The 72089-nt window shown below is 43.1% G+C and overlaps 1 protein-coding gene across 4 annotated transcripts; it reads left to right on the top strand.

Moving 5' to 3' along the window:
* The first annotated feature begins 44830 nt into the window (after window positions 1-44830).
* On the top strand, window positions 44831-64977 carry mgmt (O-6-methylguanine-DNA methyltransferase). Of its 4 annotated transcripts, none has more exons than XM_041947674.1 (5): window positions 44831-44922; window positions 47451-47597; window positions 56412-56572; window positions 60985-61124; window positions 64159-64977. In XM_041947674.1, exons 1-5 carry the CDS (start codon window positions 44912-44914, stop codon window positions 64285-64287), a joined length of 588 nt encoding a protein of 195 aa, XP_041803608.1. In that variant the 5' UTR covers window positions 44831-44911; the 3' UTR covers window positions 64288-64977. The 4 variants fall into 4 exon arrangements, with proteins under 4 accessions (XP_041803608.1, XP_041803609.1, XP_041803606.1 ...); XM_041947675.1 differs by having other exon boundaries at window positions 44835-44922; window positions 47454-47597; XM_041947672.1 differs by lacking the exon at window positions 44831-44922 and adding an exon at window positions 44931-45125 and having other exon boundaries at window positions 47454-47597.
* Window positions 64978-72089: the final 7112 nt, after the last annotated feature.

The following is a 72089-nucleotide window of genomic DNA, read 5'->3' as shown; positions in this document are numbered from 1 at the left end:
AAAGGAAGGAAAACGAGGAAGGTGGGTCTTGTGTTTACCCTTCGTAAAAACGATTCTCTCCATGCACTTTTCACTCCCCACAGGCCAGCGCATCCTCACATCCACAAATAGGCGCAGTCAAAGGCCAGCAAGTTTGTAAAATTGAGTCAAATATACAAAACAGCAATATTTAATGACGTTTCTTTTTTCACACCAAGTGACCCCTGCATGGAAACCGATCCGTTTTTTTTCCTCCGGTTTCAGGAAACTCTTGGAAGGCAAAAGCAACATCCTGAGTTGGTGAGGAGACAGGAGAGGTGCTGACATGCCGACAGGCAGGGGATCCTGGGAAAAGCCACAGACAGGAAGAGCCTGACTGACTTTGACCCCCGAGGTCAAGGCTGGGGGCTCGGCAACTGAAAGATGTTTCCAAGCCACACTCAGACTATCATAGAGTTTTACAGGAAATGGCTTAGAAATACTGTATGCTGTGAAATGTGGGAGATCTTTTTATTGCTTGCTCTTTTGTTTTGCTCTCTGTGACATAAAATGCATTTTGGCCCTGAGCTATATTTGACTTATTTGTTTGAGGGTTACTGTATGTAATTGAGTTGAGCTCAAGTCCATTTCTCATCTCCATAATGTGAAAAACAGTATTTTTTTTCAGTCCGTGGATAAGCCTTGACTAATAGAATTATAGGTGATGGGAAATGTGGAGATTTGTGTGACAGAATTTAGACTCGGACAAAAGCACAGTGTTACTCTCCTGCTCCAATTTCTGACATGTGTTTTGAATAGAGTGAAGTTTCTCTACTTTTTTAGGCTTTTTGTGTGGTGGGTCTCCGAAGGCCCTTTACAGTTAAACCGAACTGGGTGAGAGGAGATTGTCCTTTCCCTGGTCTTGCGGAAGGACCCATAAATCAAGGCATCCATCGTTTGTCACACTTCTGTCTCCCAGCTCGTGGCTCAGGCCCACCGCGTTCCAACTCGGAGTTTTTACGGCACAAATGTATCCATCAACCCCACCGAGTGGCCGCCAGCCGCCAAAGCCTCCTCAGCGATCGATGGGTGCGATGTACCCTCCCTCTCGGCCTGTGTGCAGCTCTCTCTGCGTGGGAAGGGGTAAGAGGAACCTCATTTTAGCTGGTTTTAGCCTGAGGCCACTACTGTGATTTTACCCCATGCTCCTGGCCTGACGTCATTAAAGATGCATGATGATGGATACCATGAAGTCAACCTCTCCGAGGGGGTTTTGAGGTAAAAAAAAAAAAAAAAAAGAAGAAAAAAAAACCTTGCTTGTTTTTCAGATCACACTAAGAATAAATCAAGACTGTTTAAATGTAGAGGTTGCAACTGGATGCATGTGACTAATCTTTCAATGCACATCAGAGGAGAGAGTAGTCAGGTATTTAATGGTGAGGAGGCATGTTTTGACCAGTTGGTGGTGCTCCTGTCACAGTGAATTCACAAGCCTGGCTCTCTCTGTGATTCAGATAAATACACTCTTGGCTTTTTCCACACTGGGCTGGAGAAACAGAAGACAATGATGCAAATTTAGATTTCATATCAAGACATGCTTGAGAAATTGTTTCTTTTTCTCCTCTTTTGCAATAGAAACTTGTATTTGCTGCTACTAATTTTAGATTCTTTCACTCCCACTTTTCATAATCTGATCCACGTCTTCTCCTCCCACTACATGTACATGTTTATACGATGATGGAGGATATTCATGAGGTCCTACTACACCATATTCTGAAGAATTAAGAAAAAGGGAATCCATATTCATATGCATGTTCTGTTATTTTTATCCTGGAGTTTCCGTATAGCATTAAAAAAAAGTTATTAATATTTCTCCATATGTACCATAAAAACCAGAGTATGTAACCTTGGATTTGTTTCTTGAAGTGTGTGAGTCTCTTAGTTCAACAAATGCGGTGAAAGTGTGTGTGTGTGTGTGTGTGGATTCATGGTCACTGAGTGTGTGTGGCGTCTTGTGAAGAATCAGCGCGTCTCCAAAGGGAATGACAGGGGAGACATTTGACAGCTGTGCTCCTCAGGTTCAGAGGTCATGTCAAGTCCTGGATGAGCCCAAGGTAAAATGCTTCACAGGGCCCGTACCAGTCAATGGGTATCGTTTGCCTCAATAGCAAACAGGGATGGTGGTAATGGGACCTCAGTCATATGTCAGCGCCTGGAAGAAAAGTCAAATACCATGAGGCCACGTTTATAGCCTCCCAAAACAAAAGGGAAAGTGGAAAGATTGAACTTTTAAACTCCCCAATTTATAGCTTAAAGGTGTCATATGCATGGTAAACTCTCTAGGTAGCATCCATTATCAGTCAACACCTCTCTCTTTCACTCACCCTCTTCTCTCAATCTCTTCTCCCACTCTCTCCTTCACTTTCTCCATCCCCACCCTCCCCTCTCGGTGTTTCCGCTCTAACTGCAGTTTCTAGCATCTGCCTTAACCGGCGCGGTCCATGCCGTCCCTGCTGGGGAGTAGAATCCAGCCCCTCACTGGAAGACCCTGAAATAAGGCCTTTATCAGCCAACCCCACACAGTATCAGGGGGCCCCCCGCTCCTCCAGCAGCCTCTGATGTGAAGGAGAGATGGCCAGAGCTCTGTGGTCCTCTGGTCGAGCACCAGAACAGGATTCAGCCCATTGTACCATTCAAATTAAGCAGGCATCAAAAGGGAAGAGGAAGCTGTTGTTGATGTATTGTCTCGTGTTATTTTAACCGGCTTAACTCAAGCCTCTTCATGGTGGAGTGTTGTGGTGCTGGATGCCGATGATGATAAGTGGTGGATTCTCTGTTAAGACTGCTAAGCTGCTGTGCTGGCTGAACGGGGGGCTCTGGCTCCATTGGCTGCCGTGGCTGATTTTGGCTGTGGTTGAACCATTTCAATAGGTTACCACGGATTTATCCACTCAAAACCGCTGACTTGGCCGTCCATGTACAGCCTCTTCATGTCACCAGTGGGACCCCTGTTTATTTCATAATGCTGACATTTTTTTTGAGGAGATTTGATGAAAAATTAAAGTTCAACGCAACAGCACACAAAGAGAAACTTTTTAGACAGTCGGACAGTTTTAAAACTGCAGACTCGAAAATCAGCATCTTCATGTTCCGCGAACTTTCTTTTAGGCATTGAATTAAAAACAATTTCAGTTTTAAAGCGTCTGTGTTATTTGCAGCGTTGGAAAACAGTTTGCTGAGCCTTGAAATTCAAAACAAACATAGGCCCCTTTTTAATAATGACACCAATAACATGTAAATAGGTGCAATAAACATACATGTGAGAGGAAATATGTTTTCCATAGACTTAAATTGCAGCATTTTATTTACCGGCCTGGTAAATAATCACATTGTAAAAGACAGTTCAGTCAGCTCTGAGTACTTGTGAATAGCTCTCTCCATTCTGCGCTGAAAGCTGTCTATTTAATTTCTCTCGTCTGTCCTCAGAGCAGTAGCTATTAAGTGCCTTCATATGTCAAGCCAGTGACACCTCCTCCATTCTCTTCAGCTTGTTTAAGCGTGCCCCTGTATTGTTGCCCGCCGTGCTTGACGTGTTAATAGCTTAATAACGTAATCTGGCAAATAATGACACCTCATCACAAAGACCGAGGCCAAATGTTTACAAGGGAAGCTGTAATGTATGATGACAGTAATCTGAATAAAAATGAATTTACGGGCATCGTCTCATTTGCAGTAAATTTTCACTTCTTCCATGCACAACTGATGCTCCGTGGACACCTTCCTTTGCTCTCTAGCTGTCTCATTACCCTGCCTTTCAAGTGGTGGGAGAAAGGGAGAGACGAGACGGAGAAGGGGTGAGACCACGCGAGGGAGAGAAAGAGAGGGGAGAGAAGGAGGTAACGGAAGGGAGACAGAGAGGGCAAGGAGGAGATAGGCACTGATAGAGCTTGTTATTTTCAAAGCCCTTTTCCTCTCTATTGTTTGCTGTGGAACAGGAATAAGGAAAAAAGAAGAAGTTCACACCGATTTCAAAAAGTCTCACTTCCTTTTTGACAGATGTGGTGTCAGCTTTGCTGTTTAATTAAAAGGAAATGGAGGTGATGATTGCAACACAGACGTGATCTGATATGATAATGTATTTACAATCATCAAGATGATCGTCATTAAGGATGTGTCAAGGACGAATTCATTGTGGGATTTGGGGTCCTGAGCTGTCAAGTGTATTTTTCTGAGGCAGTCGTGAGACTGTCAGGAGGATGCTGTGACTATGACAGTCACAATTAATAATTTGCTAAAAGAATGTGATTGAGTTTTATACACAGTTTTGTCATGGCGATTTCCAAAGCCCAGAGTATTCATACCAGCAGCGTGAGCAAGAGAGAGAGAACGAAAGAGAGAGAGAAAAAAAAGGCCCAGGCAAGACTGAAGCAAGAGACAAAAATACCCTTGATACATAAGCTGTATGGGATTCTATTATTAAATGACTTTGAGTTATTTTATGCATGCTAGCTTGAATTTTTCATAAGAGGTGCATATGGAAGGTTCATCAAAACAAATTGTTCGATTTTGACAATTACTACAACAATCACACCCTTCTTTCGCTGCACCTGTTTGAAAATGAATAATTTGAAGTCATTTTAATTGCTTATGTGACAGCTAATCATCAAGGCATTAATTTATTTATCGAGCTTCATTTGAACTTCCTCCTTAGTGATAACATATCCAGCCTTACTCTCTAGAGTAACAAGATACTGATTAAACTGTAGCAACCTCCTTCAGTATTATGCAGATGCCAGGGAGTGAGCCCTGGAGTGGCTGCAATAATAAGATGCATGATCCGCACTAAGTCGAGATGAACCGAGCGTTGGTCGTAGGACTGAAATGCGGAAAAAAAATAACTTGTTGAGCTGATCATGATGTATGAAGCTAAAATGAGTGCTGTCGTGAGGCTGCTGTCTGGTGTGTGTTCAGTATAAAGATTTCAAATGTGCTTTTAATGGCGTGGCTGTTTTCATTAGGTGACCCAAAATGCAGCATTTCTGAACACTGGAGTAAATCAAGAGGCAGACTTGACAGTGTTGAGTTATGTGACGAAACACAGAAAGTGAGGAACATCTGCCCCAAACTCTCAGAGAAGCGGAGCATTAGCCTGAATGTTTCTAGCTGCTGGTGGCTCATCTGCAGTTGGTGGTGTGCCGGGATTGGTGCGATGGCTATGGGGAAATCAGCCACTGTTCTCTCTCTCTGGGTCCCAAGCATGGCCATTAACTGACTGCCAGCAGCTCTGGGAAGAGGAACAACAGATGCCAGCAACTGAAAAGCCTCCAGCTCTTCAGCTAAACCAATCCCAACTGAGTCGGGACGGGCCTCTGTAGATTTTTGGACATACAGCGAACAAATGTGGACATGAAAGGGGGAAGAGGAGGGCTGTTCTGGAGGTAAAGATTTGTTAACCCTCTTGAACTTGACAAGAGACGGGACCGAGGCACAGATTAGCCCTCTCAAAGCTGGCTTTTGCAAAAGGTTGCTGTGTGAATATCTGAATGACGGTGTGAAGTGGTGTGTGAGTGTGCGCATATGTTTGTGTGTTTGTATGCGCTTGTGCTTTGGTGTTCAAACAAGTTTGCCTCTGTTTGCACATTCTATATGCCGACACGTACAGTCGTCATGACAGCCGCACATTAAATGGCACGTAATTACAGCGACGAAACCATTTAATTATGTTGTAATTACATTTTACTTCTCTGCCATTACCATATCAGTTCGACAGCAAAAGATTTCTTTTCATCCGATGTCAGTGGATATCACTGTGAGCAGCTGGCACAGCGCTGCAAAGCTACGCCACAGCTAAACTTTCGCTTCTTCCCAAAAAGAGGGAAAAAGCGTCAGCCCTGAAAAAGTCCTCACATGTTTAAATGATTCCAATGCTCGTCTGCTGACTGGAAATAATGAGGCTAAACTATTAAGGTGTTAATGCTACCTCCGGGTGCAGAGGTCATGTGCACGAACGTTACATTATGCTTAAGCAAAGACACATGAGAGAAGTCAAATGATTTTGACCACATCAAGCCGCGCAGCAACAAGGAAGCAGGGCATTGATGGGACCGTGAAGTAGGAAGTGGAGGTGGAGAGCGGGGTGGGGGAGCAAGAAAGCACAAAGCCTGGGTAAACACAGCTAGGTCTGCATCTGGAACCAACTAAAAAGATGCTTAATAATGCAGAGCCGTGCAGGCGGGCCCTGTGCAGCTGTTGTGTGCGCAGGACCATGAAAGACTCTCCATCTGACAGCTGGCTCCATCTAGCTGGCTCCATCACCCTCTCCCTCTCTTTCTCCCTCTCGCTCTTGCTTCGCTCTCTCCTCTGTGGTCCAGAGTGGCAAGGAGACAGCAGATTAGGGATTAGCCAATCCCTGCCATCCTCATCTGTCCCATCTGCCTGCCAGCCAGCCAGGCTTCTGATTCCAGGGAGAGATGGGACATTACCGGGAGAGAGGGGGAGAAGGGGACGTGAGACAACAGAGGACACAAAGCTGGACTGACTGGGGGAAGCCGGGAGGACCGGGACGGGCCGAGCGACAGAGGGAGTCGGGCCGAGGGGAAGGAAGGGTGGACGTCAGAAGCGTGAAGGCAAAGACAGGACGGCAGGACTTGAGTGGGGAAGACAGAAACACACTGTACAGTTTGGGGATTAAAAGATAAGAGACCTCACCCTTTCGATGAACTTCAGGCTACTTTAACAATTTCAGTCAACGCCACGATACATGCCATGATTCTGTAATCTCATGAAACATTCAGAGAACCTGCCACTCTGAATATTCAACAGCTTTTCAACGTACCACTGTATCTTAATGCGCGACTTTCTCGCTACAGGCAGCACATGAACGTACATTATTTTCTGTGCAGAAATTTCACCTGAACAAAGCTGGCACCCCTTTATAGTTGCTAAAAATACACCCTTGTATTTTGTCTCGGTATCAAAGAGACCACTTGTCTTTTTAATAATCTGCCAGCTCACATTTGGCAGAGACCAGAAAGCGCACTCAGAGAAATAATTGCTGTTATCTGTTAGAGTCAATAAAACCTCTACAATTGCACTATTTGAGATAAGAGTGTGCTCCTTGCCACGTGTTCCCCTAAACGAAGTCCCGCTAAATGATTTAGATGTACACTCGCTAAGTATCTGCTTATACATTATGAGTGTAATAAGCTCGAGGCAATTGGAGGCTATTGGAAGCATCAGTCATTGAACTAAATAACAAGGAAACAAACTCTGCACACATGCAAATCTGGTTTGGAGCCAAAATAATTCAGATATCAACAATCTGGTGGCTTTTCATTTCCTGAACATTTTGCAGTCTGTCGCGTATCCATTTTTTTTTCCAACAAGATCAGCACTCTAAATGTATTCACTGTATATTTTCAAGTGTTAAGTGAACAATATCAGGTCGTAGCAGCATTATAGCTTTTGTTTCATGTTATGATAACGATTCAAACTTAAGGGACCAAGTTCTGCTCAGCAACAGGGGAATTAAAAAAAAAAAAGTTAGCTCCTTTTCCTCTAGAAAGGCACCTGGTAGCTTAACAGGCCCTCAGCTCCAGTACCTGGTTCCCTCTGTGCACACCTTTAAATCACACCCAGGATAGTTGCCTTGTCAAAGCTCTCTCAGTGAGCCAGGCATCTGAGAAACATTAAAACACTTCCTCATGCAAGCCAGAGCCTCCCACAGGGCAGCGAACGGGAGCAGAGCCTTTCTCTCAGGCCCAGTATCCGGGGAGGATACTGCTCAGTACCGCTTGGAAAGTCCCAGCTCGGACAGCGGTGGTTAATATTTTAATAGCCTACGGCTGAGGCAGTTATCATCCAAGAGTATTCTTGTTGGTGGATTTAAAAAACCCACTCACTCACTCCCTCTCTCTCTCTCTTTCTCACAGTTAAAAACCCGATTTGAGTTTTTAATTATTCTTTTTTGAATTCCCCAACCAGCTCTCCTCTGTTCTTTTTCATTTGTGCTGTGCAGTTTTTCCAAGACTCGTATCCAGGGAATCCCTGACAGTGTCCTACTTAACTTTTCACTTTCTTTCCTGTGATTTGTTCTTTTTTTTTTCCGGGTTGAGGGACTATTACTGATCAATCCGCAGCTTCTCTCCAAACACCTGCGTTTATATTGATCAGTCATCCGCTTTCCCTCCTTTTGAACTGAAGGGAAGACTTGTCAGCATTACAGGTAAAAGTGATCAAATCCCCTTATGAAGCCACTGCTCTGTACTCTGAAATCCTTTACTTGGGAACAATGTTTGCCCGCAAGTGCTACACTGTGGAGTTAAGTGGGCAGCAAAACAATTCCCACCATTGAACTTTGCAGTGGTGGAAATTTTGCAACAACTTCTGTTGTTTCCACACAATCCACATTTAAAGCTCCTGCAGTGGACCACAGTGCAATTTCAGACAACTTAGAAACAGATGAGGAGAATCAAGGTAAATGAGAGTGGAGTGAAATAGAAGACGTGTGCTTGTTTCCTGTGTTAGTGCTTACATTGGCATGTGTTCATGTGTGTATTTGCATATGTATGCATGTGAACATGTGTGTCCATGCAAATGCGGGTCTACAGGTCTTTTTTTTCTATGTGTGTGTGTGTGTGTGTGTGTGTGTGTGTGCGTGTGTGTGTGGCTGCTCTGAGCCAGCCGTCAGCACAGCCTGCAGGGAAGGGGCCGGGGTTACGGCATCAGCTGCAAGCAGGAATGAGAATGGCTGAGAGTCAGACAGACACTGCCGTGGGTTATTATGTTTGAGTCAGACCAAACACTCCTGGGAGCACCGAAAATATTGCTGTTACAGTTGTAACATTATCACAACAGAATAAATAAGAGCGGACCCGGGACACCAAAGGAAAGATTTAAAAACGAATATATGCATGGGCCAAAGCAGAATTGGAATAATTAATTAAATAAATCTCATCACGGCGCTCCTCTGCACGCTTAATTGAAGTGCGCTAAACGCGGCGAGTGCTTTCAAAATTGAGAGGATGGGTCAATCCGAACCTCTGCACCTCCATAATGAAAGAGAAAAAGGAAGATAATAGCACACATAACCTCAAGCAATTAAAGGGCTCTAGAATGTGGTGAACAAGCTTCGCCCTCTTGGACACTGTTGACCCACAGTGCCCAACATGGCCCCCTGGGAAATAAGCACTTATTAAAAATGGAGGAACAGCCACAATCCCACCGAGGCTGTAATATGCTATAGAGTAATTTAATTCTACTTACATGTATCACTTCAGCTTCCGTGCCGAGTATGAAGCAATTCAGCATTTCATTTGACAAAATATGACCTGTCAAGAGACTGAATAATAACACAGCTAGATCAGATGTGCGGACATGCAATACAGTGCCGTGCATGGCTCCAGAAAAAAGGTCCTGCCATTCATGAAGACAGTATCTCAACTTAATTGTCATTTCCGCTGCTATCTTGAAACATGCTGCATCTTACAATAAAAAGCAATACATATATATATATAAAAAAAGCCTCATCTACTTAAGGGATTATTTTGAAAGTCTCTCTTTACCCTCCAACAGACTGATGAAACACACTTCCATGCTTGATTTGATCATCCTTCATGAAGGAGAGGAAAAAAGTATACAGCGGAATCACAAGTCCTGGCATGGGTTTGGGAATATTGGTTGTACCCTTCTCAAGAGTCAGGAAAATCCCTTGGTATGGTTGCTCTGTCTTTGTGCCGTGTAGCTTCATCGCAAATAAACATACTGTCTGTTATTGTTTTCCCACAAGAACCTCAGAGTTAAAAAAGTATATTTTTTTTCTTTTTGCTCTTCAAAATGAAATACAGGTCAGTGTCCTACATAAGTTTGCTGCAGTTTCGAAAACATTTCTGCAGCACATTTAAAGTGCGAGTTAGTGTTTTTGCTAAATTTTGAAATTCACCCTAAACCCTTTCCAGTGTTTTCTTTACACAAATCTCCCCGCCTGACGTGAATTATGACCACGGTTACAGATATATGTTTAAGTGCGCAAGGTGGGAGAAAAAAAGAGATCTCAATGCGACCATGAATAAAACAATCGCTGTAGGGGAACAATTTGGGACGTCTGATTTTCTCTGTGGGTGTTGAGATGAATAAAAAAGGCCCTTCTTGAGCATGCATGTGTGGTTGTCTTTGGGAGAGCGGCCATGCCTTGTGGACAGATAAAGGAGTGATAGGACACCGGGGGATAGGGCAAGGACACGTGGCGGCCCGCCCCTGGTCATTGGTGACAAGAGCAGGGGGACGTTAAACACACACACTGGGCTGACTCCACACTTTGATTTAGCGCTTTTGCCTAATGTTACAAAGGGGGGTTACAGAGGCCCACTGGAGATGGGATCAGCAGATCTCACCGACTGTCGTCATAAAGAAGCCTGCGGAGGGCTCAAACCTCGACTCACATCTGATGCACGAGCCAAAGCTAGCGTGCGTGTGTGTGAGTGAGATAGAGAGACAGAGAGAGAGAGAGAGAGAGAGAGAGAGAGAGAGCGGGAAAGAGGGGTGGTCCATAGACCATAGAGAACAATACACAAAGGGCATTTAATGATTCCATATTGATGCTCTGTAAATGGCTTAATTTGTCTGAAGACACACAGCAAAGGCAGTGCTGTGCTGAAAACTGTATTGACTCAAAACACATGATTTAATACATATTAATATTAGATGAATAACTCATTAATGGATGCATCAGACAAATCATAATACTGTGTCATAAATAGATTAAGGGCTTTTAAGAATTTATGGGATATCGGATTATTTTCCCAGAACAGTACTGCGTTGCAGATCCAACTTCCCTCCATAAAAGTCTTACACTGTACTGTAGATGCAGGTAAATAATCTCTCCTCCTTTTTTTTTTTTTTTTTTTTTTTCCAGCTAGTTACTCTCACTGTGGGCTGGGAGCTGATCTCTGCTCCAGACACTTTCAAGTCTACTTAATGTAGCCTACACGGGCTTCACAGGCTGTTTCATGCTCTTATGGAAAACAGGCCTTTGAAATCCCTCAGCAGCCCAATCTTAATCTCATTTGTGAATATGAGCCGAGCCACGACAGGACCAGGAACATCCTCGTCTTCCTAAAGCACCGTTTCATTTGTCAGGAGATTTGGGGCGGTTGACACTAGAGGAGTGATTTAATTGATTTTAATCACACACCTGAGATAGGGAGAGCGAGGGGGCTGCCCTTAACGATTATTCAGAAGGCCCAGCCCATGCAGTATCTCTGTTCTCAGCCCTCTGTTTGTTTTGATACATCAGCATTTTGATGGATAGGACTTAGATTATGAACTTACAAAGCAGTCGGGAATTTTAAACGTGACCTTGGACCTAATATGCAAATAAGAGTAATAAAACCATTGTTCGTCAGGGAGAAGTGCATCAGAGTCCTGCGCACTTTGGTAAAAAAAAGCGTTTCCCAAGAAGCAGAATGCAATATGGATTTTCTATTTCCAAACGGTGCTGTCATCTTCCTGACAACGCTGACTTATTATCTGCAGTTGACTGTCTACTCAATGTTTAACGGACACACACTGTGAAAATGTTCCACAGGCAATGCTCAACTTTGTACCGCTTAAAGATGAATTTTTCCCTTTTGCCTCCTCAGGAAGTTGGAGCCTTCTCCCTTCCCTCGGCGTACCACAGTAATTTGTTATGAAAATCTAGACCAAAAGCAGAGGGGAAAAGCAGGACCACGTTGTTGCAAGCCATTAGTTGGGAAAACTGTTTGGTGAACATTATAATGCAAACCAACCCAGGAAAAAAAAAAGAGAGAGTGGAAGACAGCCTGGGGAGAGAGATTTAAATATGTAATAAACTAATATTTCATTTATTTCCCTCACATGGGAACCTGACCATTTAGCTGCAGCACACTCAGATCAGAACCCCGCTCCTTTAATGAGTGAAGCCAGCAATTATACACATCTTGGAAAATATTTGAAAGTAGATCTGAAGTAGCCATGCTAAATATTTCAATATACAAGTCACTGTTAGTATTTTATTTTGTTTATTCTTGTTATTTTGTGCGTGTCAATTATGATGATTTCTTTCTGCAGACTCTTAACGGTGATTTAACGTCACAATTGCGGCGAAATTAAAAAGTGAAATAAAAGTTATGAAGCCGTATTTTTGCTCTGTATTTTATGGTTACTTTTGCCCTCATTCCTTCATTCACAGCATTTCTCTGAGCTTTGGTTTTCCCTGCTACAGATGCACTGTGGAAGCCTGTGTTTTATTATCTGATTTTTTCCCTGTCTTTTCTGCTCCGTGTAGAATACAATGGCATTCATTCTTGATGAGGTTGCTGTCACTTTTAATTTCTGTTAGTTCGGGTAAAATGAATGACAGTCGGCCTTGTAATAAATATAACATGCGCTGCATTAATTTTTCAGAGAACAAGAATGGGAAGCTCCCGTTACTATATCCTTTTCAAATGTTTAGATTTATGGCTTTTTCAATGAGTGCATCTTTTTCAAACTTTGAGGCAGAAATATATTTCCATCTCATTAATGAGCAATTAAGGAAAAGGGGAGTATACAGTCAGAATCTCCATACTAAAGGACATGTCTTTGATGAGTCTTTGAATCATGGCTCTGTGTGTGTGTGTGTGCGTGTGTTTGTGTGTGTAGGCTGCACATGTAGGTGCATGTGCTCATTTTTGTGCATACGTGAAATATTTACTGTTTTTTAATATAAACGCATATTTTGCGTCATGAACGTGCTGTGCATACGAGCGATGTTTGTAAACACGAGTCCATCATGGCATGCAAGGCGTGTTTCTGTGTGTGTGTGTGTGTGTGTGTGTGTGTTCCCACCTCCCCAGATAGATTCTAATTACTGTTGACTCTTATCCCTGAGTTTGCACTGTTCCTGCTGTCTAGATATCATCATTGACAGGTCCGCTCAACTAACCCTCAGACAGTAGGGGAAAGCCTCAGCATCACCTCAGCTCGCAGCCACATCAGCGAAAAATTCAGCACATAATGGTGCTTCTCAGTCAACGTTTTCAACCCAAAGTGAGAATAATGATGGTTCTCTAATAAGCCCTTTATCAGCCATCTTTGTACTCTGTTAGGCAGGAAATCCACTCGAGCAGTTTTATCACCCTGAATTAGTTTGTGTTGAGTCCCTGCTTTATGGCAAAAATAGATTTGAAAAAAAATGAGAGAGAGATGAAAACGTTTGGATATGCTCAAAAGAAGTCCTCTCTCAAAGGCAGTACATCCTCAAAGAAGTTGGGGGAATCTGATATTCTTTTTAATGTCTGGAAAGCTGTTGAAGACATGAGCTACTGTATGTCCTTGTAGTGGCTCCGCCGTGATGATACATTACACAGGTCCAGGTTAGCCACTGGGTATCCCCAAATATCAAATAAAAGTGACATACTGGACTAAGCAAATGCTCATTGTCACTGTTTATGGGGCCAACAGATAAAACATGGAATTAACAGCTTGTTAGCAGCTAAGCCGCGGCATCACGTGGTGGGATTTGTCACAGGTATTTTATATTTTCATTTAAAATCGACAAGGTGGCCTTGACTCCTGCAGTGCTGCACACAGAGGTAATATAACCTGGCTGTACCTACAATATGCGGGCCATATTACAGATATACTGCTGTATGAATTCCATTTTCATACTGTAGCAACTCTGACTTGAGGCTATGCACTATGTATGAGTGGTAGTAATGGTGATACTTTAGTTATAAGTTGGCAATGACCACAATAATTTCAAGAATGTCTGTTTTGAAAGGGGAATCCGTTATAATGGCTGTAAAAAATACATTAAGCGTAATTTAGGGACAGGGGGAACTAATAAGGCGGATTAAATCAGTGGCAATCCCATTTCCATCCAGCCTCTTCTTGGAGCAAATGTCATTCATATTTTAACCCTTATTAGGAATGTCTGCTTCCGAGCCTCTGAATTACATTTTCAGGAGTTCCACTCATCTTGAAAGACAAAATCATTTGAATTCGAAAGATGGCAGACATTGACAGAGGACAGACAGAGTGAAAATATATATAAATGCAGAGATACTTTTTCTTCTGGGCTTTTTTTAATGAGCTAAAATCCCCACTTCTTGCCATTTCCCTGCCTTAATTGATGATTATGTTGTTACACAGTGGAAGCGCTTCCCTCTCTCCTCCCAGTCATTATGATATGGACAGGCAGCTCTTGAAGCTTCAAAGGCAGGATGGAGTGATTTAAGCTCAATTCAGCCATCCCCTGGCCCACAGGTAAAAAACCCTTGTAAACAGTGAATGCTAATTGCTAATTAGCCCTGTGGCTGAATCACACAATTTCTGTTTTAGCTGACCGCTGTTACGGTCCTGCTTAAGGGCATGTTGTATCTCTTTTGACGGCCCAATTAGAAATTCAGCTGCAGAACCATAAGGCAACCTCGTCATGAATATTTAAAAAGACTGCCACAGATGAGCACGAAGGGGGCACTGAACCGCATGTCATGGAGGGAATATTCCGCAAGTAACCACAATCAATAGTCTCTTGATGTTCTCTGTATTAACGTCATGATTGCTGTTTTTCTTGGGCCTGTAATAGAGGAGGGCTACAGGTCATGTGATGAGGGGGCTAAAGTAATAAGGGTCGGGTTCACACCGCTGAATGTCCAAATTAAATCTCCAGTGGACATGATCCTATCTGACTCAAAACATAGCAGGCGCGAAGGAATCAAACTCCAGCCTCGGTGGTTCAGCTCAATCTGAAGGGACTGGCAGGTCTGTGCCACTGCCAGGGAATAATTAGGCTACTGTCCTTCACAATATGTCAGGCTAACTGACTGAGGAAATGCTGCGTGCTCTCACTGCACTTTCACTCCGTCGCTGTATGGCGAGGTCTGAATATAGAGGCAGCCGGTGTGCTGACTCAGTATTGTATCAGGATATTGTGGAACATATACCGTGTCAAATGCAGACACGTCGCAAAGGGCAGTAAAGCCATACCATTATCATTGCTGCACAGGTTGAGCGCACCGCACTCCATATTGGCAGGCGCGATGCCAATCTGCTACCTCTGTGTGTTTTGTCACGTTCCGCTTTTCTCCGCTGAAATTTTCTCGTCTATATTTGTTTTCGCATACATCAGATGTTTTCCTTTCGACACAGAAGACGTGTATTAGAGGATAATGGGCTTCAATTTCCTGTTCCTACAATCATTACGATGCACGTGTCGGCTAGAGGTTGGGTGTTATGTGGTTAATTGGTATTTTAATGCATCTGTGACACCTAAAATTGAATTTTCAATAACACTGTAAAACAGCGTGCTACCTCGCATAATTATTTCTGTGAATATGAAAAGTGCCTGTTCAAACCTTACTCGCCTCACCTATTCTTCTGCACGCAGAGCTGTGAAATAGCTTCCAGAGCAAAACAGAGGAATTCTGGCAATGCATCAACAGGACTGTGTTGCCTGTCACTGAATTACAGAAGGTTCAAACACCTTTCTCAAGTAACCAAGGTAAACATGTTTTTTGAGCCTAGGGGCAATTGAATGAATTACCATTCCTCATCATTTCATTATACTTGTATACTGTATGTTAAACAGCTGTGCATACTGAAAAATAATGCAGGAAATGGGTTCCGTTCTGCCACAGATCCTCTGCTCTGGAGGGTGATATTTCCAGATTACCCTGATAAATTTATCCCGTCCACCTCATCACAGACGAGAGTATTTTCCTGCTTTGATTTTAACATGAGAGCGTTCGGATGAGTGGAAAACAACAAGTGTAAACCTCTCACCCTCCACTCACTTACCCCATATCACTCCAGGCAAATTGTTTTTACTCTGGACCCCACGACAGCAACTAAAGACCCACCTGCTCATCCAATAACAGCAAATCAAATCACATAGGCTTCCCTTTCTTGGTTTCAAAGGGACATTCTCTAAGTTGATTCTTTTCATTTAATTCCTGCAAAGGGATAGAGCCCCCCACCCCCCCCACGCTCGCCCTTTATCTGCTCGTGAGAGTGGGGGAAGAAACAGAGGATTATCGATTTGCACTCAAACAGTGGGCCAACCTAAAAAACCCCAATGAATTGTCACTCATTATTGAAATTATCAGGCACTAATTAAACTGGCAACCCTAAGCCCCCTGGGCTGTGCTCATCTCCAACTGAATTTCAGCTCCTCAGACAGTAATAGGGAGGCAGCATTAGCCGCTACTGGATGCTAATGAGACCTGGAAGCTGTCTCTCCCTCTTAGGGTTTCACAGAAGCAAGTGCTGAATGTGAACCACAACTACAGTGCAGCACTGTTTGTGAGCACTTGATTGGCAGAATGAGAGAGAGAGAGAGAGAGAGAGAGAGAGAGAGAGCTGGCGACTGCATGAAGCTGGATGGTCCTCTGAGTACAGCGTCAACAGTTACATTCAGCAATAATTTTAGTACATGGATTTGAAAGATTTGAGGCTTTTTGCACATAATACCTCCCCCTCAGTCGCTCCTCTGCATATTTCCACCTCGCTCTCTATCCCTCGTAGCTGCACTGAAGTTGTTGACTTGCTTCTCGCGCACTCTCCTCTTCTCCTCTATGCGAATCAACAGACATGGCACCAGTGAGAGTCTGACTGACTTTATCACATGGTACACAGCTTGTTAATAACTTCCTCTGACAATTCCTCCTCATCTTTGCTGATGACCAGAGGGACAGCCGTGATTGTCATGTTTGTAGGGGAAGAAAGACTCTAAACAATGATGTCACGTCAGCCTCTCTATTAAAAGACTTCATATTTTGAGCGGCATAATTAATACTCTTGGGCACGTCGCTTCCAAGTTGGCACTCCAGGCAAAGGGCTGCCACTCACCTGATAATTATTTTTGGAAATGGAGCCCAAATTACAGTGATTGACAAATGCAACAAAGCAGAGACAGCCTCAAGCATTCATGAAGAAAGAAATGAGAAAATAGTTAAGCGGTTAATGCACTTTCGCAGCGGATTTAAAGTTTAAACCGCTTGTCCTCTCATGTCTGAAATGTAACTTTGGCTAGGGTCAAACAATTTAGCCTGCATCCTCTGGAAGGAACATGCTAAAAGGAGTAATTAACACTGATCATTTCTGTGTTAAAAAACGTAAAAAGGTTTTTATTACTATTTTAATAGTAGCTCAGATATATTCAGGACAACATGCTGCAGTTTGCCATTGGTGTCAGAAAGCTCTTCACAAATCACAGTCAGCAATTCATATGAATCCAAGTGTGTCCTCACTTCACAGTTGTCTGAAAAAAAAAAAAGAAGAGGCAAACAGTTGTTAGCCTGTCGGGTTGCATCCATTAGATGGTGGATAGAGAAAAGCGGCATGCCTGCATGCTTTTTACACCTCTCGCCATGCGTAAATCAGCCACTCTGTCATTCTACTCGGAAGAGAGGGGGAGGAATTATGTCAAGTTATTTGTTTTGTACCAAAATGAAATATTTATCGGGAGTGAACACCTACCAGGAACAGACGATAGGCCAGGGTGCTTCATCTTCTCAGACTCATATTTGGCTTCCACCTCCGCAAAGGCCAAACCATGTCCTGAGGGTTTTCAGTGATTCAGGGAAGTCCGCTAGCTTTGAATCCACATTTCAAAGCCCGTGTTGAACTGGAGGACTATGCTGGAACTGGAGGGAGACATGTGTACACACACTCTAACCAATTATATGCTGATCTCCTCGATTTCCCCCCGTGTTTGATGGGCACAAGATACATAACTTCATGCTTTCTTATTTTTCCACGTTTCCGTATCGGCTCTGAAGAGTGATTCAACGTTTCTATAATGAAACGTACAGGAGAGCGCGGCTGATTTATGCCTTCGCGGTCGGGAAGTTTTCCACTTAAACGTTCGGCCGAGAGGGAGATGTTTAGTTACAGCGCAGTCATCAGGGGTTATTTTGTTTTCCTTCACAACACCCCGAACACACATCATTTGCCATAATTTAAGCTTGAAATACTGGTTTTAGGGAGGAAAACAGAAAGATTGATGGAAAGCAGCGAAGAAAAAAACATGAAGGTGGAAACCTTAAATCCTTTAAGTAAAATCAAATTTTAGGTCTAACAGAAACAAACTCTGACAGGAAAACCATGACACAGAGGTGTGGTTTTCAGGCCGAGCACTCAAAACAAATTCCTTCACATCGGATCTTGTTGGAGAAAATACTTTTCACAGTGAGCGGCAGCAGGGTGGTAGAAAGGGAAGTATTATTTGCCTTTACTCCAAGTGGACCACTTAAACAGTTGTATTATTGATAGTGGCAGTAATGTGGACCTCTGCTCTATGTCCTTCGGTACGTCATTAAACGTGTTTCAACAACAGCTTCCACTCTCCCTCTTCGCTGGGAAACCCATTACACACGCAGAATGCTAAATGCATTAACATAAAAAGGTCGGAAAGCAAAAAGAGAGAATCATTGTACCTTTGTCCAAACCCATTACAACACTGACCCCTCTGACTTCAAAGTAACAATGATTGAGTTGGTGTCATCACGGGCCCAGACTTCCCTGCCAGTAGGCCTACCTGGAAAACTCCTTTTCTGAGAGGGCTCTCGTTTGATCATGCATGCGGGCGACGCATGTCAAGCCGGGTTATTCCCACAGTTAATATTCTTTCATAACCTGCCATGCGAGCTGAACTTGATTATTTTGGCACCTGGGCAAACAGCTACAGCTTTCAGGTGGTGCATACAGTATCAGAGACCCTGGTCACAAGGGTGATCTATTCGCTGAAAAGGCAGGGTTCTGGCAAAAGACTCAGCACCTTGGAGTAATGAAGCCAGCCCTACTCTGTGAGCATGGGCAGAACAGGTTACATTAGAAATGCATGAAGGCCAATAGGTGGTTACCTTAGGTCTGCTCCAACCCATTTATATTCCATCAACTGATATCAAAGCAGGAAAATGTTTTTGGAGAGGAGGAAAAGCGGCGAGCGGAGAGGTATATTGAAATGTCTGTGGATCAACAAAACATGCAAAAATGGCTGTCAAATAGCACCGGGCATGTGAAAATGAGCTGTGGTGTCCAAGTTGATGGTTACCACAGAAGGCAAGAGGCGTTTCTTTGGAAGCCTCAACTATGGCTTGGATAAAGCCTGGCTTGGATAATGAATCTTGCCTTTAACAACACTTTAAAAAAGCACCATGATTTTTACTTTGCTGTCTCATTACCAGTGTCCACTTGGCAGGAGCGGGAGACTGCGCTGCCCAGAATTAAGGCCTGAACCTGGGCAACTTTCCTGCTGTCCACCCACCCTCTCCGCTTTTGCTTTCTCTCTCAGAGACTTGGTGCTTACTTAATCATGATTAATCGCTGCCTGGATAATCAGATACAACATCAAAAGGTTGGAGATGACAGTCCAAGGACGCTTGGGAGGAAACAAGGTATACTAGGCATTCATTAGCTTTGGCATGGCAGTCATACATTAGCCCATAACCCTTTATTGTCCTAATTAGGCTGGAGAGGGGCTGCTAGCATTAACACTACCAATATTATGCATATATTTATATATATATATACATACATAGCAATGTGGTTTACCTCAAGTTTTGGCCACACGGTGTAACACTCACATTTATGTCCTGCACTTTATTATCATTTTATTTTCTTTCCCTTTCTGCCCAGGTAGCAGTTTGTCCATACAGTGTATTATGTTAGCTCACATCCAGCCCCTAAGCCGGGCAGTGTTTTTGATTTACAATCACTTGCTCGGGACAAACATAAGACAGGCTTCCCCTTCCTCCATTATTTTACTCATCTCACTTCACACTGTGAGGTGCAACCCATACTGTATATTTCATTTCTTTTTTTTTTTCCCCCTCCCTCCCCTGTTTTAAGTCTCCCTGGATGGAGCCTGGCTTGCGGTGCACCATTTTCCCAGCTACAGTAGCAGTGGTGCTGGGCCCTGTTCAACCCCATTATTTCTGGGAGCCAAATTCCCATGGTCCCAGGAACAGGCGTGCCAGCTCTGCCTTCTTGGCTCTCTTCCCTGGTATTGTTTCCTTTGTTACATCCAGAGCTGCATTTCAGCCCGTTAATGTTTGCGCTGGGAGGTCCAAATTCCCAGTGTTCAGCTTTAGAAAAGGTAACTTGAAGTTCAGAATGCAACCACTTTTTTTTTCTTCCGCAAATTATGTTTTTTTCTCTTTTATTTCTTCCATTTTTGTTCTTTGTTGTGATATAGTATATACAGTGGTAACAACACCATAAACTTGTTCAAGATAAAATTCTTGCATGCAGAGCGATCATAAAATCCCTCCCTCTGCAAATGCTTCAGCCAGATGTCTTATCTTTATTTCGCTATTACTTTGGATCAATTAAAATGTTTTATTTTAGCCGTGCGTGGATTTCACCTCTCCAAAGTAAACATTGTTTTACAGTCTGTACGTTTATTAAACTTTTCACCTAATATGTGAAATCTCTCCACCCCTAATTCTTACAACATGACACTATCTCCAGATTATACGAGGACGATCACCAAATAGCGACACCCTTTTCTTAACGTTTTGGGTCTGACTTACTATTCAAGCATGATGGCATTTCCCCATCTGTAATCCACTTTATCACCCATCATTCCAGCCTTAGCGCCCTAACTCCTTTTCTCTGATGTCAACTCATGTAGCCATCATGGCTGCTCACACATGGGATTAAATGCAGGGTTTGTTGGCTCAGCGCAGCATGGAGGGAGCATTTCCGACTGATGTTGGCTGTTCCACTCCGAGCCACAGCACTTGTCTCCCAGAGCGCAGACACGACGGTGTCAGGTAATTCTCTGAGGAAGAGCCACACGCCCCTGCAGAGAGCAGTGGGGGAGCCTGTATCACATCTCAGGAGTTGTAATAGCAGCTTTGAAGACTCCAGTCCACTAATCCCACATCATGTGATCATGTGTCTAATAGACCGGTTCCTAATTCACAGCATTGTGGGGGATTTTTAGCTGTCACTTGCACCGGCAGAGGTTTACAGTGGGAGAGTGTTATGTTTTGTGAAAATAAATATAAGACACTCCTGCGCATGGCTACACACGGACACACACACACACACACACACCCTGCTCGCACACTCACACACAGACACAGACACATACATAAAGAATCATAAAAGCGGAGGCAGACATTTTGTTAAAATTTGAACAGCAAAGAGCAAAAGTAAGGACAGAACTGATCTAATGTCTCTAAAGTCATCAGACGCATGGTCCACAGTGAAATAAAATGATCAACAATGAATACTCTTTGTGCAGGACTAAAGCTCTCCCTTAATAAACAGTTAACAGAATTTATATTAGGTCGGCCTGTGATCAATAATACTATCTCTGGTGACTCTGCAGACAGTCTGATTATACTTCACAGAGGATATTCCTTGTAAGAAATTTGAATCAAATACCTTGAAGACTAGTTTCCTACAGTAGAAATTGTCTACTCCATAGTCATAAGCTGTCAAATCTTAGAAAAGAGAAAAATGCAACAAGACCCTCTGAGTATAGTGTGTGATCATTGCAGAAGCCCAGGTCTGTTGAGGTTTGTGTGACATTTTTAAGTCCTTTTTGAGTGATTATCTCTAAGGTACTATGCACATTAAATGGCTGAGTTAACCTTAACACATGTAAAACCATTACGCCTATTGACGACAGCAGTGTGTAATCCTGCTTTGCAGTTTGATATTGACACTCATGATCAAATGCTAAGCTCCGCTAGCAGATAGGTTGTCCCTCTCTGGGGGACTGAGAGACAGGCAAATGAAGCAGCACCAGATTGATGAGAAATGAGTGCTCTGTAAATTGTGTGTGTGTGTGTGTGTGTGTGTGTGCGTGTGTGTGTGGGTGGGTGGAGTGGATGTGCATGTGTGCATGTGTGTGTGTACTCTTCTCCTGTAAGGGATACTGCAAAGCCAATCAATTAATACTTAAAGTGGAACCAATTCTTGTTTCACTTGGGAACTTACTGAGGGCTTTGCCCCTTCATTTTAATACCGAGGTCTGCATTCCTAATTATGAACAGTGCAAATGGATGTTAAGCCATGCCAAATTAAATCTTAGTTCATTCGATATAAGCTCTTTAAAGATTGAAAGAAAATATTTGAATTTTTAAAAAGTTTCAATGTGCAGTGTCCCATTTTTAATGAGGACGTTGCGATGTGAGGGAGGAAAAAAGGGAAATGTCTTTGTGTGGATGAATAATCTAACCAATATGAAATATTAAGTCACTGTTTTACCCAGTGTTTCTCCTCAGGCTGCAGTGTTAGGCTGGATAATAGAAGATTTTCCTTTGGTGAGGTTCTGCTTTGAATAAAATACAGAGGTGCACGAAGTGGAAGCTCAACTGTCTAGAGGCAACCGGAGTTCTGAATTACATTGTAAATATATTCATTATTACTCAAAAAAAAAAAAGAGGCATTGTTGACAGACGTCAGTTTCATCATTAGAAGCGTTCCGAGTCACACAGTAAATAAGCAAACTCCTTTTATGTTCAGCAGGAAAATACACAAAACTTCAGGATTTCAATTTTTAACACTGTTTGCTGCCTGGATGATGTTATAATAACGCCGGCTTAATCTATATTGAATGTGCAAGCTTACAACAGTACTGGCTTTGCCGAGGAGCGGTGCATTAACGCTTACCTGTGGCTCTAAATATGCTCTCCAGCTCGGCTTGTAATGGAGGAAGCAGATGTTCGGCGTGGCAGCACCTACTTGCTGCCGTCTTAGCTCCGCTTTCTCACACCACATGAAGAGGCTGTAATGAAAATCTATAGAAAGTTTCACACTCGCGCTATTAAGGGAACATTTCTTCACAGTCGCTGCCTCCTGAAAACAGCATCAAAAGAACACAGTGTACCACGCTGTTTGCATTATAGATAACCACCAATTACATTGTCTTGTTCTTTTCTTTGCACTAATATCTTTCTGGTATTTGTCTGTCATTGACTGCCTTGCAGAGACAGATCTAGTTCTAAAATGGGATGCTCCGAGGCCCCGGTGTCGTAAGAGCTTTACACAGTGTCCATTGTGTAACAGCTGTAAAACACAGACCAAATTATTATTAACTCCGCATGCTGCTCTGCCTCTGCCTCTGATAAAGTGGAATCCCAGAACAACCTTTGGATTTTGGCCAATAACCTTGGAGGGAGATGGTGATTGAAAACAGTGGTATGAATCCAGGTCAGTCATTATGTCTACACTGCTGAGACAAAGATACAGGAGTAAGCTGAGGGTGTGGCGGTGCCGTTTTATGCATTAAAGGAAAACGAGGGAAAGTAAAGAATATAACCCCCTTTGTAAAACACTTAAGGCTGTGTAAAAAGAAACCAAAAATCGAGTTATCCATAAAATTTCAAAGAATGACTTTTTAGCCTGATGGATTTTTAAAAGGAAAACTCCCGCTAAGAATTTCCAACCTCCTCTAATTTCACAATCACTCGCTTTTTTGATTCTCACTTTACCTGTTGGGACAGACGGAAATGTCGAATTTGCTCTAGCATCTTTCAGCATGATATGACACCCAAAACCCAGGAGTGACGGTGTCTCTTTCCCTGCAGGAGAAACAAGGAAGATGATTTGTTGAGGGGCCCCGGGGAGCGACTGCGCCTTGAAAACAGGTGGCGCAACATCGCACTGCAGCGTGCCTTCAGGGAATATTTGTAGATATTCAGGAAATGCACAAAAACAAAACATTTCCCTTCCGACTGAAGCAAACGCCACCTACAGTACAACACACACTGAGGAGGTGATTAACTCTGCTCCTGACATGTTTCCCCTAATGTCATTTCCTCAGACTTTGAGAGCTTTTTTTTTTCAAAGTAAGTTTTTCATGATGATGAATGCTTTGTTATGACTTCTCCTCTCATATATTCAACACGAGCCACCGTGAGCGCGAGCAATGTGTCGCTCGTCTCGTCAAGTCTCACCAACTGAGTCACTCACAGCTGAGCGAGATAGGTCAGCGAGAACAATTTCTTCATTTTGACAAATCACTCCAAAATGTATTAGCAGAGAGGCCAACTGTCAATCCGGCTGCCCAAAGGTCCTTACAGGGCCTTTTGGTGGGTCTGAAAAATGATGTAATCAGCCCGTCCTTCCTTCTTACCAGGGCTCCATCCATCCTCTCTAAAGGCCCGGTCCCCTTGGCCTCGCTCTGGATCAAGTCCCCATAAGGCCCCCTGACCCCGTTAGAGGCGCATGATGGGCGGCCCTGTCACTTCAAATGGCTGCCCAGGTCCGGTCTGAGAGTAACCCCTCACTGTGAGTAAACCTCCGCGTTATTTCTGTTTTATAGGCTACGGGTGGATAACTGCGTGGAATGGATGTGGACAACTTAGTTATTGTCACTCAGGGCGAGGGAGTGAATGTCGTTACCGGGTTGCGAATGGGAGTCGATTGAAAGGTATGAAAAGTTATGTGGTGTAGTTTCACAGTGTGAAGAAAAGTAAGCCACATTTCTTAGCCTGTGTTCGCCACGACGGGGGAGTCTGGCAGCCCCCGAATTGTCTTAGACGAATGTTATACATTGCAACGAATGCGGAATTACATATTTGGCCACAGCTTACCAAAGACAATGTTCAAAGGAGTTATTTAAATTTCAAGGAAGATGAATGACTCATATATGATGTGTATTTTCACTTCTGGAGAGCTGCGCCTTTGATGGCGAGAGGGGAAGACGTGGGTTTGTTATTGAAGTAAAGAATAATAAGGCCACTTCATGTTGGCCGACTCTCCCTGTACAAAGACCTTGATATGAATCCAATGCACTATGTATGCCCCTTAGAACAAGCAGGGATACAGGAAAGCATGTGGCTTTTGATCCTGCTTTCCTTCTGTTGTCTTTCATCTGACCCATCCTCCAAAATTGTCACTAGAACTCATGCAGAAGACGGGGCAGAGATCTGCTAATCTAACCCTCAGGGGCCACGCTGCTTTTCTTGCTTCCGCTTCCACTTTTTTGAATGCTCCTGGACATTTTTAGTCATTAACTTGCCGAGGACAGCGCCTAAAGTCTTAAAAACCTTCCGGTCTGTACATTGTGCACCAAGTGGGTATGAAGTGAAGCACAAAACACAATTCAGTTTTGATTCTAACATTTTTTGTTACCTTTAAAAAAAAAAAACCCTCTTCCATGAGTAAACTGTGTTGAATCTTTGAAGAGGTGCCAGGTTAGCTCCAGTATCAGCTCTGTATCCTTCCCCTCAGAGGTAGAGAGAGAGAGAGAGCATGTTCTCCTAAGTCTCTGCATGGTGAACATGTCAGCGAATTACACACTGTGAACAACTGATTGAGGCTATGAAGAGGAGGGCATACCAAAAGATAATATGTTTGGTTTGGAGCCGATCCGCTGAACATACATTTTTCTCCCACATAAATTTCCCTGGTCCGCCTTCCACAGCAGAGCAACCCCCCCTCCAACACAGTAGCAGCCGCCTTTAATTCTCTGGATTCAGCATTTCGACTTTATAAATTTCATCCCTTTCACCTAAGGGTAGCATTTATAATCAGAAATGTGAGTTTATACGTACAGTAAATGATGCATTTGAAAGTTTTAGTGTTTCCATACCACAAGCCTGCGGTGGCTCTGCTAGTTAGGGAGTATCCACCTCCGGATAGTTATGGTCGGAGACATGGGATCAAATTCCAGGTGGCCGCGTGGACGAGCCTGCGAAACAAACCGTGACGATTGGAAAATTGAACAACAGTAAAATGAAATTGTTACTGTAAAACTGAATGCACGTGCTTAAAAGTTTGCCTCTGAAGTTAAAACCTTTGAGTTGCTGCATCCGTTTCTTCCCGGGTGTTTGCTTTGTCCGGCGTGGCAACAGCTGAGGGCTGAATTCCCAGTGATTCATCTCACACAAATATAAAGGAGCTTTTATTCTCAGATGCAACAACCTAGAAAGGCTATTATGCCAGTCTTCCACATCGATTTTAAGGCGACCTCGCCACTTCCTAGGTAACAACAAGGTATTCATATGATAATAATCATAATATGTCAAGTATCTCCAGCCATCAGAGATGCTAGTCTCAGTTTAATGACTCTGGGAAATTGAGGATTACCCAGGATATGAGAGCAAGCCTACAGTTTTCATATGGTGTGGGAGGTTGCAGGGCTCTGTATTAGTAATCACAGGGGAGAGCCGAGAGGTGGGAGAGAAAATCTGCTTCTTCTCTTCTCTCATTCATCATAGCAGTCCTCTGGTGAGGAAACATGGCAAATGGCCAAATGAATGCACTTCATAAAGCGCAAATGTCTCCTCTGATGTGCCTCTCACTGAGGATCTGGAGAGAGGGGGAAAGATTTCCACAGATATATTATTGTCAAACTCTGCTGCCCCCGCTTCCAAGTGTTATTATGATATTGTAGGAGATCTTACAATAAGATTTGGTGACTTCACTCAAGCAGTTACCATAACAATGTTACAATGATGGCAGCAGTTTTCAATAGCCGCCTAAACTGAACGAAGCATACTGTCAGGCTGGATGATAAGTTTTCCAAAAGAAGTGCTCTTTTTTAATGTTTTATGATGCTGTAATTTCACAGGGCAATCTTAAAATGGCAGGAAAAATCCTCCGTTGGTAGGCAAAAGTGACTGCAAGTAGAAGATGTGTAAGATAAGATACCGAGAGAGGAGCCAATTCACACCACACACAATAAGATGGTCAGCACCACAGGGAGGTGCTATGGATCTGTATCCCCTATTATGTGCAGCACATGTGCTTTAGTACATGAATAACACTTTCAACATCTGCAAGATCAGTTGTTACCCAACACATTTTGTTGTGCTTATTTAACAAAAAAGAAGAAGAAGAAGAGGCAGAAACAAATTAGAAAGAGAGTAAAAAGAAAAAGCTTCAAATCTTTATCGTAAAATTTCAGAAATGGGAATTTGGAGTGAGGTAAACGTAGAAGGAGTGGGTCTTAGCTTTTTGACAAAACACGTGGACTAATAATGAGTTAAACTGTAGTAAAAAAAATAGCAATAGTAATAGTAATAGTAGTAAATATTAATTCAAAACCCTACCAGAGTTTTTGTTGCATGTATTTTTATATAAATGTACAGTTTTTAAGATAGATAGATAGATAGATAGATAGATAGATAGATTTTATGTTACCTCAGAAACAAAATTCACTATTTGCTGTATTTTTTTTAAAGGTGGTGACACACTTCCATGAATTAAAGGAAATGTGAAAGTTTCATAAGAATGGTGAAAGGATAGTTAGAAAATGCAAATGATTTCATATAAGGTGTCCAAAGACAGGATACCAGTTTAAACAGAAAATTAATAATATAGAAAATGGGCACACTTATAAGAATCATACCTCTAAATGACAAAACAGTGATGTAGCGAACCTCAAAAATTAATCTAAATATTCAACTAAGTTACCTTGAAGATTCCTCATCTCTTACGCACATGTTTACCATCTCTGTGTGATGAGAGCAATTACGCCTTTTATGTATAGTCCCTCATTGTATCACTGTATTAATTACAGTATTGATTCAATTTAACACCTAATGCCCAAAAACATAAATCATACTTCTTCCACTTAATTGTGCGTTTGAACTAATTAAGTGCGGAGCTGAAGCTGCTGTCTTTGAAAAATAAATGTGTAGGATTGTTATTTATTATTTATTCCCTGGGCTGTCACGATGGAATTCTAGTGTGATTAAAACTGTTTGTACATGCTTAATTTCTATACTTTTTTTTCAATTATGAAGATATCACTTATTGTAGTATATTGTTTAGACTGTTTTCAGTCAGCCTTTGTTTAATTTTATATGAAGGGAACAAAGCCTCTCAGACTGATGATGAATCTGAATAATTCCTTTTCAAAAAATCAAATTAGATCTTCATTTTAAAGTCGCCCGTTCTTAACAATACTGTACAGTTGCCAATCGTGGCAAACGTACAGTATTGTACTGCAGGTTGCTTCACTCATCATGCCAACTTACAGTTACATTTGGACGTCTAAAGTGAGACTGTAAGGAAACGAGTGGCAAGAGAGGGCAAAGGAGGCGGGAGAGAGAGATCCAAGAAGGCTTGGCTTGTATAATTACACTCTCAAGATGGCATATTTACCGTCTCTGCCAGCGAGGTCATGCCTTCTGTCGTAGTAAACGTAGTGAAGTATGAAAGAGCCAATTACAGCACACTGGGTGACCTTTTAACAACTATTACCACATCCCATCAACACATTATCATGATGGAGATTGTGATTCCACGAGAATTACAACATTATCCTGTCACATCGCGCCCAAGACAGGCTTGCTGTGTGATGGCGGTGACAGCTTTGAAGAATCAGCACAATAACGGAAGACAAGTGAAATGATAAAAAAAAAGGGGGCGAGTGAGACGGAGGGAGATATGGAGGACGGATGAGAGGGGGGTTAGAACAATAGCCCCGTACAGTACATTAGCTGTGGATGTCAAGCACCCGAGTCGTTCCCAATGAAAAGCACAACAAATAAGACGTTGGCCTGTTTGTATTCATTATCAGTCAGCACATGCCCCGGCTCCTGCATTAAACATTAGACTGCCTCTGATGTCTGCTTAACAGTTTAATTCCCTCCCCGCCGCTCAGCCTGTCATAATAAACCCAGCGAAGCACACACAAAGTCAAATAAGAGTGTGAGGGGGCCGCCTTTGTGTGTACGTGTGTGTGTTTGTACGGCTGTCCTCGTGTTTGTTACCGCGGGTGTGTGTGTGTGTGTGTGTGTGTGTGTTGATGCGTGCGTGTGTGTGTAGTTGAGCAACATACAGATCATTCATAATAGCCAGTGCCCTCTATTGCCAGGCTTGCCTTTATTGTAGTTTATCTGATCACAGATTAAGTAGATTGAAGAGTGGCAGCCCCTTCTGCCCATGACTCTGTGTGTGTGTGTGTGTGTGTGTGTGTGTTTATATCTGTGTATACCTCAATGTTACAAGTGCATTTTTGAGTATACATGTATATTGTTGTTTTCTTATGTGTGTTTACTGTGTTCGCATTTCTGCCTCTGCCTCTGTGTGTTTTTCTTTTCTTTCTTTTCTTTTTTTTTTTCCTCCGTGCGCTCCCTATCTCCCCGCCACAGCCAGAGGTTGGCACGAACACCACATGGTCATAACAGTCTCCTTGAGAAGGGGACCAGCCTCTTAGGCTGGCAGCCTGGCAGCCTGGCACAAAGACGCCAATCTCTGTCAAAAAGGAGGAGACCAATGGGCACAGAAATCCCCATTCAAAAGAGATGATTGGATTAATTAGATAAATCCACTGTATCCAATGCAATTGTGTGTTGTCCAGAAATATGTTCATGTTATTGGTAAAGGTATGGCCTCTGACACGAGCGTTCACACAGTAACACTGGCATAAGGGTGACCATCTGCTCCCTAATCTGACAGCGCTGGAAATATGAAGTCCTTCACTTCCAATGAACATTTGTATTATTAGATTTATTCCACTTTGATAATTTAATCCACTTATGAATTTATTCAGTGTAGCTGGTTGTGCTAATCACTGGCTATGAAAACAGTGCAACAAAAGCTGTCTTCTAATATTAATAAATCACAAGCAGTGGTGCTCTGTAAATATGTTTCAGCAACATTATCAAAGAAGGGGAGGGTTTCTCTTATTTCCCTCTCTCAGGGAAAATATTGTAATTACCCCTTGGCGTTGTAAGAGAGCAAAACAGTTTCTCGTTTTACTTTTTCATGACATTTGAACAAAGATATAAAATTTGAAGAAAAAAAAATCATTGGCTGTCTATTATTCATATGCTAATATGTACTCCCTGAAAAGGGTGTGACATGAGTAATTCAACACATTATTGTTGTATTTGGGGTGCTTTTTTTTCCTGGTGGAAAGCCTTTATTTGTCTAGTAAACGAGAGAAGAGTAATACAATGCATGTATGTCTTTTAAAAGGCATGTTTAGCCAGCAGAATATTAACTAAGGTAAGCAGTGTTGTTTTAGCCCCTCAGTAACCACGCCAATTATCTGTAAACTTATTTTTTTCGACTTCCATGCATACTTAATGCATCCCCTGTTTCCCTCTCGCCATCTGCCCCCCCTTCCACCTCCCCCCCTCCCTCCCTCACCCGACCCCCCCCCCCCCCCCCCCCCTCTCCAACACTCTGGAATTTTTATGAGATAGGACAAAAATGGGCACTTCCCTTATTAACATCTCACAGTGGAAATCAAATATGCAAGGAAAGTAGTGTATCTACTAATTAGTGCTGAATTCATAATTACTGTGCTCATTGATGGAGATACATTTGAATACGTTCATTTCCTTAGGGAGAGAGGCAGGCTGTCCGGGATAGACTGGGAGAAAAAAAAAAATCCCCTTCAGCCCCCCCCTCCCTTTTCTTTTGGAAATTAGGGATCCGTGGCACATGGCGATACTACCAGACTAAGATCCGAAGTGCCCGCAATTTTCTTCAGATATAATTAATCAAGTGAAGCATGTAACCTAATGAATGTGTTTGATATCCGCTCCTATTCAAATATGGGCTTTATCGCGATGTGTGCCGGAATTGCTTAGAGCTATGCATAGACAGTGACATTGCTTGGAAATGTTCTTCAACAGTTTCTCTTTGCGTGTAAACAATATCCATGCTTGTCAAGGCATGAAAAAAAAAAAACAGACAGAGAGACACATTTTAATTGCAGTAAATTAATAACAATTAAGCCGCAGGATGCTGGGTATCTTGACAGTGCTTTGTTGTTGCCCTGGAGATAATTTCACTGAGTGCCTTGCAAGTCTGACAAGCAGGTGAAAAGGTAGAAAAGAGAAAAAAAATTGACAATTTCACAGAGAGGAATATAACAAGGAGACGAGACCAGGCTGCCTCCTTTTCGCAGCAGATTAAAGAAATCCAGACTTAATTAACCAAAACATTGACTTTGGAAGCTGCTGACTTATTTTAAGCCTTTGACCATGAAAGTTGACGGATGAGTTCAACATTCAATTGAAGGGCTGTCCAACATGCACACCAAAAGATGAAAAATGTGAAAGGTAGCACCCTCGCAGAGCAGCGCAAGTAGACAGATAGACAAACGGACGTTGCAGGAGGAAGATCCATAAGTCCTTTCTGTGACCTCAGAGTGTCAGACCAGCGGAGTCACGTGACGGACAAAGGCTCTCTAATTAACAGAGAGGACTCTGGAAAGCCGCTCTGTAATGAGGCACCATGCTGGACGGGCCTCCAGTGAGGCACTCGGCCCATATGCAAGGCCAGCATTGCAGGAATTTACATACTGCGGGTCAATTGAACATATGCACACTCAAAACTGACTAATGACTTCCACTAGCGCTCTGATTCTATTTCACAGCCTGCTCTCAGGATGAGCACAGTATAGAACACTAATGAGGATAACATTGGGAGTCGTACCACTGCAAACGTTAATATATGTATCGAGACATGGGTGCAGTATTAAGCCTGGTTACTGGGGGAAATGGGTGCAACCACAACATTTCCAGCTTCAAGCTGCAAGGCTGAACCTCGCGTAAGAAGGAAGAGCAGCGTTATATAGTGTGGCTGATCAGCAGGGAGCAAAAGCCAATGTCCAGTAAAGTGCCCATCCTTGTCTTTTTGCCGCACATTTACTCTCAGACAGCTGATGCCCAGTACCTGTAAGGCCACCCATTCACTATTAAACTCTTCCCCCAGCACCCCACAGTTTGGACAGTTTGGGGGCTCGGCAGGGGTGTGTGTCCATCTGTGTGTGGCTGCATGCTCGTGTGCTTGACTGCCCGTGTGTGCATGCAAGCGTGCGGCCTGTATGCATGTGTATGTATGTGCATGAAAGAGGGGGTTTATGTTGGGGGGGGGGGGGGGGGGTGGCGAGGAGTTGGAGGGTGTTAAAAGAAGGAGTGCTGCTGGTGGTGGGGGGTGGCTCTTATTTGGCTGGGTGTAAAAAAATGCCCCCAGGTCTCCTGATGGAAGAGACAGGTATTAGCTCTGAGACCTCCATAGTCCCAGCTTGCCATTAGTTTCCTCTCCAGCTGCACCAGGATCCGGACTATGAATCTGCCATGGCTGGTCATTCATCAGTTTCACAGTCCGCACCAGCACACACACACATTCCAATAACAACACTGTGAAATAGTGAGTGAGTGAGAAAGAGACACAGAGAGAGGGGATGGAGTGAGAGAGAGTAAAAGTGTGAGAAAAATATCTTGTCATACAGAGACTTTTACTTCAGCAAGTGTGTATGGCCACTACATACTGTACCTTTGCCTCAAATGGGGGGTACATTACCAGTCCATAGAGAGTCTGTGTGTGTGTGTGTGTGTGCATGACCAAAAAAAGCCCAGTGCTCGAGTGTTTGTCTCTGCCTGATTGTGTACATGTGTGGGTGCAGTCTTCCACAAAAAGGTGATGAGACATGATATAAATTAACTCCGGGTCCTGCGCGCTGCCGTCTCGCACAGTTGAGCACTAGTCCTGGTCCCACAGAGCGATGTGGAACTTCCTGTCAAACAGGAAGCATTTAAATGTTGGCTGGAGAGTTATGGAATTGCCTGTGGAAACATATTTGGGAAGGTCAAACGCAGAGGTCAGCACTCCAAGACTTTCCATGTCAAGGTCCTCCCCAGTCAGACCCTTCAGGTTTTTCTAGTTCTGCTGCCTTGTTTTAATTCTAATGTCCTGTGATTGGAGATCTAGCCCTGCGAGCAATATCGGTTACATCACTGCTGGCTGCGCCTCTCTCACCTCCCGTTTTGAAATTCAAATAAGTTCTTGTTGACATACTGCAGCATTTCCTTTTCTATCAAAACAGCAAAAGTGCGGTTAAACAAAACAAATCAATGAAAGTCCTCCGTTTCATCCAGACGACCTGCCGTACCAAAATAACGTTTTTGTTTTGTTTTTTTTCTTTTTCGCTGCCCTGAGTGAGTGAAGGCCACAAGCTCTGTCATGTAGTGTATATGCTAACTCAAAAGGAAGGACAGGTCCTAGCGATTCGGTCGCTTGGGTTGATGTGACCAGGACATGGCCATGGCAGCAGTGAAAGCCCGGTTGAGCCATAGTGACACGTCGTCTCCATCCATCTTCAGTCTGAAACATTTTACGCTAACTGACAGAGCGTGGCGCTTGCTTACCCACCTCCCAGAGGAAATAGTCCAGACTGGTGTCTTCTTGACATGCACTAAAGAGTGAGCAGTCCAGAGGTCCAGAGGGGCATTGTGTATTCAGTCCAAGACGAAAGGTTAGATCCTCTGAAAAGAAAGAGTACTTCAGTATATATTGTTGAAAGTGACAATGACTTTTTTTGGTGTGTTATTCAAGCAAATAAACAATTCAGTCAGCCCTTTCAGTTTTTTTTTTCGTCCTTGTTGTTGTTATTGTGCAGAGGTGCTGCACGCAGGCATACTGTAGGTGTGTATGTTCATGTGAGAGTGTTGTCTTGTTTTGATCATGCCTTCATATGAAAGGCAGATTAAGTTTACTGAAAAAAAATATATCCCAAAATTAAAACACAAATCCTGAAATAAATGTGTGAAAAACAGAATTTAGCATAAGTTTAAAAGAGGAAAAATCCAAACTTTCTACTTGATTTGTCTTTTTTTTGTGCAAATCAAACAAATTGCTACAATAGAAAATAAGTAAAATATTCCAACACAGATGTAACCCGCTCACTGACATGCTGAATTTTGTCTACACTTCTGTTCATATCCTGTATCTCGGTCAGGTACCTAAAGAAGGGGGGAGGTAGAAAAGGAGAATTGAGCAGTGGCTGTAGTAATAAATCACAGGATCGCTGGTGACATTCATACAATACGGATACAGTGTTAACTCAATGAGTCGGACAGCCCTAGCCTGTTCCTCCATCCTGACCTTGCCTCCCTGTCGTAATCAATCATGTTGGCACGGCACACACGCTCCTTATTTATTATTACTCTGGACCCGCATGTACAGTAAACAATGAGTAGAATACATTGGAAAGACTGAGAGAGTGGGGTGCTATTATAAGAGAGAAGGTAAAGGTCCGGTGGAATAACCGGGGGGCATATGTGTCCAGCTGGCTGGTTAAAACACTACTGAACAGGAGCAACCACCGTGGCCAATGGGCGGCTATAGCGTGCAGAAATGACCAATACTAAGTGCTCATTGCACCAAAAAGGTCACGATATTGTCACTAGTTTAATATACGAGGGCTGCTGTTGAGAAACATCATAGTGTCATATTCATGCGCTGCCCTTTGTAGACAGAACGGCTACATACTTGGACTCTATTTTAAAGGAAGGTGTTGTTAAAGCTGTTTTCATGTCTCTACTTACTTCAAGATCACATTAAGAAGCCGTCAGACAGATGTCATTTAATTCCACGCCTTTTGGCTGTTTCCCTTTTAGAAATATTGTAATTACACTTCTGTTATTCTCAGGTAGCAGGTGTATATCCTGAGTGACAAACCGTTTTCTTTGTAAAACTAATAGCTTACAAAGTCAGTGTAAATTAACAATGACCCAATGTGAGGCCTTCATAACACCACCATAACAATCCATGAAAGCCGGCCAAGCCAGACGTCATATAGTCCCATATGCAGCCTATGCAGGGGGCCTGTCTTGGCAACAAAACAGGGCCCCCATGTACAGCAGAGGGCCCCTGAACTCTTCATGAAGGATGGCTGGCTACGAGGAGGGCCGAGGGGGAGTCAGTTTAAAACACATACCATATGCAGTTAGGAAGAGCCTCATTTATCAGCCCCTGAAATTCCTGGGTTTTTACACCTCAGACCCCCCAGCACTTTCTCTCCTCCCCCAGGGGTTAGCCACCTCCTAACTGTACACCACACATGACAGGTCGCTGAGACCTGGCTTTACCTATAGACCGCAACCTGATTTGTCTCTGAAAATAACAAGGAATTGATTATGTAAGAAATCTAGTGACAGGCTGTGCGGCGGTAAGAATGTGATAAACACGCCACGAGATGAGCTGCACTGCTGTTACTGCGATTTCTCCCCTTTTTTGGGATTTTTCTCTCCTTATTTTGCTAGTTTTCTCGTAAAGCCCGTCAACCTCTCCTGTCTCTTTTGCCCTTCTCCTACCCTTCCTGTCCAAGCTCTTCTTCGCAGTTGGACATCATCTGGCCCGTGAATGGCACATTGTTATGCTTGTTCCTCAGTGGCCATCCGAGCAGATGCCATGAGCAGCCGCAACACCGGTCCCTGCACGAGCCTGGTAGCTCGCATTCAACACGAGGCCGTAAATTACATCCCGCGAACACACAAACACTCTGCGCTCAACTGAGTTTCAGCAGTTTAGAGCGCAGTTGAAGGAGCGTAGCGTATCCTGATCTTGTTTGAGTGAAGACCGGTCTCAGGCAGCGGGGGAAGTGGCCCCGCGGCGCACGACCGTGGCCTAGACGAAGAGATCACGCACGGACAGCTGGGCTTTGAACTTCTTACCCCTGTGTTCCTGGGGTCAACAGCTTGGTGGCCGCAAGGGTCAACCAGCAGTAAGAGGCTGTCTTCTAGTGAACTGCCGGACTTGTTTTGACTGGGTCCCTGTGGCACGATTACCCCACGGCGACTGGAGGTGATGCTCTTCGGAGGGATCAGGTGAAGCAAAGTTTAGAAATAACATTTGGATTGTTTGCATGCACGTTGCCGAGTGTGTGGGGACGGGAAATGCTACAAATACCTTCTTGAATTGAAAAATGTCTGTTCTATTTAAGACTTAAACAACTTAAAAAGACTTGCCAACAGTGTGAGCCTTTATCTGAGCAAAACTTCAAACAAAATCACGGAGTTAAGCTTGCTAGAAGTACAGTAAATAACACTATAGATCTAAGATGAGACACAATAAAGTATGATTTGTTATGATCTTGGGAAATACATGGCTCAAAATCCAATCAAACATATCACCAAAGTGTGTTTGAGGAAGAATCATCCTTGTTGCGACTCGCTACAGACAATATTTACACACTCAAATCCCACGTCTAGTCAACGGATGCATAGTGGCTCACTAAGATATATGGGTTACTTTATTCATAGCACTTCAATTACAAAATCATGTATTGGGGGAAGAATAAATTAATAATAAAAACCCCTATCTGAACTTCTAATATTTTGCTTGGCGAAGGGAAACGAATTACCCTTTTCAGAACTGATGATGTATTACTAGCGTTTGATCCTTGGAGGTTTCACCATGCTCACATTCATTACTTTCAAGTGCTGAGGTGTATCTGCAATTAGAAGCACCTTGCAGTGGATTTCTGACACTCCTGCAGACTTGAAACACCAGATCATAGAATCATCACAGCATTATACTGCAGGAGAGGGGACAGTGTCTCCTTCGAATGGAGGCAAAGACGGGGGGTGGGGTGGTGGTGTTGGTGGGGGTGCTTAATTTAACCATGTGCCCGTAAGTGAGGAGAGCCGGTAAGCAAATGAGGACCTTTCATTAAATCAAAGGTGATTTTTGTTCTGCTAATGGGTGCCCCAAAAATCTAGTACAGCAGCAGAACATGTGATCATTCTCTGTGGAGCCTGCTATACTGCTGCAGACCGGTCAGGGCTATTCTTATTACAGTATGCATAATGTAATGAGCGTGCTTGTTTAATTTAATCACACTGAGTGGACTGTGTTAGTATTTCTTTGAAACGACAAAGCCATACAAGCATGTGGTTTGATAAAAAAGAGAATAAATAATACAATCACTCAACCGGCTTGTACAGTTAATGCACTTGCTATTTCACAAATGACAGCCATTTACATGGTATAGTGAGTTCATAGTATAGAGCAGTCATATGGGCCACTGCAGTGTTTTTTTTTTTTTTTCCCCACCATAGAGCTCAATTTTACATTTCAATGCCCAACTCTCAAATGTCTTTAGAATTATTGTCCTCAAGAATTGCTATCATCCTCAAGTCCTCCACTGATTGGTCATGACAGGGCCAAAATGGCCACTGTGGTGAAACACCTCAGAGAAGCAAAGGAAGTTTAGCCAAAAAACACGCTGAGCCATTATGTTAAAGTAAACGACAGCACTTCCTAATGTCATTTGGCAGTGCTAGCACTCAGCAATTAGGGCCTCTCTTAATGCGACGCTGGGAGCATTTCTCCTCAAGGTTAGCGCCTCATTTCCCCACGATGGGTCTGCCGGGCCGCACCAGATGCATTGTGGGAGCTGGGGGGCGCGAGTTAGGACAGGTGTCCGCCACCTTGGATATCTCCCCTCGCAGCTGGCACCAGCTGGCACCCCCAGTGCCCCATCCGGACGGTCTGCTCTCCCTTCTCCGTGGAGGAGAAGGAGGAGGAGGAGTAAAGGGGGGCATGTCAAGGGCAGACCTGGTACAAGCTCACTCACAGGGCACCCATGCCATGACATGACCTGGCCCCTAGGGGACCTGCCAGCAGTGAGGGGTAGGAGTAATGTGGTGCAGCCGTGCCCGTTTGGAGACCTGCTCCAGCATCCCTAATGGACCGGCAATGATGAGGCCCAGCAGTGCCAGAGGGTCAGAGGCAGCTTCTGTGGAGGACGCTGCTCTTCCCACTAGAGAGCAGAGGATGTCATGTCTGAAGGTGGTCTCTCTGGATGCACAGCAGCCATTTTGCCAAGAGGTAAATGGGAGAAGCGTCTTTGAATTACTGACGTATCTACTGTAAATTTGCATGTGCACATACTGTATATCTCCATATTAGAAACAAACCCTGCACCGATCATATATTGTAAAATGTGCAATTTACAATTTTTTTATTTACGAACACACACTGTTGGCATATTTTGATTTGCATGACTAATGCCACAATTTATATCATTCAACATGACATGTTAGCTTTATGCTAGTTTAATACCACATGCATGTTTTTTTTCCTCTATATGACATTCATGCCATTTGCAGAACACAATATGGGAGACTGAATTACAGCATCAAATTAAATCACAAACGAGAATTTTGAGACAAAATAAAAACACTGTACCGTATGTTATACAGTTCTATACATGTGTCTCAGGTTATTTACATTGCATAGAATATTTCATATGGGTAATTTATTTTCTTTTGCCGAGCAAAATATTAGAGGTTCAGATATGTGACATGTATTTCATAATATATATGATTCTTATAGATTTATTTAGATCTAAATAATAAACCATATTTGCTCGTAGTGAAGGGCTGAATGGAGCAGGGTTAAAGCAAATTATCATGAAGGTAAACTGGCTGACTTGTCTCCGGTCAGGAGAAATCACTTCACATTATAAGCACATTATGTTCCAGGCAATACCACACAGTTGTTCTCTACTCATGATGTGAGTTAATTCACTTAATATGTCTTTAATGGGGAGAGGCTTTTCTTTGTGTGAAATGGTTTCCGCGCTGACCATTATCTGAAATCAAGCCTAATGATGGCTCCGGTTTATGATAATGACCATTATCACACGGACCACCATCATGTCTGCCAAATGATCAAATGATCTTGCATTTCTTACTTGCAGTCTGAATTCGTTAGTCATGTAAATTTAAGCCCTTGATGAAGCTCACCCCCCCGTCTCTCCTCACGCCCTCCTGTATAATATTAGACATCTGATGCATTTGCTGCTGTTGTTCCGACCTTATAGTGAACTGAGGATGCTTTTGAAGTTGTCAGCAGCATAAGATCCCATCTTTGCCCTCATCAGCCCTTAATGGCCTTTAATAATCAGAATGATAATAATAATAATATCAATAAAAATGATAATTATCAAAAATAATAAGCAGAAATCTCCTTAGTTAACATGAGCTTCAGTAGGTATCTGTGAGGCAATAATAACAATTTGTAATAACACACAGTGTCTGATGCCACATGAATCCTTTGAAGTGCAGACTGTTGATTACTGTAAATGAGAGCTGTTTCAGGGTGGATTGTGGGTAATTATATGCAGTGCACCCCAGGGAGCAGTGCTAGGACCCAGGGGACAGCGGTTCCACAGGAGAGTGAAGCACAGACAGAGCAACACATGCTGGGCCACCGATTCCCAGCATGAAAGAAGTCAACAGGCCTGTCTTTTATTTCTAATGTCTGTGATTTACATGAAAGAACCACTGTCACCCAACCGCAACAGTGTGTTGCATACCGCAGTTTGATTGACAGGATTTCATATTTCACATGTCCCTGCACCCCCCACTCCCTCCCTGAACAACTTGATGATGATTGCAGCATTATAGCACAGAACATATTGCCAGTTTAGCTACTGTGAAATGTAGCTCATCTGTATTTAGCAGGTGATATGGATGGCATTTTTTTTATCTGTTGCAGTATGTCAAATCTAAAATTCAGTATAGCTAATTAACTGCACGCCTATATTTAATTAATGATATTGAAAATATGAGAAAAAGGGACATCCTGTAGTTCAAACATTTATTCTATGCAAGGAGGAATAACAAACAAAACATTTTTTTCGGTAATGGTCACTTTAACTTCACCTTTTAGCAATGGTTTATAATGTAGTTGTAAGCACAAATAACAACATTTTTCATGTATTTATTAATATTCAGTTGTCAGCAATTATAACTTTCTCTGTGAATACACCATTTGAATGATTGCAAATGTTTTTCACTAATTAATTATCTGTTTGTGCACCAGCCTCCACTGACGGATGCCCACAGGAGGAGTTATCATTGTTGTTATATTCTGCGTATAAACATTTAATAAATCGGCTTTAATGTAGTTATAAGCGGATATAAGTGGAATAGTATGAAATATGCATTCACGGAGGAAGTTGTTGATTGATTTCACCTCTGTCATCGCATGTTACAAACTATTTATAAACGTTCATATACTACTTATCAGTGCTAAGTAGGGGGTGTTGAAGTCACCTATTTTTCTAAGTACATATTTTCTAATTGTCCTTATCTATCACATATACATTGAAAATTGAATTCAAATTAGGATGCAATGTGAGGCAAAGTTTCCAATCATGCTGGGAGCCCCGCAATCTCTTTCTCTTCACTTGAGCTCATTTCTCCACTAATGACTTTGCCCTCTGATGCAAGCCAAGGGATCATCAAAGGTCCTTGAAACAAAAAGGGAAATATAGCAATTACTGGGACTTTCATCGGCAAGAAAGAGATTAAAAACCCTGTGGTTGTATAAGCACCCGAGAAGCAAACCGAGATCTGTTTCACTATTAAATGTATATTCAAGCACTTCACTGCACACGTTATTCATCACCAGCGTGTTCTTCCTTTCACCACCTTCATTCACTTTTTTTTTCCCATGCATGATAATAGAATCAAATGTATTATGTATTACTAATCACATGATAAAAGCCTGTGGTGCTAGTAACGCATGTAGATTCCAAAGTGCTGTGCATGTACAAGAAAAGTCATTGCCTTTTTAACAGTGGCCTGAGGGAATGGAATTGTCCCTTAGCCTCCATAACCATTGACACAAAAGGTCCCCAAACAATTTCAAATTACTGCTTTATTTCTCTCTCTTATATAATCCACCCACATTATTAAATCTACCACCTTCTGGGACTTTACTGATACAATAATATTACAGTGCTAAGATGTTTACATTCGAGAGCGCCAGCTTTCCTTGTTATAAACATGTATGCCCTCAGGACTTGTACAATACGTATGCATACCACTTGGCCTAAATGAGGCACAGGTCATTTTGTTTTTAAGAGGGGTCAATAATACCTCAAGCAAGGGGCCAAGGCCAGCACCGGAACCTGACTGAGCAGAAAATGGCTCCTGATACTCACAGATGAGATCTATTATACATTAAACATGCTTGTAAATATTCACTAGTCAGACCATTCAAATGGAAAATATGGTTTAGGTCAAAGGTCTATGAAAATGTTGTCTCCTGAGGAAGTCCCCCTAGAATAGAGGCAATGATGATAACAGGGAGAAACACCCATAGGGGACTGGGGAGAACATTAAGAGTTGTTTTACATGTTTGACTGTGGGACAGCGATGATACCAGGGAGATAAATGATGGGCACTTATCAGACTGGACTGACCTAGAGTTATGTACCATGGCTAATGGAATGTAACGCTCCCATCAATTATACACAGCCAAGCTGAATTACAATGAATTAACGTCCAATAAAGTTTTCCAAATAATTCTGTTCAAGCATTTTATTAGCATAAAAGGTGCAAATAACCAGACCACACAAACATCGGGAATAATCCCAGAGCAGGTAGGCTTTTTGGCTACAGCAATACTTATTGAAATCCATGAATAGCAGAGCAGCAAAGGAACAGAATAATTCCTGCACGTCAGTTTTATTAGCGGTTTGTCTCACTGACAGGATCACATGGCTCGAAAATTATTTCATCATGTTCAAGTCCAACTGAGGGACTGCGGTGTTATCTTCTATTTTTGTCTCTCTCGGCCGTATATTTCATAGGCCAGGAACAATGTAGTCTGACAGACATATTCTTTATGAGGGGCTCGTGGCCTCTCTAATTTGACACAGTTGTCAGAGATAAAGCTCCTTAGAGAGTGTGGCCATGCTCTGGGTAAGAATGGGGATTAAATTAACACCCCCACCTTCACATCCTCTGACCCCAATACTGGAGAATAAAACATACATGGTGACTCACTTCAACACCCCACATCTCCCTTCCAACTTCATCTCTGAATGCATTTGATTTTATTGCTAAATAAAACAATAATGCCGCGCTCAGCTTCTTGTTGCTGATTTGAAGACGGTCCTGTAAACTGACCAGGACTGTGGGCTGAACGCAATTAAATAAAAATACAAAAACATTTTGGACAATTTCAGTAAAACCGAATTGTTTTGTGAGGAAACAGTGCTGTTTTTCAGCAAGCATCTTTACTGTAAATGTGGCCGGTGAGAGTGAAATGACACCCTGAACAGCTCACGCAGTGTAACAATACACTCCCTCTCCTTGGTAGTTTCCTATCAAATGACCCGAGCACGTAAAATCAAATCAACACTGGAATGGATCATATCAAATTCTAATGAAAACATAATGTGCTCTTAAAATGTGTGTTGGCCCGGCAGCCAGTCATCCAGAGAGTCTCCCCCAGATGACGTGATGAATAGGGAACACTGATGGAATATGCATCAAAGTCGAGCTCATGATTTATGTAATAGCAGTCACTTGGACACTGATTAGCTGCTCTGTCAAGCGTGTAATACGAGAGGCACAACCCCTGGTTTATCAGTCATTTATCTGAAGTGCGTCCTGATATTATCACTGGATCCTAATGTCATCATTATGCCGCACAGCATGTGCGGGCCAGTGTGTCATGGTGCCGGCGACACTGCCTGTCAGGAGTTCAAGCCTCTTCATTTGCAAAGTGCTCAGACATTCATAGCACTATGTCAACAGTAAAATAGAGAAGCCACATCATATCAGATATGGAGGGACAGAGGCACACAGGCCCACTAAATAAGTGGGCACTAGAGGGTAGAGAGAAATTTTGTCACGTCTTTGTGGTTGCGGCATTGCTGATATGATGATCAGGCTAATTCTTTTGAGAGGAGTGGAATAACAAAGTGTCAAAGTAAAAAGAACAAAATAACGGGTTGCCTCTTTCATGCCTGCTTCATGGTTTGATTTAGAGGAACAGACATAACATGTACTGTACACTGGGTATACACAATGAGAACACTCAGACCTCCTCGATGTGCAATGTGAGGCCCACAGAGCCATTTTTCCTGATTAAAATGCACACTCACACACACCACTGTGTGAGAGGATGGTGGTTGTTCAGTCTGTCAGGACTTTCCTGCTCTCCTAGAGAATATCTGATATCATAAATGACTTCAACTCCTCCCACGCCAACATGAGAGTGAGATTGCGAACACAGGAAAAGAGAGCAAGACACAGACAGGCAGTATATGACTGATCTATGACAATCATACATTACCGGATGGACAAAACTGCTAATAAACAATTTCTGACATTATGACAAAAAGGTTAGGGTTGTTATTCTCACAAACATCTGGCGCTGTACACTAAAAGGAAGCCGTGCAACATATAAGTCTATCAACACCTCACACAAACAAAAATAGTGGGGGAAACTGAACAGGAAAAAGAGCTCTTTGAGTCTCAAACAAAAGATATCAGCCCGGCTGCCAACACAGACAGGGCACCACACCTTGGCAATGATGCCGCTCACAATCAAAGGAACAGTCGTCATCAGTGCAGCCGTGTTTTTAAAGGATATCTTAAAAAGATTGAAAATATGTGTCATTATGGAAAACAATTGAGTCTGGAGCCTTTAGTATACCAGGTTGTTATGTCACTCACACGCACTTCAGGCTGTTTATTTCAACACGCCATGGCTAAAGTATTTCCTGTTTTTAAAATAAATTATTTGCAATCATCAGAATGAATATATATGACTGCACAAACTAAATATAAAATGTGCAAAACAGCTTTGATGTGCCAGCGGTAATTAAAATTAATATACAATAAATATAGGATGACAAAAAGCAAAAGTTGCCTTTAAAAAAAAGTTGCACATTTGAGACGTTTTTTTTTTCCCTCTAAATGCAATAAAGCAAATGCAAAAACATCCGCTGTGGCTGCCACATATGATATTGTCTGGCCACTGAATGCAGCATTAAAATGAGTTCAAACAGTATGGCTCAGAAGATCCAGCAGAGGGGGCTGCTTACTGCAATCATATGCTGATTAATTGAGCTTGATTCTCCCCATGCTGCGAACATAAGTTGTCCCACACTGTAGGCTACATGTTGGTATGTGGGTAAAGGTTACAAGGCTTTATCGAAGTCACCTTTTACCACAGGTAGCCCTTCACATCATTTTTGATGAATATTAAGAAAACAGTGATTTTCTGATTATCCCTCATCAAGCCTATATCAAACTAGGTTATGTTCATTTTTATTAATTGTGCATGTTGCTCTCTAATTAGCTAATGAGAGACAAAAAGCAGGTTTAGAGCAGAAAAATGCAAATGACTCTTAGAAAATAGCACAAAAAAGTAAATGGCAAGGCTGAGAATCATCCTTCATTGAAATGTCAGAGATAAATGGCTCAAATGTCACATCAATTAAAACGGGGGACAGTTAGTAGTTCATTAAAGAGAGAGCCATATTGCACCGTCGGGTACCGTTGCCAACCCTTACTATCTGGGGCAGACTGGCAGCGGGTCCAGATGGCACGGAAATCCTCACAGATTTCAAAATGGTCTCTGCAGGGGTGGCGTTTTCTCCCCCGCTCCCACCCTCACCGCTGAGATGGGGTGTGGGCCACAGGCCCACGCCGGCCTACACATTCCAAACGGAGGCATGCAGAGAGCTGAAGGCACCACGGAAATAAAAATAAAGCTGCAGAGGACAACAGACACTTTAAAACAATACATGACTGATGCCTCACACTTGGTCATAATGACTGATATGATTCAGTTAAATCTATGACTGCTCCAGGCAACATAAGGCAACTCCCTCTCCTTTAAACTACATAAAACCCCAATAAGAAGGATTGTGCTCTGTCTCGTGTTGTTCATAATAACATGGCGACTTTATTAGTTGGTAATACATAAGATCTCATTGGTTGTTGGAGTCACATAGGTGTTTTTATCCAGAAACATTATGCCTGGGACCCTGAAGACCTCGCCGAGAAGCTGTCACTGGAGACACAGATTTGGATAAATGTCTCAGCTATAAGTGGAAAGATAACAGTGTTTGAAATTAATGCTCAAAATCTGCATTATCATATTTTTTTTTTCCTGCTGTAAAAATATCAAGCAAATCAAATATCTAAATCACTACCATTACTAGTCTTCGGAGTGCTGGGGACCCCCTGAAGGACCCCAAATCCCAACTTGAGACCTATTAGACAAGCCTTCTATGTCTGTCCCTGACAGGGGGAGGAGCGGGGACTTCATACCGGCCAATTACAGAGCGAGAGCGGACTTTTGCCTCCTGTGATTGGCCGACTCGAGCACGCAGGCTGGAGAAACAGGAAGAGACTTTCTATAACGTTTGTTTTGCTGGGGCAGGAGAAGCGGACATCGCACAGACGCCGTGTGGTTGCGAATGGCTTCATTGTAAGACACTAATTTGGGGTTTTAGACTAACTCCAGCAAAGCCTGACATAATTGGCGGTCCAGAAATGATCCCTGTCCTCGCTACCGAGGGCTATCTTTTGAGGAAGTTAGCGTAGGCCGCCATTAACGAACCCCGCTTATCTTTTCGACATTTTTAGTGCACACTCATCATTAAAGATGTGTCTTAACCCGATTAAAGGCAGGTAAGACGCCTCAAGAATCGCAGCAATCTTCGTCTACGCTTCGGCATGAATTTCCATCATGCAAAACATCACAATAAGGACACATGTTGCATTTCCACACCTGCGCAGTCACAGCACTTTCTACTCAATTAATCACGCAGGTTTGACCAGGAACTAGTCTAATGAGAAACGAGTCAAATGATTGACGAGCGTGAGGCTGCTGCCAGTGATTTTTAACAACACAAGCTGCTTATTGTTTGTTGCTTCTCACCGTGAAGAGCTGGGTAAACACCCAAACGTTCAAATAGTCACTTAGACATTTCTGCTGCACCAAAAACGGCACAAAACAAACACGATAGCATTATTTTTAATCAGTGCAGACTATTAGCCAAGGCCATTATTGCCAAAGTCCATTATTCTATCTATGAGTCTATTACCAGCTTGCTAAATGGCAGGCAGTGTGTTCAGCGCTTATCCAAAGTGCACTGTACCATTGTTTGGCTCAGAAATTTCTCGCCTTTATTGTCAGTTCAGGCAAACCCCCGATGAATACAGTGAGAGCTGCAAGAGTAGAAACAAGAAAGTTGAAGCAGACGCATTTGTGATCGCATACCATGACAGATGTGGTGGTGTGTGTGTGAAGAGGGGGGCAACTGAAAGTCTAAATGAAATACTGGAAATGCATGACTACTTTTTATCACATAACCTTTGTTTAATCTAAAAATAAGTGCATCCATTCCTAACGTCGCAGGCTACATTGAGCAGTGGAACATCTTTAATGTTTTAGGGCTGTAACTTATTTTAATTATCAATAGATGTATAACATGTCAGAAAATAGTTAATGCACAGTGTGCTAAAGCTCGAGGTGACATCTTCACCTTCACCTTTTTCAGTCCAAAGCCTCCCCAAATTCTGTTTGCTATCACGCAAGACAAAGGAAAGCAGCAAATCCTCACATTTGAGAAGATGGATCTTGGGGATGTTTAGAATTTCTCCCTGGAAAAATAAAAGGATTAATTGATCATCAGAGTAGATGCTGGTTGGGATTCATCTCTGTACTTTCTTTGTTTTTTTTGCTTGATTTAAGGTCTCTAGTGTTAGGAGTTTAGTACATTATGAATTGTTTACAAAGGTAGGACCTACTGATTAATAACAGAATATATATTTTTAGATTTAAGATGTTGATATTGCAAAAGGAAGTTTGTCCATATACTCGAGCTGCAATGAGTAGTGTATCAATTGATTAGTCAATTTAGGGAAAATTACTACTAATTTGATAATCTGTTATTTGATTGAGTCACTTTTCTAAGCAAAAACTCCAGTCTCTCTCTGGTTACAGCTTCTCACATTTGAAGATTTGCTACTTTTCTTTGTTTTATATCTTTGTAAGCTAAATATCTTTTGGTTCTGAACTGTTGGTCAGACAAAACAGCGCATGTGAAAACGTCGCCTTGGACTCTGGAAAACTGATGGATGTTTTTCACTATTTTCTGACATTTTGTTGACTAAACAATAGATGATTAATTGTGAAAATAATCAGCAGAATCATTGACACTGAAAACAATCATTCGTTGCAGCTCTATATCACAATTATTATATGACCCCATGAGTTGAAAATTCTGAAAGTGAATACACTATTAAAAATGAAAAAAGAGAGATATTGTATTTGTACCCTTTAGACACTTTTCAGATCAAGGTTCCAGGAAGGAAAGGTTTCCTTCGTTGAAACTCTTACAATCAATGTGACCTTTATTTATTATAACCCCCATCTCTCAAAAACTCACATATAACATAGTCAATCATCTCTCCTTCCCTCAAAGTAAAAATAAAAAAGGAACTGCTGTCTGGTTATTGCCAGTATCCATCTCAGTCGTCAGAAAAGCTGCACGTTTTTGCTGTTGTTAAGGGCTGGAAACCAGAATCCCATCGGAGTTGCACCCTAAGGAACAAATTTAATGCTAGAAAAACATCCCGACCATCAACCAAAAATGACGGATTGAAAATAATGTCGAGCTATCTTGGGAATCCCCCACCAGACAAGGGAACAGACTGCATTGTTTTTCTCATTTATGTGATATATAGAACAGAAAGAGGGGAAAAAATGGGCGATTTATTGGTTAGATAGGCGTATTCTTTTCCATGCACAAAAGAAATATTGGATAGTAATGTGGGGATCAAGTCACATCATGACATTGTTTGGAGGCTAGGTGTTCAAATATGTAAGTCATCATCCGTTGGTGGCCCGCTAGGTTTTCAATAGATCATTCAATGCAAATATGTGTGGGAAATTGTGAAAGTTGCCACATGAATATGTCAATGAACAGAGTGTAATTTGTGCTTCCTTAGCAGGGCAGCGATGAAGAAGCAGAGGGAGAGCCAGTGCACTCAGAAGACCATCTCATTGCTGAGCCCCCTGGGGACGATCCAAGTCAGTGGATGTGAGAATGGTGTGCACACCATCCAGATCCTAATGGATGTCGCACCTGCTGAAAGGTACTGTACAACAGCCGGGATGGTGACGTGATAAACAAAGGTGTGAAATTTACAGGCGGACAGAATCCACTCCTGTGATGGAGTGCCACCATTCCTCATTGGAAGCAGGGCATTTTTGTAGATCCCACAAGAAATATCCTGGAGAAAGTTGGGCAAATATGAGCAGGCACTAGAAATATGAGGGGCACTAGAATACAGTTGGGCTTGAAATTAGATTTCTGATGGCATGTGGTTGTGATTCTTCCTGCAGTATATTTGAAATTTCAGAAAAATAACTTGTTTATTACCCACAGGGGAGTTGATTAGAGCTGATGTCTGTAGGGTCAGCAAAGGCCATGGGGAGCATGGACTGTTCACTCCTGTTTATTTATGTTTCCTTCAAGTTGTATGCAGTAGTTCTGAGTGTCGAGCGACACTCAGAAATGTAATATGTGATTGCATTTCATGCCCTGCCCATCCCTCAAAATTGTTAGAATGTTGACAGTCTTACTGAAGCGATTGAAACTGATTAAACTCAGCGTTAATAAGTACTTATTCCTTATTTTTACAGGTCCACATCCTACATATCAGATTAGTTTTGATTAGATTGAAATTAAATATCCATGTATCGCAGATTCGCATTTGATAAACTTGAATGGTTTGGGAAATTAAACCATTTTCAAATGCACCCGGATAGGAAGCTATCCTTTTGAAAATGTATGTTCAAATTCTAATTTATGGAAACCCATTAATGACCTTGTATATTATACCTCAACATGTGTTTCCTTCCTGACTGTCTGCTATTTCCTAAAATTTATCAAGCAGTAAAAACATTCCACTTGTTGTTAATGAGTTGAAGTGAGAAAATTAATAATATGGAATTTTGATTATGGAAGATGTCCTGTAACCATGCGCAAGCACCTTTCTCCGTCTCCTTGTGAACAGGGTTTAATTTGTGTGTTCAGGTTCAGTAGGAATATGCAAATGAATTTAATGATTCGCATCACTAGATCATTTCTCAGTTTAATATCATTTGCTATGTCGGTCATAAGTGAGGCTTCGATCACATCGCTGTCTGTATGTTCTCAAAGGTGTGAGCAAGAAATCATTAAAGAAAATGTTTAGATTGTATCACGACCAGTTGAATGTGATGTTATTGTCACAGGACAGGGGAACTAGAGCCACCTCAGATATATGGAGTAACGCAATGTAAACAGGCATTAAGGGAGGCGAGATAAAGTGACAAAATATAGGTTTATCTTTGCAACCGGCTTTACATGTAGATCTCACAAAAGCCTGCCTGTAGCAGTAATAGTTCAAATCAGGCATTTCCATTGATTTATTTATGACATACTAAACAAGGCTCTTTCCAGCTTTGGATGTGGTATGGCACAGGCTTAGGAAGTCAGTGTGATAAATGATCTCTAAGAGCATATTTTGGATAAGGGAAATAGATAACATCCATGCATAACATAAGGGAGACCTACAGTAGATATTTGTGAGCAAGTCAAAGCTTTGAAGGCTTATATGACTGTGTTTGCTTTCTGTGTTTGTTTTCTTTTTTTCCCACTATTGGTTGGTGTTGAACAGCTGCAGCAGCAACAAAAGCATTCGTGGCATTGATAGATAGTTATTGATAAATGCCATTATAGCTACATAAACGCCCTTGAAGTATTGCTTACACACCATGACCGTCAGCTCTTTCTAATAGAAATGTCTCAAGCCCCTTTTGCTTCCTAACTGATCTTAGGAACATTTCCTAAAATCAGCCTCCTCTGCCAGTCTAACGACAGCCCTGAAGGCACCATCAGATGAACAAATTCATTACATCTCAACAACCCCTGTTGGGGCCTTACGCACCAGCCTCCCTGTTAACCAGCTTTTTCCCCCTTTTAGTTTTTAGCATGGCCTCGGCGTTCGCAGAAAAATGATACGCATTTTGTTTACAGGAGATTACTATTATCTGAAATATGATGCTTCTTGCCTCTTTCACACAGAGCACAGACACATAATACAGAGGAAATCATAGAGTACTTTTTTATTAGGGTGAAAAATGAAAAAAGGGCTGGACTCCTGCCCCGAGACATTTTGTGAGCATATTATTTTACAATGCTTTGATCAATTTGTCTGTCAAGCTGGCTGAGATGTGGGGGAGCAGGAAAAAAGCAATTTAGCTTGTGAGGTCCTCAATAGAAATGTACTACAGGAGCCTGTGTGTGACATGTTGCATTAGAACCTGAGTAGCCTTTATTGCCTGATAATGTCGCGAGGCAATGCCGATATCAATCACCCTTTAACAGCCAGTATGATGTGTTTTTATGAAAAGAAAAGAAAAAATAATGCATGAAGCATTTCTTGGAAAATAATTGATTTAATTCTGAGCTGAGGGATTTCTACTTTTAACAACGTGAAAATATTGTGTTGGAGGAAACAGGCACAAAATGTGCTAGAAGCTAAAAATTGTTAGGAACAAGCTCTTTGCATATGCTCCTATAGAAAATTGTAATTAATTTTACACGGATAAACATTCTGTCTCATTTGCATATAGATATAAACAATATATTTGTGCATCTGAATTCCCAGCACACTTGGGTCACATGGTCTGCCTAAAATCCTAAGTGGCTAAAACCCAAAATTATCATTATATTTCCCAAGCCATAAATCCGCCTTTTTTCTCCGACACAAAGCCTTATAAATCTGTGTCTGATTTTTCACATTGCACATTGTTTTTAGTTAATGATTTTCATCTGTTTGTTGTTGCTGTGATAGTGGGGAAATGTACCATATGCTCCGGCAAAAGACAAATGATTAGCAAATGAAATTCTGGACAGCTGTCTGACTGAAAGCGTTTGGTTGATAGCATTCTGCTACCATAATTAGCTTAAGCTTTGGGTTAATTAACTTTCTACCTGGATATGCATAATAATAGCATTCTGCAGAAAGCCAAGGAGCTTCCAGTATATCAGCAGCAAAGGCTGGCTTTTTATTTTGTATTTCGGCAGCATATTTCAATTTCAAGAGGCGATTTAGCTCGGGAGCATCGTCAAATATTGTAGATTTTACTCCCCAAGCCAGATAATTCTGAAACAATAGGGGTGTATTATGTGGCAGAAATGCCATTTCTGAATGTAATTAAAGCGGATGAAAGCAATCACCAATTTTTAAATGCTTTTGTCTAGCATGAGGCCTACTTGTAAAAAAAAAAATACCCATCAAGAGGAGAAAAGAGGCAAGAGAACCCCCAAGTCCTTATATAAGAGGCCTTTGAGACTGAAGTGAAGTACAACAGTAATTAGTCTTTTGTATGAATTTGCCGGCCATGGTCATGATTAGTTAAGCATATGAGAGGACTGCAGGACTGCATTGGTCTTAAGGAGGAGGGTGTTAAAGTCTATTTATCACCAGTTATCCTCACAGCTTTCCATTATCACTGACAACACTGGATGGGGCCTGAGAACAGCCTAATTGTTCTGAGGTGGAGTGTTTTTGTGTCAAACCCGTCACCCCAGTCACATTGGCATTCATAAGCAGCCAGACATTTTCCATCTATCCAGCCCTAATACCCAAGCTGTCACAACAGCTTTTACACACTACCAACGCTGGTGTGAAATATCTGAGGTGATGCATTTATCGTTTTTCTCACACTCACGTAGTGTTGTGAATCAATGTCCTGGTTCACGCTGAATAGCGGTATGGTAAATGTGTTCCCTGTTTGGGGCCTGTTTACGTGATGTGCTCACACACCGGGAATCATATCAACAACTTGTACTTTGCCCCCCCCCCACACACACACTATAATTTCTCTCTCTTCGTCTCTGTCTCACTTCCTTTCTCTTCCTCTTATATTTAGTCTTCCACCTAATCTTAATCAATTTAAATTATCCCGTTGCTCGATATGTGGACACAACGGTGCGCTGAATAAACTGCTTGCATTTGTGACTAAAATGCTTTGTCATACAAACAGTGATGTGCTGAGATATTGAATGAAACCATCAATAACGCAGGGGGGAGACTTTTTGACGTAGTCCCTTTAGAAATGGTATGAATAATTCATTGTGTAATGATATTCAGATGATTTTTTGTTCTATTTTTCACTGCGGCCTTAGAATATTGTTTTGCATGTTGTGAAGTGTAGTACTCAGCTGCGTATTCATTAAGGTGCTGCTCCCACTGGCCCTTGGACCCATCTGTGCTCTATGTTTATGCCTCCATCTCTCGGGACCGTCCCAATCAGGCTGCATGTGCCATTTCCTGTGTAAACCAACACCTGTGTAACACACTACCTGTAAACCGCCCCACGCAGACGAGACACTGACATTCGCTCAGATGAAAATCTGCAAATGTTGTGGTTTCTAAAGCAGAACCTCCAGGGTGAGGACAGGAGCTGAGCGAGAGTTACCCTTCACTGTAGCGCTGCAGCTAAAAGCAGCTCCTGCACTTTTTTTTCCCCTTGTTTTGTTTTGTTTTGTTTTTCCCTGCTGTCGACCGGGAAGTTTTTCCAGCGCGAGGGTTGTGCTAGTTTGTTTTAGAACTTGATTGGATTCTATATCTGCAACATGCAGAAGTGTACAGTGTGTGACATACTAAAGCAATATGCAGAGAGATGATTCCGCTCTGACATCTTGGAGAGGAGTACGAGTCAATTATGCCCAAGTGTTGTTCTTGCTTATCTTCCTGCGGCACCAAACAAGGATTTAGTCAAGGATTTAGGGGTGAGGGGGCGGTGGTGGGGATCATGGTAAGCGGTTCACAACAAAACACTCAAAACTCCTGGGAGCGGGCACTGATTTAAAAATAAATTACAGAAGACGAAGCGCTAACACTCAAGGGCCCTCGGCAGTGCTGGCGTACACAGGTGAAGATTAGCCTCCTCGCTAATCAGAGGAACAAGGCAGTAATTTGCTCTGAACACAGACAGTAATTAGGACTTGGTGACACTGGATTCCCATAATGCCTTTGAGCTTGACGTGGTCAAATTTTGACAGAGGCTATCCATGCAGGGTCACTGTCCCCCCAGTCTCCCGGCCCTCTTCAGTGGAGGCTCTAAAAGGTCCCTGCAGTTACAGGGGATCCCTAATGTACTTTATGCCTCCCTCACTGGCTCCTTACCATTCGGGTAATTGGAATCTCTTACTGTGACACTTGAGAATAGAGGCTAAAAACACTATTTGAAACTGCTCAGTAGTCTGTTGTAGATAAACATTGCTGCGTCGGGGTGTGGATACACTACATAATGGAGTAAGAGTTAAGGCTCTGGTAATACATGCCTTCACTGACTCCTGTGGCTAGCCAGTTGGGAGAAGACCTAATTGTTGTGTGCTTTGTTGCCTACTCTGCAGTATTTTACCACCACCTTTATGTATTGAATTGAGTGTTGCGGCCTCTTCGGTGGACATTCGCTAATAAGAGTTGCTGGATATCTGGAGAGCAGTTTATCCGGCCGAGTTGTTTTTATTTTGAAACAGCGGAGGACAAAACGTGCGCCCCCGAACAGAGTAGGAAGCATTCCTTACAGCTTACCACTCCAAAAGCTCTCCACTTTAGTGCCGCAGTAGCGAGATAGGCATCTGAATGATCTTCAAATGGTTGAACGAGCTGCATTGAGCAAGTGGCTTACAATTGTATCACAGCCTTTGGCTCAGAGACCATCAGGATCTTGACATTCATAGAGACATGCTGTATTTTTTTCCCTTTTTAGACAGTCATTTTAGGCTTTTTTCATGCTCTCTTGAGTCTTTGACGTCTCTGAGTTAAGTATCTGCAGCTATAAGGCTGAGGAAAATATTGGACTGCTCTTGGCCTTTTCTATTTCATCCTCTGACCCGCCATGTTACCCATGATCGGTGAAGGAGAACTCTGGCAGGCCGTGTCAAAAGTGACAGCCGATCGAGTCGGGATGAGCGCCATCACGCTTCAGAGGATGGAGGCATGAGTTCTGAGTTTTTCCCCTTTTTGTGCAATATACCATTACACCCTTCGCCAGATTCCTTTCAATTAGATCCTGCGGTTAACCTGTTTCATTCTTACGTCTGCAGCTGATAGAAAAAGTCTTACTTGAAGTCTTGTGCAACTAGAGATACAGAATATGCCAAAGGAAGAAAATTAATGTCAGCTATTTTTTTTTTTTTTGCCTTTGTCTCCTTTGATTGTTTCTTCCAGGATGAATGAAATAGCCTCCAACATTATATAGATGCTCAATTCATTCTTTATATTAGAGTTGGAAAATAGGTAGAACTCCAAATGACTCCCACTTTACGCAGCAATGATTTATGGTAATTGGAAATTGATTGTGACAGGAGCACAATATTAGAAATTTTCTCAAATCGCAATCGTCTATCAAGGGAAATATTCTTTTTAGTGCAGCAGATCCTGGCTAGTTTGGAATTAGTTTCTTATTTCCTTACCTGTGATGAAATAGTAAACGCCTGAAGGACATGGCAAAAAATAGGATTTTAACTAGTCAAAAGATAATGGATATGAATTTTGCTTTAACCAAATTTAAATTGTTAAACACTGCTATTGAACCACTGTTTGTAATCACTACTAATTATAATTATTGGCTTTTATACAGAGGATGGCAGTTACTTTAAGACAATATAAAGATTGCTCCTCCTTAGAGAGTTTCTTTGTAATTAGCCCGACATTTATTACACATCTCTTATCTCTCATTTGAAGGGCAGAGTTTGTAATGTGCCGTTCTGGACTCTATAAAGATCACATGATGCTGCTTGATTTGTGATTCATTGAAGCGACTGGAAATGTTGCCAGCACAGCTACATCTCCACTGCCCACATGCTCTTTAAAAACAATCCCCCATTGCACCTCGAGGTGACAGACTTCAGCTCCACTGATGTTGTTCCACTTTTATTTATTTATTTTGGTGTTGTTTACCGGCCATAACATGTACTGCATTGCATTAACTTTTACTACTGTCAATGTTGTATCACTCAAAGCACCTTTAAAGCCGGCGCATCCGTTATGGGGGCTGAGGGGAGAGGAAAATTAGCCACGGTGACAAGTCTGAAGTGTGAGCTGGAGGTCAAAGGTGCCAAAGCCTTAAGCAAAGGTGCTCTAGCCTTTGTCCGGTAGATTGTAAGGGCCTGCGGGTCCAACAGGAACATTTCCACACACAATATCCCCGAGCTGTCAGTGTGCAGCGGCTGGAACATCCTCTCAGAGAGAAAGAGGGGCTGTGGAGGGGTAGAGGAGGTGGTGGTGGTGGTGGTGGTGGTGTTGGTGGTGGGAGGAGGAGGAGGAGGCGCGTAGCGGGTGGAGGGGAAGGGGGTGTTCTAGAGAGGGAACAGTGGCCTGAAGATCCTTGCCGAGAGAAAGAGAGGTGGGGGGATGGTGGGCGGGTGGGTGTCTGGGGGGTGTAGGTGGTGGGGAGCCAAAAGAGCTGGAGTGGGAGGATAGAGAAATAGAGAGGGGGGAAATGAGGAGGGAGAGCTGGGGGAGGAAGGGGAAGGGAGGGAGGGGAGGGATAGAAAGGAGAGACAATGACAAGTAGGGGCTGGCTGGGCACTCACCCATGCCGACAGAGATTGCCATGAGCCATGGCCATTGTTTGAGCAGGTCTCAGCTCAGGACCCGCCGGTGGGTTTCCGAGTTTTCACCACTCAACTATAAACTGCTGTGCGGTTTATTTAGAAATGAGAGTATTTACACATTTTACTGTATTTACACCCACTGTTAAACGGCACCCGGGAGATTTTCATCACAGAGCCACAAACTAGCAGGCAGAGCGGTTCCCTGAAAACTGACCCGCTCCGTCATTACACTCCAGTAAACCTCGGCTTCACGTGTCCAATATAAAACGTTGCTCAAACTGTGACCTGCAGAAGTGTAAAAACACTTGAGGGCCGCGTTGTTACGGCCGACAGGAGAGAGACGGTCTGTGTGTTTAACAAAGTAAATGTCTATTATTAATACCATACAGGATAAGCCAATTTTGAAAAAGGGGCACTTAAATGGTGATATTATTTATTTATAAGTCCTGTACACCAGTTAATGGAATTGGCGGGCAGCTTCAGATCCACAACACAGCTTGAGGTCCACTTTGCAGTAATGCACATGCTAAGAGAGGACCTTCCCAGTAGGGTCTTTAAGTGTCAAATATGGGTCAGTCTGCTTGCATTGACCTGGGGGGTGGTCAGCAGCGGAGAGAAATTCAGCTGTTAAGTGATGCCAACTCAACCATCGGCAAATTCCTCCAAGCATCTACTCATGCTAAGATGCACGTCCAAGTGCAGCGCTTTGCTGGCCAGCACTGCTCTGGCCAAAAAATCCATTTATTCTTGTCATGAACTATAAACTAGACCCAAGCTGAGTTGAAACTGTTGTTAACGCTGTGCTCTTAACTTTTTCCCGTAACAGCTGCAAGACTTTTGAAAACTCTTTTTTTTATTTTCCTTCGGCTTTTTTTTTTTTTTCTAAGAAGCTGGTTCTGCTTCCTTAAAGCAGTTTGAAATAAACTGTTAGCGCCGTTCCTTATGAGCTGACAATGTTTTCTTTCATACTCTATCATGCTGCGCTTCATATATATATATACATATCTACTGCTGCAAATGTCTGCATCACTGTCTTTAACGTTTTCTTGAGCTCCTCTCTGTCTTTCGCAGCTTTGACATTTGTCGCATAACTTAAGATTTTAAACACGTCTTGATTGAACAACTTTAGTTTCACTCTGCAAATTATGTCATCTTGCATCTGTGTCACCCGTGGCGTGTTATTACACTCTTGTGACATATTTTAGCACTGTTCAACCAAGAATCGGGTATTATGATTGCTCCTCTGATCCCCACCTCAACTCCCCATCCTGCCTTATGTGCCTCACAGGAGCGGCGAGGCCCCCCTGAGCTGTGTGGTCAACGATAGCCCGGCAGAAACGAGCCCCGAGTTGCAGCGCTGCGTTGAATGGCTCCAGGCGTACTTCAGTGAGCCGCAGACCGCTGGGAGTCTCCCGCTCCCTGCCTTTCACCACCCCGCCCTGCAAGGAGGTCTGTCATGGATAAATATTTGCAGAGCCATGACTGGGATCAGGCTTTCACTCTTAATTGTCAGTTACATCACTTACACTCACTGGCTCACTGTGTTATAATGAAGTATTTTATGGCTGAGAGAGAGGCAGAGAGAGGGAGAGCGGAGGAGAAGCGAGCGAGTGGGTGAGCGACGGAGAGAGAACAGAACACAGAGCTGTAACTTGGTTCAGTAATCTGTGGCAGCTCTTACCACGCGTGTTAGTCTTGGCAAGCTTTTCCATGATTCTTGGCACATTCTTTGAAACTGATCGAATTCCACTCTTGACATTTTCAGACAGGAAGCTTTTTTTTTTTTTTCAATGACAACATGTGAATGGTGGTAAAGTTTGAATGAGCTTATTGTTGGCTTGACCAGTCACCTAGGGCGGGTAAAATGAAAGCACCCCAAAAAACGGACAATTAGCGGCCTTTCAACTGGTAGCTGCGGCCGCAGAGGGCGGCGAGTTTAAAAATGAGGAATTAATTATCCCCGCCGTTTTTTGTTTTTTTTTTTCCAGGAACCAAACAATACTCGCAGCCTGACAACTCATTTTTGAAATCATAAACTTATCGCGCTTGTGCTGTTTTCAAAACAATTACAGGCTATTTCTTTGTCACACTGAGACGCTCATTGCATTTTAACTTAAAGATTTCGCAGAAGCGCTCATTTAGACCCAGAAGCACACCTACGCAGGGAAAAAAAAATAACTCTAATATATGCATTTAACAATTGTGCCTCTCTTCCCCTGCAATCAGGCCTTAGTCGCTCTCTAATTTCATGCAGATCTGCAGTGCTTGAGTGATGGCATTTTCAATGAGCAGGTACTCCGTCGAGACCCTGTATACAGCTATGAGTCCCACGCTCCCGCAAAGGCAATGCAGAAATACATCAGGACCAATTACGATATCAACTTTCAGTGTGATTCCCTTCGCCACCAAGTGCTTGTGTACCAGCCCCAGGCTCTTTCAAATCGCATCTCATCTGAAGTCTTTGGGGTTTTAATTAAATTTCAGGATAGATGGAATTCTTCATTAGTACCTGATCTGAATAGGTGATTGTGCTGTGTTCCACCTCTCTCCCTCGCCTGTTGTTTTGGGGCTCAGTAAATACAGGGTTTAGGCTTGGATTGCTCTCAGTAGTCAGAACCACAGGCCATGCCAGTATAAAAATGTTAAATGTGAGCATCAAGAGTATTTGTCTTTTGAGGGAGGAAAATAGAAGGTTTCCTTTTCTTTCTTGTTCTTTTTTTTTTTTTGCTTGTTGATTCACAAATATTAAGGATTACTTTTCGCCTTACTGCTGCACAAATTCCTCCTCGATCTAGTCATGCAGCCGTCTGCCTGGGAAAAAAAAAACAAAAAAAAAAATACAAGTTTAATCAGGTCATTACAATCTGTGACAACCAACTTTTGTTTGCTCAGTTATCTTGTGGGAGAACCTGAACGCGACAGCGCTCTCGCTGCACTTGCTTGTCATGTAATATTGAGTTGTGACCTTCACTTGAAGTGTTGCCATGTTTATTTACACATTTCTGACAAAACAAGCCACTTTTCATATTAGCTGTCACGTTATACCTGAGCAACAGAGGTGACATGAAAGGAGACGCGAGGTGCGGTTTTCTATACTGTCTGACTGATTGTCATGCGCAACATCACACGCAAGTTTGGTCGTCAGAGGTAGAGGAATGGCGAGTGCGTGCGTGCGTGCGTGCGTCCTGCTCGCGGAGCGCGCGTGTGTGTGCGTGCACTCGCGTTCACCCAGCTCAGAAAAACACAGACACCATCATGAGTTCTTAAAACGATGCATATTCTTCTCTCATTAATTATACATCCATATGTAACAGACGAGAGGATCTTAGTCTCGGTAAGCGGCACAGGGAATATGCGGGGAGGGGGGCCAGGCAAAGGGGGGAAGGGCGCTCTTCAAAGCCCAAATGACTGTGTTCCTGCAGGAGCCTGAACCTCCCCCTGTGCACAGCGCAGGGCGAGATGAGACACTCACCAGGACTCGCCCCTGTGATGTGGAGAGGAATTAGGGAAATGAACGTTTTCAGAATATCGAATAATCAGAGAATCATCAGCACCCCGTCAGCCTTCAAAAGTATGGATCCCTCAAGACTCAAGAGACACTTTGACTGGGAGTCAAAGTCTTCCCTCCCATTAGACACAAAGGATAATGAGGTAGCTGGGTTTCCACTATTGTCTTTTTATTGTCACAGGCATGTATGAGGTGACTGTCAGCTGGAAGTCATCTCCCCAAATCTAGCATTAGCTGGGCTGAAGGAAGTCAGTTTTTTTTTCTTTCAAATTGCTCTCATATACAAAATTATGAGCAAATCAATCATACATGTCAATATCTTCACAATCACTAGATCAGTTCGATTTGGGGTCGATCTGTCTCTGCCTCTGCAGAGGCCCTATCACCTGGCCTCATGGTAGGTAATGACCTGTGACATAATTATGGGATGTCTGTAAACATGTAAGTGGTTCCTCTCAACTTTTATTTAAACAATTGACATCGCTGCACCCCGATCTAAAGAGGGTCCTGACCCCAGACACACCGTATTAGGCTCTTTATGAAGTATGGGGCTGGGGGACTGCTCTCCAAATCATTGCTGGTCACCTCGAGTGACCCGCGTGAAGTCTCTGTCACTAACACTGATGAGGGCAAAGTTCTTTAACCTCTGCGGCGGCAGATAAAAGCGCAGACACTTGTTTTTGTCCGGAACTGTAGGAGATGTGAAACCTTCCAGGAGAAACAGCTGCTCGGTCTTTATGAAAGGTGTAAACAGCCCCGTGGCTTGTTGCTGGGTCTGCTCGCAGGCGAGGGCGCTCAGCGGCGTCTGCTGGCGTGACGCTGACTTTGGTTGTTTGTCAATAACGTTTGCATCAACGGGGATTTGTCCTAGCCATAGTCTGGGCAAGTTGTCATCTACCCACCGGTGACAAAGCGATATCAATATGTACCGCGCACATCATGTGGCCAAATCCGAGCTTTGTGAGGCAGAATAATGCATAAAAGAAATTTCAGTATCTCCTCATAACATTAAGTCTGTCTGCGTAAGAACCCGTCATCTCGTTGACAGCGTGATTATTACCTGAAAAATTATTAAACAGTACCTACGGGCCTTGTTCAAGACAAAGAACTCACATGGGTGCGCATCAATCAAATATATCCCCTTTAGGTTTTACACTTATTCCCCCCAGTTTAGGCAAATTGCCTTGTTCGCATGGCTTTGTGTAGTGGAGAGTGACTATAAGGTAGCGAGGGAGCCTGGGGAGCAAAGGATGTTCACTCTGTAGAAGAGAGACAGGGGTGTGACATGTTTTCACACAATGCCAATTTAGAGGGATTTCTCATAGATCACTTGTCATGTGCTCTCTTAGACCATATAAATGAGAGAGAATGGGAGATCACTAATTGAATTTTCATGACTGAGTACATGTATATACTAGAAGAATGTCACCCCCTCTTGATAACGAGACCATTGTTCCCCATCTTGTTCTCTGTGCAAGAGGAAAAAAAAAAAAGTGTTGTTCGCTCGCTACACGAGCTCTGTGCATCCATGTCTTAAGGTTTCGAGATGCTTCAAATACTTTTCCCCCTTTTTCTTTCGCAATCAGAGCCAGACAAACATGCCTCTCAGTCACTGCCTGGTAATCCAGAAAAAAAAGATAATGCTACTGCTAAAGTGCTAATGAAATCAAAGCCGTTAATGTGGTCGGTTAAGCTGCGGATGATTTGAAGAATTCCGCCATTTAAGTGAAGATGATATAATGAATCTACTCTGAATAGAAAGCAATTAAAAGGACAAATTGGTCTGATTAACCTCAAAGTCATCCCACTGCCACAAATGGTATGCAACATTCAAATTATTATTATTAAAAATCTGGAGCAGATTTGCAGTCTTTTTGGCCTCTCTTAATCCTTTTAAATGAAGGAGCGAACTTTTTTAATTTTAGCTGTGACCTTTCAAAGCATAACCTAGATTTTTCTGCCATAGAAATAATTTTCTCACATCTGCTTCTGTAGCATGTTGATACTAGCTCTAAGGTCAAAGTGAGGGACTTCTGCGTATGTGGTTGTTTAATGAGCCTTGTAAAGGAAAAAGGAGCCACTTAGAGCCCTTGTTGAAGAGGAACTGGGCCTCAAACATGTGATCAGACATGGTGAAAAACTGCTCAAATCAGACGTGTCAAACTTTTGATTTCAATTTGAAACACTAGTTTATTTCAAAAGAGTAAAAATCAACGTTGTGCTCAAGTGTTGTCTTGTTGTCATCAGCCTCTCAGTCAGCTGTCTGAGTTTGATTGATTAAACGAGGAGCTCTCTCTCATCCTCTCTTCTCTCCTTCCGCCTCTTCCTCGCTGTCCTCTGCTTTGTGGCGAAGACGCCTTCACCAGCCACGTGCTGCAGGTGCTTCTGAGGGACGTGAAGTTTGGAGAGACCGTCTCGTACAAACGCCTCGCCGAGATGGCGGGAAACCCCAGAGCGGTGCGGGCGGTGGGAGGGGCCATGAGGAGGAACCCGGTGAGTGTGGCTGACATTGATTGACAGGCTCGCTTGCTTTGTTTAGTCAGATCGGGGAAGTGGTTGTTTTTATTAGAGTTTAATGACATCTTAACCTGCATGTTGTGTGCAAACAGTAAAGCTGCCTGTCGTCAGAGCTTAATTAGTAGTTTAATAAGGTTAGTAAAGGAGTGTGAGGACTGGAGACATTATGACACCACTTACAATATTAAATATAGAGCTGCAACGATTAGTCGGTTAATCAATTCCAGAGAGAATTAATGCTTAGAAACTAATTCTGAGACACTTTTGAAAGCAAAAACTCAAATTATTCTCTGTTCAAAGCTTCTTAAATGTGAGGATTTGCTGCTTTTCTCTGTTTCACATCACTGCAAACAGAATATGTTTTGGTTTTGGACCGCTGGCCGTAAAAACAAAAGACACTTGAAATCGTCACCTTGGAAACTGTGATGGATGCTGTTGTTTATTTTTTATTTATTTTTTTTTTCACAGACTAATCGATTAATCGAGAAAATGATCGACGGATTAATCAAAAATGAAATTAATCATCAGTCGCGGCTGTGATGAAATATTCTTAAATGTGATTTTGTAAATGTTAAACAACCAGACGAGTTAGAATAGACTGAAAGGTTTTATGTCACTGTTTTGTGCTGAAAAGTTAAAAAGGAAAGAAAGAAAAAAGGGTTAAATGAATGAATGGTGAATTTATTAATAAGTGAATACACACACACACACACAGCGTGTGAATAAATAGACATGATGTGTGATCCACACTGTGGTTCATTTAAACATCTAATCATGTGATCAAATAATCAGTCGACACTGATCGTGTGTAGAATGACTCTCAGCCCGTCTGTTTTCTTTCCTTCTCTTCAAGAGGCTCTTCCTTCAGAAAAGCACTTGTGTCCAATACAATCATTTTCCAGAAATCTCCCTGACGTAGGATCCGCGATCTGAACCGTAGGTGTGTTCGAAAAAGTGCGATGGGCGAGCGAAACGCCTCCCCCTGTGAGCGGCTGAGGAGTAAAAGTCTACCTACAGCACAATTTTAAGCCCACACCTTTTGTTCCCGTCCTCTCAAGTCTTTACTGTAGATGTTCGCTGCAAATCTCCGATTCTTGTCGGAAACCTGGCCCGCATCGTTTTCGCCCGTGAATCCGCTGTGTACAAAATGGAGGGCTAGAGGGCAAGTGGTGTGTCTCCTTTTGATCAAACCCTTTGATCAAAGCCCGTTTAGCTCTGCCCATGTAGTGCTGTGGGCACCACCGGTGTGCTCTGTGAGGCAGAGCACACTCCTTGTACAGAAATGCAGCCAGTGAGATGCTCTGTCTCGTATGCGCTGCGAAACGGCTCACCTCAGCGCCGCGCTTTTCCTCCGACGCTGCTGTTGTTACGAAAGCGGCAAGAAAAGTAATTTAGAATGACACCAAGTAATTTCAACCACGGAATAAATGCAAATAAAGCATGAGAAATAGCATTTGTTTTCTGGTTCTTTATATACTTTATATGTTACATTAGCCAGTGGCATTGCTTCTGGATGGCTGTATAATACCTCTCAGTCTCATGTTTTACAGACATTTCTTCCCTTTCGTCAGGGAGGCTGGGAGCCTGAGCCCTCAGCTCCTGATACAGATCCAGAGTCAGATTGTCAGTGTCAATTACTTGTCAGTAGTGCTGCTCCACTCAGGCTTCAGCTGTGAAAAGCTCAGTGTGCTCAATCGATCCTCGCCTCTCTGTGGCACTTCTTCTTCACCAGGATTTGAGTATTGATAAGCCTGGTGCAGTGCTCTTTTCCCCCCAAGTGAAGAGGCAGATCCGAAGGCCTTGAGGGTACCCTGCTCTCCCTCCAAACCCGGGGAACAGTATTGATCGGAATACTCGAGCAGTATTTCTCTGTCTGCAAGGTTAATCTGGGGCTCGGAAAGTTTTATTGCTGTTGATATGGGAGCGGGCTTAATGATGGATTTGAACCGAAACACACAGCGTGTCCAACTTTTCTATAAAAGGCTGGAGGTGCAGCCATCACGTCGGGATAACTTGGTGAGAGCGGAGGAATGCGGTCACAGTGCAGCAGCGGTTCTGATGTTTTTCTATCTGCCATAACGAGAACAAAACGAGGGCGACATTAAGACAATTTTAGAAGAAATAATTGCTGTGATTCACTCCAACCATTGCCACTCTTCTTGTTCTGAATTCACAATGATCGAAGTGTTTCAGGCTTGCTTGTTTAATCTTTCTCCAGCCATTTAGTTTACAAAGAACTCGGGACCCCCCTGGCAGTCGTCTGCAACAAGAGTAAACGCTCCACCGACTTCCTCTTTTTAATGATCACAGGGTTATCAGATCTTAATGTTGACACCCTCTCGATTGAATATTCATCCTGCTGGTGTTTTTGCCCATTAATTTTTGATTGCTTCTTTGCTTTACACTATTAAAGAGTAAAAAACATTTATACCCAAAGACTGAGCCATCACCCTGAATGTGGATTTGTGCAGGATCAAACCCGACACTTCTGGTGTGGCACTTTGTTTTCATGCAGTGCGTGAACATAAAAAAGAGAGAAAGAGAGAGAGAGAGAAAAAAGAAAGTGCAGATTCATATTTTCTGCACGTTGGTTACTTTTAAGTCACACCGTTTATGCGGTAAATCAGAGGTTCTTTAATACATAATACATATCTGCTATCAACACCTCCAACTGTTGTGTTGCTGTGACAGTAAATGTCAACCAGAGAGTAAGAAAGGCGTCGATTTTTAAAGCTCCGATCTGTACTTTTTTCCCAAATATTAGTTTTTAACCAACACATCACGGTTTTGTGGTAACGGTGCTGATCCTTCATGGATTTTAGATCTTTAAGCTTCATAACTCACACCGAAAACACGCTTTTTGCAGCCTCCTCACAAGCAAAATAACAAGCAAACATTTTCAAAGCGTCTCCGTTTGCATGCAAAAGTGTTCTTGCGTAACATTTGTAAAACTTGCCCGCGCGCTCATTTCCTCGGAGTTGAATCCTCTGTCGCTGTCTGCCCGTGCCAGGTTCCTCTCCTCATCCCCTGCCACCGAGTCATTTCGAGCAGTGGACAGAGTGGGCCGTACATGGGCGGCAAGGGCAACCATCTCAAACAATGGCTGCTCACCCATGAGAGGCAGAGAGGGGAAGACTAAAGCATGACAGAGGCCAACTGTCCTTCATTCAGCACACACACACACACACACACACACACACACACACACACACACACACACACACACACACAAGGCCTGTATTTCTTTTTTATTTTTTAAGAACACAAAACAGGGCCATAAAGTTTAGCGTGCTTGGCACACGCTGTGGAACAACTGGAGGTACTTGTAGATATTCAGCTTATACTACTTTGTTTTAAATCTAAGAATAGAGATGCTGCATAGTTAATGTGATACAGAGTTGTTGCAGAATTAGAATGTACAAAAATAACTTAAACAGAGAACAGTAGGAATTACAAACATATGCTCCCGTGGGTCTCCGTTGCGTTTGCCAGATAGTGCTGGAATGGTTTTTCTAAAGAATTATTATTCCCTTAAAAATATGTCTCTTGCATTGTTGTTGTTGTTGTTGTTTTTTTTTTTCCTAAGCAGAATTAGTCTTTGTACCTCTCGTTGGTTTTTTAATTTCCTGCCAAGTGAATGCTTTGTTCAACATCCAGTGATAAAGGCTCTGAATTTTACTGCCACAAAGCTTTGTAGTGAAGCATTTGTTTTGTCTTCATTTAGATCTCATTGTTTGCTCTCGCCTTATAATCCACCTAGAGTGGAGACGTCTTATGCACTATACACTGTACTTTTGCTACGCCACACATGTTTAAATAAATGCATCTCAAAATGACAAATCCTGCCTTTTTCGTCATTTTAATTGTGTTTAATTTAAAAATTGATTCCGTGTAGCGTTCGCTCAGTTCAGCTCATAATTAATTATGCTGCACGTCTTCCCTCCTCGCTGCAGCCCTCTATGTCAGAGCTCCTTTTTTTTATTTCTGAGGAGTGTTTTCCATTAGAGGGCAGTACAGAACGGGAAACAGAAATCAACATTTCAACCTTGAATTCATCCTGCACATTTAATCTGTGACTTAAATGTTTATATGTTATTTTATTTTCATCACAGCCCCGTTTAATCCCCTTGGGATGAATTATTCTTTCTTTAAAAAGGCCGTATGGAGAGGGCAGCCGCAGCGGCGGTGTGTGTTCAGAAAAATCAGCTTAGCTTTAATTGAATGTCCTGTGCTTTTTGTTTCCCTCATTTCCTCACGGTGATCTGTGGCGACATTGACAGTTTAGTCTTCTTTCCGCTAAATTCTGGATTCTCCTAACTGTCGAGTGCAGCCCCCGACTGACCCTTACTCGCCCATAGTTATTCCTCTTCTGTTCAGCCCAGGTAGCCTAATAATCCACCCTCCAAAAATAACCTCGGCTCTAACCTTTGCAGAGCCAATTCAAGTGGCCCGCTCACTGAATACATCTGAACTTTGCTGCATTTTTGAATTCCTTATCCGATCGGCTCCGTGCGGCTGTCTTGCCGTGCTGCTGGACTCGCTTGCTCTGCCGCTGGAGCACCATCGCGGTGTAGATGTTGAGGCAGCAGACAGGCAGATGAAGAATGAGACTCAGTCTGTGGTTTCACAGAGGGCTAATGATGCCTGTGGTGACTACAGGCTACAGTCAGCCCCCTAACGAAGGGAGCTGTGACACAGCCACAAGGGGTCCCATTTAAGCCAAGCGCACTCTGAAGTGCACTGTAAGCACCCTCCTTTTTTGCTTGTGGCTAAGTAAAATCTAAGGAATGCTACGAATTTAGCAACCAGAGATACCGATGTCTGTAGAGTTCTGTAGCTGATGTTAAAAAACAAGTCCGGCATCAAAGCGTCAGACATGCTGCCAGTAATTGACCATGTAATTGCTCAGGCATCCGAGGAATCTCTTTAAAATAATTCACACCTTTTTGCTTTCTCCATTTTAGCCTTTTCGGGGCATTTTAGTATTTATCAGCGTCAGCGGCTGCGTTATTATTATGTCTGTATTATTTTTGTGGTTGCATTTTCACCATGTGCACCACTTCCGTATCATGCTGGCTCCTTGATAAAAAGGAATTAGATTAAAAGAGGCTGAGACGATCTCATCATCCGCACTGTTAATCTCTGTGAAACCTTTAATTTTGGCCTAATATCTGCCTCCATTTCAGAGAGAGAGGCTGTGAGAGTGCACGTGACGGTTGCTCGTGCGCGCGTGTGTGTGCATGTGTGAGAGAGAGAGAGCATGTGGCCACGCATGTTGGTGTGTGCACATGTGTATGTCCATATGTGTGTGGGTGAAGTGGATGATATTGAGTCTGACTTCATAAATCACCCAGACACTGATAAACTCCCCATGCACCCACACACCGCTAATGGGCAACCCTTAAGGAGTGTGAGTGTCTCGTGCGGCGTTTGATTCAACATTTATTAACCCCCTCACACACACACTCTCTCTCTCACATACGACACACACTCATTTGAGCCCCAGGAAGAGCGAGGATATAGTTGGTGGCATTCGCAGCGTTAGTGCTGGGTTCTGACCTGGCCGCGCTGTATTAATCACGGCCGGTAGTAGAAAGCTAGTAGTTAGCTTATACAGCCACAACAACAACAACAGCCTCTGCGTTTCCTAACATTAGTTTCCTTCTCATAACTTATATCCTGTCTCCAACTCCCCACTTCCCATCTCATATCCTGGCACCCCTCCTCATTACAGAACAATTTTCTGCCCCCGCATCAAACACAAGCACACGCCGCGCCTCCATCGCGTGCTCTTCATACATGTCGGCTCGTGATTTTAATGTTGTCACAACCTGCGCCCCTCGGCCCAAGACGCAGGGCTTAGCGGTGGCGACCCTGCAGAACTTAATCCTGCAGCCACGTCAGTGATTCATAAATAGCTGCTTTTATTCTTCTTTAAGAAGTTTGTGCGCCTTAAAAAAAAAAAAAAGAGAGCGAAACTTTTTGGAAACGTATTAACTCAGCTGTAAGCGGCGCACTGCTGCTGAGATGCCAGAGGAGTATCCGGCATGCAGATAGGCAGTGTCCAGCAGTCAGTCAGTCAGACAGATAGACACAGGGATAGATAGCTGGATAGACAGACATTAGACTGGGGCTTGGCTGCACTATCGGGTTTCCTCCCCCTCTGTCTCTCTGCCGGGACAGCCTGGCCTCGGAGGCCCTGACACCGAGGCACCGCGCAGCCAGCCACGACAGCTGCCACAGCAGCATCTAATACCAGCACACTCCACGCTACGCCACAACTACAAAGAGAAATATCATTTCAAACATGGCATACTTTGATGCTCTTGTAATGATCTTTGTGTTTTGAGAGAGAAAGCGGGAGGATGGAGGATTCGCATGGTGCCTCTCTTTTTGTTTTGTTTCTTTAGTACAAAGAGACCCCCCGCCCCTCCCTCTACCCCTCCACATGAGCAAGTTTAGGACAGTGGTGATGAGATGCAGCAGGATTAAATGAGAAAGTAAAAGAAACCCTGAGAGGTATCAGCATGCCAGCGTGTGCACGTTAGTAACCTTGTATCAGTGTGTCATTGTAACCTTATGAACTCAAGTGTTGGTCTGGGGGTCTCTAATTAGGAACGGCTGATGAACAGCCATGCATTACGTGAGAGCGGGTGCCTGCGAGCGCGTTTCCCCGCATGTATCAATCTGTGACTACGCAGCGCGGTTGTCAGCGTGGTAAGGAGATTGTCTCAGCCTGGAGAAAGTGCAGGTCTAGCCTTGGTCATGTTGACGGAGGGGCGGCACTTCAGAGGCTCCAGGACCCCATGGCACCAGTCTCCCCAGTCCCCCAGACAGACTGGGAGCATCTGGGCTCTGTCAGCGCCTCTGGCCCCCGCAGACTCCGATCTATATGACGGGGGTGAGGAGTGGATTGGATCAGGGAGAGGGAAAATATGAGCCAGATTCCTCAGCCTGGTGCAAAACGCACGCTCTGCCAGTTAGTATGTCACACGTGCGTGCACGCGTGCGTGTGTGTGGCTGCATTAGGGCCTGATAACAGGTCATACTGATTAATTTTGCATGATGTGAGATGGCGTTTATTGATAAGCGTCTAATGCTGGAAAAGTCCTCTCTATAAATTGTCCAATTAAGCATTAATTAAAAGTGTGCTGCTAAAAACATGCAAAGCCCGTTCTGAGCGAAAACATCAAGATTAGACTGACAGATATCATTCCAGAGTTTCCTTATGAAAGCAGATCCAGCGCCTAAGCTCCACCGCATGGAAACTGATACGCACACACAAGACTAATTAATCCATACACTAAATTAGGAATATAAATTGTGGTCCCAATTTAACAAGGTCAGTTTTAACTTCTCCCTTTACACTTTATTTAACTGTGTAGGAGAAAAAAAAAAAAAAAAAAAAAAAACGGGGAGCCCTATCAATGTGCTTCGCTTATTATGATTGACGATTGATGATTAAGTCCTCCAGCTGACACACACCACCAAAGCCGGTGAGTTGGAATTGGATGTGACACATACACAGTTCTGCGTGTTAGGTAATTCGTTGACGAGGGGCCAAATTCATTTATGGAACAGCGGTATTGGCAGGCGTGGACACTCTCTGCAAAAACAACGATAATCACAGAGGTTTGGCGCGGCGTGACAAGGACTCTTCAGGGAAAGGCCCTTACACGCTGCTTTGTTGGCCGTTCCTCCCTAAGATGGAGGGAAACATCCGCCACTGTTCTTAAGATGAGAGTCGCCGGGAGCGTGAGGAGAGAGGTTCGTGTAAGGTGGGGATGATGTTTAAAGGGCTCGATTAGCACTTGTTGGGCTCTGTTTTTTGATGGAATCGCGTGCGGGTCGTCACAATATCTAGACTGCGTGAGTTTATATAAATACAAATGTAGCGTAAGTCTTTACTTTCTGCGAGCAGCGATAAGTGATTTTTCTCTTTTTTGGTGTGTGGAATTGATGAAATAAAGGCTCTGATAAATCCCCCATAATGAAACATGAGGGGGACCCTGTCTCAAGCCATTTAATCTCTTTTCGCATTCTCCATTTTTTCTGCTAATGAGCCTTATTGACAATCAAACAGAAGCTGTCATCCCCCAGGATGCAACACTCCCAGCCCCTGCGTGTTTGTCATAGTGTCCTGGCAATCAGAGCTGCCTGCAAGACCAGGCTGGCAGTTAGTGGTTCTCACAGCAGCACTGCCTGAAAATGGCACACTTCCTGTAGAGTTGCAGCTGCCACCTCTGCTACTTCCATTACTTTCTATAGCATGCAGATGTTGTATCAACATTCCCTGCCAAGGGGACTGCAATAACTGTGAGATTCATGCCATGTTTCAGAGGCACGTCAATTTCTCAAGTGGCACAATTAAAGAGGGAAATACAGTACCAGGTTTTTCACAGGCGCTGAAATCGGAAAAGGGCTTTTTCACTTTTTTTTTTTTCCGAAGGGGGGCTGTTTCATAAGGGTTCAGAAATCCACCCGATTTTTACTGCCCTTTTCCTGAGTTGAGCTGTTCTGTGAGCCTTTGTGAGGCAGACCTGTCGTGACCCACAGCGGATATGGAAATGGGGCTAAGGTTTTATGGGCCAAACGGATTGGACACAGTCAAGCTCAGGGGGCATGAATATTGGATGTTATTTCTGGTCCCTTTTTATGTAATCCATTGCCAATACATTATTAATAGATGATATCATATCCAGAACTACTGGACAAAGCACTACAGAGGGGTGCAATGAAAGGAGCTCTATGTGGTGGAGACTGTGGCAGAAAATACAGTTCAAGTGATATTATTTTATCACCGTAGCCTAACACTCCCGGACCAGGCAATCTTTACAGTGTAATTTTTGGACTAAGTGAAGTTCATAGAAGAAAAATATAGTGAATACTGTATTTCTACCAGGGGTAAATCCTGCATTTGTGGGCTTGAAATGCACTGAAACATTGATGAAGTATCAAATGACACCCAAATACAAGTTTAATGGATTTTGAAGCACTGGGATACTTTGCTCATCCTCCTTGACTGCAGTGAGTGAAGTGGAAATCTTTGCGAGGATCTAGAGTTTTCCTTGCAAAGCTGACTCCCAGTGTATAGTAGCAGGGGAGCAGTGTCTTATCTGATGTACCGATTCGCAGACAGGAGACCCTGTTAATGTGGGACTGTGTTTTATTTTCCCTTTTCAAAAAAAAAAAAGGGTTGGATTCCCTGTTTCGATTCAAATGTGAAATTGTTCAAAAAAAGGTCAGACCCCCTGTTTTGACTCATTGTCATCTCAGAGTTGTGATCTCTCGCCGTGCAGTTTTTATGAGTCACGGCAGTCGTATCCCACTCGTGTATAAACTTCACGAGAGTTGCGGCCGCCTTTTTTCCCTCCTCCTTCCTGCGCAAAACACATCACTCAGCGGTTACACAAATCCTGTCTGTCCAAGAGCAAATCCTTAAAAAGTACTTCTCAGCACTGCCCATCGAGCAGAGGAGATAAAGCGTCGTCCACCTTTTAGTTTTATGGCCTGCCTCGATACTGTAAACGTATTGGCACAAAGGTATTATCACATTAACATCCGTTAAAGGTGGACGTATAAGCCCCTAAATGAGCGTTACATAGGAAGTGGGTGCGTAAGGTAATATTCTCTTTTTAAGGTCAGTTTGAATTGTTTTTTCTCATGGGAAACGGCAGATTGATAAAGAGCAAACAAAACCTCTTTTCTGAATGCGTGTCCTCCATGGCCTCAATGAAGGTTTCATTCCTTTATATCATCCAGCCCAATTCCCAGCATGCACGGCCATTGTGGCTCTTTCAACTGGAGCTCTCCATTGACTGGCTCATTGTCCGGCCGCTCTTTTGTGCGCGCTATCACCGGAGCACAATCTTTCACCTGAACAGCACAGGAGCGCAGCCGGGATGTGCTCACGCGAAGCCGCCGAGCCACCCGCGCGGGCGCCAGGCCGCGCAATTAAAACCGCCGCTAATTAAGAAATAGCCAGCGAGCGGAGCAACTTTTAAAAAATCTTCCGGCGACGCTTGTTAATAACGCGGTTATTTGTCATGCTCAGGCGGCCTGCGTCAGCCAGAGATGTTCAATATTACAGCTCAGGCTTATATTATTGAGAGGCGGGTTTTGTTTTTTTTTTTTTTTTGAAATATAACAATGCACGAGCAGATGTTTGAAGCGTGGCCCTCGGCAACACAAGGCTAGTTAAGATCGATATTGCTTTCAATATTTCTTTCCTTTGACAGATAACCAGTGCCGAGGAAAGTCTTGATAAGAGTGGCAACGTATGGATGTGGCGAGCCTCGCTCTCTTTTGATTGCGTGACCCCTTGACCTTTGCCTGTGTTTGAGAGGGAGGCAGCCACATGGTACGGTGGGGGTCTGTCAGGCTCTGGTTATGGGGCATTATTGACCCAGGATTTATAAATATTTAATGCACACATTAAGATCATGGTGGAGGGTGGCCATTAGAGTTCTCCAATAAAGAGGCTCTCACGATGATTGAGTGGTGTGGCAGAGCTGGGAGCTGGTCGTTGGGTACAGGGAAACCTGCTGAGGCAATATACTGTACCTCCAGCCTGTCTGCCAGGCTTTGGCGCTCTTAAAACTGGCAGCAACTTGTCGTTTTTTCATTGCACTTTTACCCTCAGAATTGTTCTTTTTGTGCCTTTTTCCTCCCCCCTCCTCAGTAGGTTATTGTCTCCGCGATGAGAGCCAGTTTCCTTGCTTTCATTGGGGGCAGTTCGGACTAAATAAATCTACAGTTTGTGCAGCGTTTTGCCGTTGAATAATAGAGACAGCAGCGAGCAAGGCGATAGATCCCAACCTGTGTATGTGTATCTGAAACAGATAATGCAGTGTCAGGAAGCAGATGTGTGGCTATTGTTATCAGACACATTGGATTATCCTGGGAATGATTTGGAGCACCAGGCGATCGCAGCCGAAAATT

This window comes from Chelmon rostratus, chromosome 11 (genome assembly GCF_017976325.1).
Source record: "Chelmon rostratus isolate fCheRos1 chromosome 11, fCheRos1.pri, whole genome shotgun sequence".
Classification (NCBI taxonomy): Eukaryota; Metazoa; Chordata; class Actinopteri; order Chaetodontiformes; family Chaetodontidae; genus Chelmon; species Chelmon rostratus.
Note: the sequence above shows the minus strand (reverse complement) of the source record. Positions and strands in the feature narration are given on the sequence as shown.

Excerpts from the sequence above, each read along its gene's own strand:
- mgmt (XM_041947671.1), top strand. The coding sequence starts at position 45,100 with ATGTGTCTTAACCCGATTAAAGGCAG. Across the intron at positions 45,126-47,450 it reads CTTAACCCGATTAAAGGCAG|CAGGGCAGCGATGAAGAAGC; the intron begins GTAAGACGCCTC and ends GTGCTTCCTTAG. Across the intron at positions 47,598-56,411 it reads GATGTCGCACCTGCTGAAAG|GAGCGGCGAGGCCCCCCTGA; the intron begins GTACTGTACAAC and ends TGTGCCTCACAG.